The 72,089-nt window shown below is 38.8% G+C and overlaps 2 protein-coding genes and 1 pseudogene across 2 annotated transcripts; 2 read left to right on the forward strand and 1 right to left on the reverse strand.

The window, feature by feature from the left end:
• The first annotated feature begins 11,156 nt into the window (after window positions 1-11,156).
• On the forward strand, window positions 11,157-11,846 carry LOC132133352 (laminin subunit beta-1-like; annotated as a pseudogene).
• Window positions 11,847-20,470: 8,624 nt separating this feature from the next.
• On the forward strand, window positions 20,471-24,205 carry LOC132133128 (immunoglobulin superfamily containing leucine-rich repeat protein 2-like). The gene is made up of 2 exons (XM_059545858.1): window positions 20,471-20,715; window positions 21,228-24,205. Exon 2 carries the CDS (start codon window positions 21,237-21,239, stop codon window positions 23,361-23,363), a length of 2,127 nt encoding a protein of 708 aa, XP_059401841.1. The 5' UTR covers window positions 20,471-20,715; window positions 21,228-21,236; the 3' UTR covers window positions 23,364-24,205.
• A 935-nt stretch (window positions 24,206-25,140) lies between these two features.
• LOC132133129 (receptor for retinol uptake stra6-like) lies at window positions 25,141-46,394 on the reverse strand. The gene is made up of 18 exons (XM_059545860.1): window positions 46,218-46,394; window positions 42,588-42,676; window positions 41,082-41,148; window positions 39,859-39,941; window positions 39,640-39,773; window positions 39,079-39,245; window positions 38,378-38,503; window positions 37,603-37,673; window positions 35,353-35,429; window positions 34,814-34,875; window positions 34,541-34,703; window positions 34,116-34,191; window positions 32,380-32,513; window positions 31,338-31,455; window positions 29,907-30,008; window positions 28,951-29,114; window positions 28,419-28,556; window positions 25,141-25,777 (listed from the first exon to the last, which is right to left on the reverse strand). Exons 2-18 carry the CDS (start codon window positions 42,665-42,667, stop codon window positions 25,524-25,526), a joined length of 2,016 nt encoding a protein of 671 aa, XP_059401843.1. The 5' UTR covers window positions 42,668-42,676; window positions 46,218-46,394; the 3' UTR covers window positions 25,141-25,523.
• Window positions 46,395-72,089: the final 25,695 nt, after the last annotated feature.

A 72,089-nucleotide genomic window follows, 5' to 3' on the forward strand; every position in this document is an offset into this window, starting at 1 on the left:
CTGCATCATATAGCAAGCTGGTTAATGGTCCATCTAATATATAAGTAGATACACTGTCAGAAATAGCCTACAGTAGGAGTCCATTTCTGTCCCCCAAGGTACAATCTACACTAAAGTACCCCATAGGGCTTATTATTTAACCTCAAGGTACATGTATGTACCTTTTTGAGGGTTAAAAAGGTACATATATGTTCCCAAGCCTATGCCAAGGGTACAAACCTGTACCCTTGAGGGTACAGCCCCATTGACAAGCCAATGTACCCCTAAAGGTACAATTATGTACTTTATTTTCTGAGAGTGTATGTATGTCGATTTAGCAACAATCGTTTTAGTTTTCCTAAAACTGAAACTTAAAGGAGCTTCAAACTATAAGCAAACAAGTCTATATGACATTAAGTTTCACTTCTACGCATGAATATAAAAGTTTTTCTTCCACACAGTTTTAGGGGCATTGTCTCTGGCAGATGTGCCTGAGCGGGGAGATGATTGCACAGAGGAGAGCTGTTATCCTGCCACAGGAGATCTTCTCGATGGTAGAGCGCACCAACTCTTGGAAACCTCCACATGTGGACTTCAGAGACCTGAGCCCTTTTGTATCGTCAGTCATTTGCAGGTAACCTATGTACTACAAATCAAAACTATTATCCTCTACTCTTGAATTAATACAGAGGTTTGACCATTTTTTTTACTATTGACTTTGAATTAAAACGACGATGAGATAAAATCATTCCATGGTGGTGGAAATTATAAGGACTTTATTTTTCAGTTTGCATAAAGTTGTTAAAATGAGCATTAATTTTATGGTTAAGTCATGACATCAATTGATTTATGTTTATCTGAAATGGAAACTGTACCCCTTTGGGCTCTTGGCCAGATAAATGTATTTTAATCAGCAGCTGAGAATTTATGCATTTTGTTTCCCTTTGTGGGATTTCTCTCAAACATCTTTAGAAATAGCTTTTCTGCAGGTTTTATTTTTATTAATTTCTTTGGAACGTGGATTTGTTTCCTGCGACCCTTGAATGTCTAGACTATTTCCTTCTAGACAAAATGCCTTAAAAAGTTTTACGTTAGGCCATTTGACATTATGTGGGTCTTCTGAATCTTTTACTTTTCAACCTTTAGGTTTATAGGGGTTCGTTGATGCTACGGCTGAATGATAATCTCTCATGCCACACCATAATATTACATGCACTATTTACATTACAACACCCTATATGTCTAAATGTTCAAGCTTATTACCCTCAAAGGAGCCAGATTGCTTTATTAGACTTTTAAAAGAAAATGTCCCAAAGCAGCTCTGAACATCTGGACAGCACATGAAGCCAATGCTCTCTGTAGGGCATCAGACTTGTCATAAAAGCTGTGTCATAAAAAATAGACAAAGCGATTTGCTTCAGTATCTCAAAGACCCTTACACCCTTATGTTCTTGTGTCCCAAGGATGCCATTGACATCAGATTTTTTTCTACCCCCTCCATCACAGGAAGAGGAGAAATTCTTTGTGTGTGATTCCAGGGAGACTTACAATGAGCGCGTGCACCACATAAACAGCCACAGAATTGAAAATGTTGTGACTACATTTGCCCTGAACCACCTCAAGACTGGGTGGTAATCGGAAAATGGTGAGTTGTGTTGTGACTCCTAACTACAACTGCTCATCTTCCTTTCTTTTGAATACTATTGAGTACTACTTGAGGTATTTTCTCAGTCTTGGATGTGAAAGGCCACACTATTCATGTAGTTTACCATGGGAATGTAGGAAAGCTGTGAAACAAGGTCTTATTAGAGGGAACTCTCTCATTAGTGTGTCCGTTAGTTCCCCTATAATCAGACCAATGGACGGACTGACTACTCCAAAGCAGTTGTGCAATTGCTGACCAGTTCAGGTGATGACCAGTCTTTAAAGTGTGAAGTGTGAAGCTCTTTTTCCCTTGGAAACGAGTTTTCTACCTGACATTTGAAGATTGTACCATTTTATTCTCATATTTTAATAATAAATTATACAATTATATTTTAAAAACAATCTTAATCAAATGAAAATTTGATAATACTTCACTGCATGCTTCATTGCTTATTAATACATTTATTTGTAGTATTTTAATTTCGATTTGAGAGTGTTATAATAGATCAATAACAACAACACAGCCCTGCATCTTAAAAAAAAACAACTCTAGTCTATTGCCTAATTTGATGATGCTGAGTTTTCATACTGTTTACCATCATGTAGCCTACAGTTTTTTTGTCCATGAAAGAATGATATATATATATATATATAGATGGTCATATAATTAGAATATCATTATCATCAATATCATTCAAAAAGTGGAACTTGTATATTTGTGTTTCAAATGTTTATTTCTTTTAATTTTGATGATTATAACTGACAACTAAGGAAAATCCCAAATTCACTCAATCTCAGAAAATTAGAATATAACTTAAGACAAATACAAAGAAAGGATTTTTTTTAAATCTTGGCCAACTGAAAAGTATGAACATGAAAAGTATGAACATGAAAAGTATGCGCATGTACAGCACTCAATACTTAGCTGGGGCTGCTTTTGTCTGAATTACTGCAGCAATGCAGCATGGCATGGAGTCGATCAGTCTGTGGCACTGCTCAGGGGGGTCTTTATTGTCCCAATAAGGTGGCACCCATTAAATTAGACTCAATTATTTATTTACTAAGCATACTGTTTTATAATGTACTACAATACTGAGGTGCAGATAATTGCCACTTTTTGCAATAAGTAGTATAAATAGCAGAAAATCCTGCTATTTTAACATTGTATAAATAGAAATCTATAGCTATTTGTACTTAGTGTAAACAGCTGCTGCCTTTTTTGATTACTGCCAGACTAATGCCGGCGATGCAACATTGCCAGATGTTGCTATTAAAAGAAACAAAAACCTATAAATAAATAAAATAAACCAAAATTATTTCAAATATTTCGGAAATCAGACACGATGAAGTTATCGCTGACCCTAAACCACAGCTTCCTACTTTATTAACTTTCTAAAGGGTTAAATTTAGTGGAAAAACAAGTAAAAAAAACGCTTATAATAGCTGGATCTGAGAGAGGCTGCGTCTCATGCTCTCGCTCACAACTTTCTGAAGACTCGTTCACTTCGGAACCGTCTCGCAGCGATCATTTTCTTACCACGGATGCTAAACATTCTGAATTATACATGCAGACATTCATATGAAAAATTTACCTCAGTGACCTCATAGCTGGCTACGGCCATGCCAGCAGATAACATGGCACCCCAAACCATCACTGACTGTGAAAACTTTACACTGGACCTTGAGCAACGTGGATTGTGTGCCTCTCCTCTCTTCTTCCAGACTCCGGGACCCTGATTTCCAAAGAAAATGCAAAATTTACTTTCATCAGAGAACATAACTTTTGACCACTCAGCAGCAGTCCAGTCCTGTTTGAAGCAAGACCACTGATCTATATGTATAACTGGATCTCTCATCGCGTTCTAAACTGCCAACAGAAAGTGAAGTCACCGGAAGTGTTCGATCCGCCTTTTTACTAATCCCTACCAGCAGAGAGCACCATTGAGTCACATTCAAACCGGTGTCCTAAAATAACGTACTCGGTTACTAACGTAACCTCGGTTCCCTGAGATGAGGGAACGAGTACTGCGTAAGCTAGCTTACTCTATGGGAAAAGGTCCCCTTTTCTCGAGAATATGAAGCCAAAAATTATCCTTAATTTTTAATAATGTAAAACGCAGTGCTGCAGCACAGCAGACCTAAGTGAAGCGGCTCGCGCGCTTATTGGCTGTGCTGTGGCAACTGCAGCAACCTATGGTGAGGCGGCGGAGAGGAACGAACCAATGGGGGCGCTTCGCGCCCATTGGACGTCAGAGCGCGCCAAAATAGGCGTGGCTGGAACTATATAAGCCGCCGCTTTGCCATAGGGATCAGGTTTTAAATCGACTGAAGCGATCACCCGATCCGAGCACATAGCAGGTTACGCAGTACTCGTTCCCTCATCTCAGGGAACCGAGGTTACGTTAGTAACCGAGTACGTTCCCTTTCGAGAGTACTCTCGTACTGCGTAAGCTAGCTTACGCTATGGGAACACAATGTAAAACGCCGTGCGTGCTCGGGAACTTCGACCTGTCACAGCCCGAGGCGAGAGCCCGGGGCTTTATAGCAGGAGAAATCCCAGTCCCAACAGCCAACCTTAGTGAGCTTTATATAGGGAACGAAAAAAGGGGGACGTGATAAGGCTTAGCACGTCTATATAGAAAGTACCCTGGCCTGCAGGGCAGGGACTTGCAGATTATAGAATCTAATAAATGTGGACGGAGAGGCCCAGCCTGCCGCCGCACAGATATCATCCAGTGGTATCCCGCAGGACCACGCCCATGATGAGGCCATACCTCGGGTGGAATGGGCTCTGATGCCGAACGGGCAGCGAAGGCCCTTAGATTTGTAAGCCAGCGAGATAGTGTCTACTATCCATCGCGATAGGCTTTGCTTCGTGGTGGCGAGACCTCGGGTGCGCCCACCAAAGCATATGAAGAGCTGGTCCGACCTCCTGAATGAGGCGGAGCGCGCAATATAGGTTTTGAGAGCCCTGACGGGGCAGATGAAGCTCATGTTGCTTTCGTCACTTTGCGAGGAAAGGGCTGACAGCGAGATGACCTGTGCTCTGAACGGTGTTGAGAGCACCTTGGGGACATAGCCGTGTCTTGGTCTGAGAATGACTCTGGAGTCATTAGGCCCAAATTCGAGACAGTCAGCGCTTACAGATAGCGCATGTAAATCTCCCACTCGCTTGACTGAGGCCAGAGCCAGTAGAAAAGCGGTTTTGAACGAAAGAAGCTTCATGTCGACAGACTGAAGCGGTTCAAAAGGGGGGCCCTTTAAGGCCTCTAGGACCGTAGACAGGTCCCAGGAAGGGATTGAAGGGGGTCGGGGAGGGTTCATCCGACGAAACGACTTAAGGAAACGAATGACCAGTTCGTTTTTTCCCAGTGATAGGCCGGCCACCGGAGCATGAGAAGCTGCAATGGCTGCCACATACACTTTGAGCGTAGACGGGGATCTGCCCGCATCTAAACGCTCCTGTAGGAAGGAGAGTATCTCCGTCACGTCACATAAGTGAGGGTCTAGGTTCCGTGTCCCGCACCAGGTGGAGAACACTGACCATTTCTGCGCGTAAAGGCGCCTGGTTGAGGGCGCTCTGGCTTCCGTAATGGTCTTTAACACTCCCTCAGGGAGGTTCCCGGGTACCCGTTGAGGGGCCATACATGAAGGGCCCAAAGTTCGGGGTGGGGATGCCAGAGCGCGCCCTTCAGCTGCGTGAGGAGATCTTTCCGCAGCGGTATTGGCCATGGGGCTGTACTGGACAGCTGCATCAGCTCGGAGAACCAAGGTTGGGTCGTCCAGAGTGGGGCTACTAGCAGCATAGCACATCTGTTCTTCCTGACCCGATCGATGACCTGCGGTAGCATCGCGACCGGTGGGAAGGCATAAAGCGGGCGTCTGGGCCAATCGAGGGCCAGCGCGTCCCTGCTCTTTGAAAAATATATTGGCCAATGAGCGTTGTCTTCTGAGGCGAAGAGGTCGACCTCTGCCGAAGATGCTCCACATCAACTGAACCGTTTGTGGGTGAAGAGACCACTCCCCAGGGGGAACATTCGCCCTGGAAAGCATGTCCGGGCCCCGGTTCAGGATGCCAGGTACATTCGCTGCCTTTAGCGAGCGCAGGTTGTAATGTGCCCATGTCAGAAGACGTTCGGTCAGGGTGTGCAAGGTTTTTGACCTGACACCACCCTGGCGATTTATGTAGGCCACCACTGACATGTTGTCTGATCTGACCAGAACGTGGTGGCCCTTTAAAAATGGGAGGAAAGCTTTCAGGGATAGTTCGACCGCTATCATCTCCAGACAGTTTATGTGTAACAGTCGCTCCGGGCTCGACCAGAGGCCGGAGGCAGACCTGCCCTCGTACAGGGCGCCCCAACCGAGGTTGGATGCATCTGTCGAGACTACTTTCCATTTCGAGACAGCGCCCGTGCTTACGCCTAACTGATACCAGTTGGCTATTTTCCAAGGGGCCAGAGCTGTGATGCAGCCGTGGGTCACCTTGATGCGCGCGCGGCCGGAAATCCAGGCGCGCGCTGGAACATGGTCTCTCAGCCAGCGTTGTAGTGGGCGCATGCGCAGCAGGCCCAGTTTGAGAACCGCAGAGGCTGATGCCATCAGACCTAGCATTTCTTGAAATCGTTTGAGCGGGTAAAGAGACCCGGCTTTGAACGACACGGCTAGATGCTGAATAGTGAGAGCGCGCTGTGACGTCAGACGCGCTGTACATGTCACAGAGTCTATGTCTATCCCCAAAAAGGAAATCCTCTGGCTGGGAGACAGAGCGCTCTTGACAGTGTTGATCGTGAGACCCAGGCATTCTAAATGGCTGATGATCCAGGATCTGTGTGTCGTCAGTAGTTCCTCGGAATGGGCTAAAACTAGCCAGTCGTCGAGGTAGTTCAATACTCGCACTCCCCGCATTCTCAGGGGTGCGAGAGCGGCATCCATGCACCGTGTAAACGTACGGGGCGCTACGGAGAGGCCGAATGGAAGAACCATGTACTGATAAGTCTGCCCCTCGAAGGCGAATCTCAAGAATGGCCTGTGATGAGGTGCTATTTGAATGTGAAAGTAAGCGTCTTTCAGATCCACTGAGAAAAACCAATCCCTCGGGCGAATTTGCGCGAGTATTTGTTTGGTAGTTAACATTTTGAACGATCGCGTCATAAGCGCTTTGTTCAAACGTCTGAGATCTAGGATGGGTCTGAGACCGCCATCCTTTCTTGGTACGAGGAAGTAGCGGCTGTAAAAGCCTGACTCGCGCTGCGCAGGGGGGACAGTTTCTATCGCCCCTTTTGCAAGAAGGTTTATTAGTTCGGCGCGAAGGACGTGTGTCATTTCGCTTTTCACTTTCGTTTCGACCACGGCGCGAAAGCGCGGCGGTCTGCAAGCGAACTGGAGCGAGTAACCTCGTTTTATTATATTCAAAACCCAATTTGATATGCCGGGGATGGCCTGCCATGCAGCGGCTCGTGCGGCTATGGGTTGAATGTGCTTCGGGCACTGGCCGCCTGTTATGAGGGGACCAGTAGCTCGAGTATGCTGTGCTTGGGACACTGTGGTGACAGCGCTTATTTGTAGGGTTGCGCACTGAGAAGTGGGCACGCGCGCTACATTTAGAGCACCTCCGGCGCGAGCGGGAAGGTGGGCATGAAAGGGGACCCGAGTGTGTTTTTGTGACACTTGGGGGAGTGTGTATACATGTAGGGGTGCGTACTGTGTAGTGGGCACACTGCCTACATAGAAAAAGCTCTTTTTGTGCTTTATTGAGGTCGCCGTGAAAGCGGCGTTTGTGTGCAGGCGTGCGTGCATTGTAACAGGCTCGTTTACTGCAGTATAGACATCTCCAACCGCCTTTAGTGAGGGGATTGGAGGAAGTATGTGAGGTTTCTTGTGTGGTGGTCCGGCCGCAGCGGGACTTAACCACGGTCTTTTCAGCACGAAGGTCAGGAGGGCTTCGGAGGCTCGGGGTTCAGCACAATCCTGGGCCGAGGTCCCCGTCTCTCTGGCGGTTTGCGGCTCGTAGAGCGAGAGCGGTGCTGGGTTTTGGTCGCTGGGCGAGACTGTAAGTCTGGCTGCGATGGCTTCGAGGTCTGAGGGGGCGGCGCATTTCTACGGCGTCCCGCAGCAGAGCTAGAGCGTTTCGGCAGGAAGTGTCTCATTGCTTGTGACGTCTTCTGAGCCTCAGTGAATCGTTCAGCGAAACCCTTAACCGACTGGCCAAAGAGGCCGGAAGGAGAGATAGGAGAGTCAAGAAAGGCGGATTTGTCGGCGTCTTTCATCTCCGTGAGCGTGAGCCAGAGGTGTCGCTCTAAAACAGCGAGGCTTGCCATGCTTCGGCCGATCGCTTGTGCTGTGGTCTTTGTCGCACGCAGGGCTAGATCAGTAGCGCTGCGGAGATCTTTAAAATCATAGGTATCTGGGGCAAACTCGTCCAGGTTACGGAGAAGTCTGGCCTGAAAAACCTGAAGCACAGCCATGGTGTGTAGAGCCGAAGCAGCTTGACCAGCGGAGGTGTATGCTCGGCCAGCGAGAGCTGAGGTGGTGCGGCACGGTTTGGATGGATGCACGGGCTTCGACCGCCATCCTGCGGCTGAGGGCGGGCAGAGGTGTGCAGCAATTGCCTCCTCGAGAGGGGGGAGGCTCTCGTAACCGTGGTCTCGGGCGCCGTCGACAGAGGAGAGCGCTGACGAGACAGAAGTTTTCAAACGTGCGGAGAATGGGGCTTTCCACGACTTCGTGAGTTCATCGTGAACTTCCGGGAAGAAGGGGGCGTTTCTTTGCGGAGGGGCCGAAGGGCGCCCCTGCAAGAACCATTCGTCCAGCCTGCTTTTAGCGGGCTCGTCTGGAGGAGACCAGTCGAGCTGAAGGTCGCTGACAGCCCTTGTAAGCACGCGAGTAAGCTCCGCGTCGATATCAGCGCGTTGTCCGGTGCAGCTGGGGGCTGTAGAGGGGGGGGGGGGGGGGTTCCGCAATGGAGCCCGACCATTCCTCACTACTGGACGCGGCGAGAGAAAGGCTGTCGTGTCTGTCTTCTTCCGCCTCAGGCGCTCCGAAGGAGAAGGGGGCGCTGGTGAGCAGAGACTGGCGCTGCTCGTCCACGAAGAGGACAGGCGAAGGAGAGAGAGCGGGCGAGGCACGCTTATATAGTTCCAGCCACGCCTATTTTGGCGCGCTCTGACGTCCAATGGGCGCGAAGCACCCCCATTGGTTCGTTCCTCTCCGCCGCCTCACCATAGGTTGCTGCAGTTGCCACAGCACAGCCAATAAGCGCGCGAGCCGCTTCGCTTAGGTCTGCTTTGCTGCAGCACTGCGTTTTACATTATTAAAAATTAAGGATAATTTTTGGCTTCATATTCTCGAGAAAAGGGGACCTTTTCCCATAGCGTAAGCTAGCTTACGCAGTACGAGAGTACTCTCGAAAGGGAACTAAATTTTAAGCAAATCATTCAAACGGGACTCGTTTTTATTTTACGTGTATGTAAATTAATGTTTACTTCAGATGTTATCTGCAGTGTTTACGGTCTTTTATGGCAGGATAAGCGATACATTTAAACTGTTAAGGTGGGTGTGTCTGCTGCGCACTGACAACACAGGTAACTGATCCCATACAAAAAATGGCTTATTTCTTTATGAACATAATTATTCAGGAATTATTAAACATGAACGTATTAGTATCAGAACTTGATTTGAATATATTACAATGAATAATACAATTATGTTGTTAATATAAGCTTTATAAAGTTTGTCTTTAAATCCGTACTGTATATAGTCAGTTATTTCTCTGAATAAATTCAGATTTCAGAATGAGCAGTTTGTAGTTTGTTATATATGTTGAGGTCGTGTCTGTCTGATGTTTATCGTGTTCATGATGCTCATTACTGTACTTAACATAGCTTTTTAATAAGTAGGGTAAATTCGCGACATTTAAAAAAATAACCGTTTACATGCCTATGGTGTTTGCATTGTAATAATGTACAGAAATACTTCAGATTTATAAACGCTGACTTGTTAGGTAATGTTTTCTAATTAAAATCATACAATTTCCTATTAATTCAATAGAACGTTTATGCACACTGGGGATTACCAATATGGCGGCGCGGCGGCTTCACTTTCATGATGTCATGAGCAATCCAGTTCTATATTATAGATCAGTGAGCAAGACGCTTCTGATGCTGTCTGTTGTTCAAGAGTGGCTTGACACAAGGAATGCGACAGCTGAAACCCATGCCTTGCATACGTCTGTGTGTAGTGGTTCTTGAAGCACTGACTCCAGCTGCAGTCCAATCTTTGTGGATCTCCCCCACATTTTTGAATGGGTTGTGTTTCACAATCCTCTCCAGAGTGCTGTTACCCCTTTTGCTTTTTCCCTTTTTTTCTACCAAACATTTTCCTTCCCTTCGCCTCTCTATTAATGTGCTTGGACACAGAGCTCTGTGAACAGCCAGCCTCTTTTACAATGACCTTTTGTTTCTTGCCCTCCTTGTGCAAGGTGTCAATGATAGTCTTTTGGACAACTGTCAAGTCAGCAGTCTTCCCCATGATTGTGTAGCCTACAGAACTAGACTGAGAGACCATTTAAAGGCTTTGCAGGTGTTTTGAGTTAATTAGCTGATTAGAGTGTGGCACCAGGTGTCTTCAATATTGAACCTTTTCACAATATTCTTATTTTCTGAGATACTGAATTTGGGATTTTCCTTAGTTGTCAGTTATAATCATCAAAATTTAAATAAATAAACATTTGAAATATATCAGTCTGTGTGTAATTAATTAATATACAAGTTTCACTTTTTGAAAGGATTTAGTGAAATAAATCAACTTTTTGATGATATTCTAATTATATGAACAGGACCTGTATATGAAAGCTTTAATGCACTTGTCAAAATAACAAATTAGTCAGAATGTTAAAAAACAGTATTAGGCATGAAAAAATGTCTTCCGTATAATTCACACATATGAAAAGTGTCTGAAAATTAAACAAAGAAAGGATGACGATAGGAATTGTGTCTTTGTGGCGGTTTTACTGGTGTGTAAAAGACTTCCTCACCTTACAAATGGTTTTCAAAAGCAAAAATGCTATGAAAGGCACATATTTTGTGGGAAAGTGCAACATACTACAGCAAAACTATTTTTTAATCTTAATAGGGTGGTGTAATGTTTAGATTTCAAGTCATTTTTAAGTCATCCTGGTTGAGAACCACTGCACTAAAGTGTGCCATATCTGTCGAATGTGTTATTATTTCCACCTAGTGGCCAGTTCATTAAACAACATGTATGTTCTCTATTTTTCACAGGAAGGAGGCGAATGATATGAAAGACACAGCTGAGATGGTAAAGGAGGCCTTGCAGCAGGCTTAGCACGCCCAGAGTTCAGTAGCCGAGGCACTGAAACAGGCCACTGCTGACATCAAGGGAACGCAAGACTTGCTGGTCTCGGTAGTGACTCGGTTACAAGTCATTTGTTCCAAGGGGATGACTTTAGGCTTGTTTTCAACATTATCAATATGGTGCATTTGGAACTTATATTTGAAGCCACTTTATGTGACTCATCCGACTCAGAGCTAAAAGTGAGTAACGCCACCCGCAGGCTCCTGAAATTAGAAAGCGATAGCTCTGGTGAAAGAAAAGGCTATCAACACCTCCACCAGTGCCAACAACACAGAGAAAGAGGCTGATAGCATCAATCCACTGGCTGACCAGCTCAAAAAGGTGCCTGAATTACCTGGACATGTTATGTCGTCTTTGGTATTAAGTTTTGCATTTGTAACCTCCTATGTTGTGGTTGACTTGTTTATGCAGGATTTGGATTCAGAGCTGAATGACAAGTACAGTACTGTTGAGGAGCTGATCACACAGAAGGCTGAAGGAGTGTTAGAGGCCAAGAAAAGAGCAGAGAAACTCCCAACAGGAAGCCAAAAATCTGCTAATACAGGCCAGAGACAAACTTCAGATTTTGAAAAGTATGTCAATACTGCATTTCTAGTTCATGTGAAGCAAATATTACTGCATCAGGATTAAAAGTTATTTCTGGGTTAATACATTTTAAACATTGGAATTTAGAAAAGAACTATCACACAATGGTTCCAGTTTCATTTTTAGTGCTCTCACTTATGATGGGCACCAAATTCCGTCGTCGAGTCAAGTCGAATGAGCTGGTGGATCTGGAGAAGGCTGTGAAAGAACTGCTTCAGGATATCAGTCACAAAGTCACCGTCTACAGCACCTGTCTGTTTTAACACTACTACAGACTGCAAAATAATATTAAATTACCTTCTGTGTCGATTCCCTGAGAAGTTTCTGTGAGTTTTACATCTGTTACAGCTACAGTTTTACCCATTCGTTTATATTGCTGTATGCTCTGTGTTCATCTTCAGTTTTCTCTTCACAGCAGTTCAGTCAGTGTACTGTTTGAGTAAATGAATTACTCTCGGATATTGGTTTGTTTGAACTCAGAGGGAGTGTCAGCCACATTAAAAAAGTTTACAGCTTAAGTCATTTGTGGATTAATCCATATTAGAGACGCGAACCGTTTAAAACGATTCAGTTCGATTTGGTGAACTGGTTCAAAAAGATCCGGTTACATTGAATGATTCGTTCGCGAACTGGATATCACAAACTGCTTTGTTTTGAACTCTCTCTCACAACAGACACGGAAGAGAAGACAATTCTGAATAAAGTCGTAGTTTTTGCAATTTTTGGACCAAATTGTATTTTCGATGTCTCTGATGTCACATAGACTACTTTGATGATATTTTTCTTACCTTTCTGGACATGGACAGTATAGCGTTCACACAGTTTCAATGGAGGGACTGAGAGCTCTCGGACTAAATCTAAAATATCTTAAACTGTGTTCCAAAGATAAACGGAGGTCTTACGGGTTTGGAACAACATTAGGGTAAGTTATTAATGACATAATTTAGCTATTTGGGTGAACTATCCCGTTAATTACTGGCTCAATTCGGCGTGGCATGGAGGCGATCAGTTTATGCCACTGCTGAGGTGGTCTGGAAGCCCAGTTTATTTGACAGTGGCCTTCAGTTCATCTGCATTTTTTGGTCACTTGTTTCTCATTTTCCTCTTGACAATAGCCCATAGAGAATCTGGAGTTCATGTCTGGTGAGTTTGCTGGCCAGTCAAGCACACCAACACCATGGTCGTTTAACCAACTTCTGATGCTTTGGCAGTGTGGGCAGGTGCCAAATCCTGCTGGAAAATGAAATTAGCAGCTTCAAAAAGCTGGTCAGCAGAAGGAAACATGAAATGCTCCAAAATTTCTTGGTAAACAGGTGCAGTGACTTTGGTTTTCAAAAAAACACAATGGACCAACACCAGCAGATGACATTGCACCCCAAATCATCACAGACTGTGGAAACTTAGCACTGGACTTCAAGAAACTTGGGCTATGAGCTTCTCCACCCTTCCTCCAGACTCTAGTACCTTGGTTTCTAAATGAAATACAAAACTTCCTCTCATCTGAAAAGAGGACTTTGGACCACTGGGAAACAGACCAGTTCTTTTTCTCCTTAGCCTAGGTAAGACGTCTCTGACATTGTCTGTGGTTCCTTGACACATCTGTGTGTGGTGGCTCTTGATGCCTTGACCCCAGCCTCAGTTCCTGTGAAGTTCACGCAAATTTTTTAAATGAATTAGCATGACAATCCCCATAAGGCTTCGGTTCTCTCAGTTGGTTGTGCATCTTTTTCATCCACACTTTTTCCTTCCACTCAACTTTCTGTTAACATGCTTGGATACAGCACTCTGTGAACAGCCAGCTTACCCTCCTTGTGAAGGGTGTCAATGATTGTCTTCTGGACAACTGTCAGATCAGCAGTCTTCCCCATGATTGTGTAGCCTAGTGAACCAAACTGAGAGAAGGCTCAGGAAACCTTTGCAGGTGTTTTGAGTTGATTAGCTGATTGGCATCTCACCATATTCTAATTTATTGAGATATTGTTGGGTTTTTGTCAAATGTGAGCCAAAATCATCACAATTAAAAGAATCAAAGACTTAAACTACTTAAGTCTGTGTGCATTGAATTTATTTAATACACAAGTTTCGCAAAATATGAGTTGAATTAGTGAAAGAAATGAACTTTTCTACAACATTCTAATTTATTGAGATACACCTGTACCTGAACTCTTACCTTTAGTCTGCACCTGTTAACTTTAGTCTACAACTCTTACATTTAGTCAACAACTCTTAACTTTAGTCTATAACTCTTACCTGTATTACACAGGATTTACCTGTACTCTACAACACTTACATTTATTCTACAACTCTTACCTGTATTTCACAGGACCTACCTGAACTCTTACCTTTAGTCTGCGCCTTTTAACTTTAGTCTACAACTCTTACCTGTACTCTGTAATTTGTACCTTTAGTCTACAACTCCTACCTTTCATCTACAACTCTTAACTCAGTCTACAACTCTTACCTGTACTTTACAACTTTAAAATTTAGTATACAACTCTTACCTGTTTTTACAGGACCTACCTGAACTCTTATATTTAGTCTACAACTCTTGACTTAGACTGCACCTGTAAACTTAGTCTACAACTCTTACATTTAGTCTGCACCTGTTTTCTTTAGTCTACAACTCTTATCTTATTTTGCACCTGTTAACTTTAGTCTACAACTCTTACCTGTATTTCACATGGCCTACCTGAACTCTTACCTGTATTTCACGGGACCTACCTGAACTCTTGCCTTTAGTCTGCACCTGCAAACTTAGTCTACAACTCTTACATTTAGTCTGCACCTGTTTTCTTTAGTCTACAACTCTTACCTTTATTCTGCACCTGTTAACTTTAATCTACAACTCTTACCTGTATTTCACATGGCCTACCTGAACTCTTACCTGTATTTCACGGGACCTACCTGAACTCTTGCCTTTAGTCTGCACCTGTAAACTGAGTCTACAACTCTTACATTTAGTCTGCACCTGTTTTCTTTAGTCTACAACCCTTACCTGTATTTCACATGGCCTACCTGAACTCTTAACTGTAATTAACGGGACCTACCTGAACTCTTGCCTTTAGTCTGCACCTGTAAACTTAGTCTACAACTCTTACCTGTATTTCACATGGCCTACCTGAACTCTTAACTTTAGTGTGCACCTGTTCACTTTAGACTACAATTCTTACCTTTACTCTGCACCTGTTAACTTTAGTCTACAACTCTTACCTGTACATTGTAACTCTTACCTGTACTCTACAGCGCTTACCTTTATTCTACAGCTCTTACCTGTATTTCACAGGACCTACCTGAACTCTTACCTTTAGTGTGCACCTGTTCACTTTAGTCTGCACCAGCTAACTTTAGTCTACAACATTTAAATTTTAGTCTACAACGCTTACCTGTACATTAAAACTCTTAACTTTAGTCTATAACTCTTACCTGTATTCTACAGCTCTAACCTTTAGTCTACAACTCTTACCCGTATTTCACAGGACCTACCTGAAATCTTACCATTAGTCTACAACTCTTGGGCTGGATTCACAAAACATTCTTAAGGATAAAATTCTTCTTCTTATTTTCTAACTTAAAGGGTTAGTTCACCAAATAAATCAAAATTAGGTAATTAATTACTTAACAGCTTAAGTCATTTATGGATTAATGCGTATTAGAGATGCAAACCGTTTAAAAGATTCAGTTCGATTTGGTCGACTGGTTCAAAAAGATCCGGTTACATCGAATGATTTGTTCGCGAACCGGATATCACAAACTGCTTTGTTTTGAACTCTCTCTCACAACAGACACGGAAGAGAAGACAATGCTGAATAAAGTCGTAGTTTTTGCTATTTTTCGACCAAAATGTATTTTCGATGGTTCAAAAAATTCTAACTGACCCTTTGATGTCACATGGACTACTTTGATGATGTTTTCCTTACCTTTCTGGACATGGACATTAGACCGTACACACAGTTTCAATGGAGGGACAGAAGGCTCTCGGACTAAATCTAAAATATCTTAAACTGTGTTCCGAAGATGAACGGAGGTCTCACTGGTTTGGAACGACATGAGGGTGAGTTATTAATTACATAATTTTGATTATTGGGTGAACTAACCCTTTAGGAAAAATGATAAAAATATTTTGTATTCCCCAAAAAATCTTCTTAAGAATGCTCTTATCTTTTTTCTTAAGATTGTTCTTAAGACAAAACCTAAGAAGAATTCAAATTCTTGAAAAGAATCTTCTTAAAAATCGTTGTAAATAACTTCTTAAATTTAGGACAGCCCCAAACTTGTCTTAAATCCCAAACAATAATAATAATTTAATGAATTTATTGGGTTATTTCAAATTAACTGTTATATTTAAGCATTACAACAACAGCTACATATAATACATATGAGGACTGGGGATGTGCACGAGTTTTCTGAAGGGACAGCGATGACTTGATGATGTAAACACGATCGCTCATGATTAGCCTGCGTGTGACTGTGACGCTACTTTTTGCTGACTTCAAAACTCATTAGCAACTCTAAAACGAGTCAGATAGTGAGCTTTAATTGAACGCATTAATATGAGCTTATAAATATATAATCTTTGGCAGTATTCAGCGCATATGAATGCGCAGAACGCATTTGCTGTAGAAGCGTGGACTCACATACCGGAAACGTTCACTCAGATGAGAACGCAAAAGCAGCACAAAATGAATGAAACGTATCGCGTCAGCTTGAGACAGGCTTTTTTAAAAGTAATTGTTCAAAAACAGGCCACATTAAAAACATGCAGCTGAGCTCCAGTCAAAGTCGCGACAAAAATATACAGTCTATGGTGCATGCTTATTATGATTATTAGGGTAATCTACCGGAAGCGCAAGGAGACAATAGTGTGAGTTTAGCAGTGCATCATGTGTTCATTCAGATAATGGCTTCAGCTTCTTCAGTCTGCTGCTATCAGGGAGGAGAAGGACAGCTTCATCCACCAGGCTGTCAAGAAGCTGAACTTGCTCCCGAACAGTAATTTTTCCTCATCCTGGCAATTGCATATACTTCTGGGTAGTAAAAGGTTAATGTACTGCTTGAGACGATTCAACCCTTCTAAAATCCAGAGAGTGCATTGTTTATAGAACGTCATTTGGGACAGAACTAGAGACTTCATGGGCAGTGGCCACGACATGTGCTGCTTCATGACAGAGATTAATTTATGACCATAAGAAAATAATGTTCTATAAAGTATACATATGTATAGTATGAATGCAATCTGGACATACTACATGTATTGTTATGTGACCTATTGAGTGGGTTACATTGCTTTACTCTTATTCACTGCACAGAATCTCGTAAGAGGTAGTAGGTCGTCAGTGTACTTTTCATGAAAGCCATGAATATAAACCTACTACTAATTTCAAATATTGCTTTTTGCCTATAATATAGTATGGAAGTAGGCATATTCGAATGGTTGGTATTGAAAGAGACCTCAGTCGCTCAGCCTGTGACAGGGACCTCAGGAAACTTTGGCCATGACAGGGGAGACCTCAAGCGTCATTGGCTGTCACAGGGACCCCAGGGAGCGTTGGCTAAGACAGGGACCACAGGGAGGCAATGGCTTTGAAAGGGACTTCAGTGAGCATAAGCTGTTACAGCGACTTCTGGAAGTGTCGGCCACCACAGGTATCTCGGAAGCCATGGCCAAGTCTGGTACCTCAGGGCCAAACCTCAAGCCTCTAATATGACTAATGGCCATATATTGAGAAAGCTATGGTTCAGTGCTTGCCAAATTTGTCTTGCAGGCTCTCACAACTGTATATTGTGTGTGTCTTTGTTATTGGACTAACTCAGTTCAGATCTTACAATGTCTACAAATGAGCTGATGAGATGAAACAGGTGTGTAAGTTGAGAGAGACAAACAAAATGTGTAGTGGTGTGGGGCTCCAGGACAGGTTTGAGAAGCACTGCTGTAGGTGAAAATGGTGGACTGGCGTCCTTGGAGGAGGTTTAAGGTAAACATACCTATTAAGCTCACCAAAATCTACACTGAGGCATTTTTAGTGCACAAGTTATTGTTAACTTATATTAAGTTAAAATATTAATCTCTCACACAAAAGCATTTCAATTAAGATATACAGCATTAAATGAAAAATGTGTACCTGTTTGTACCCTTTAAGCACACCCTTATTCCCAATAAGCTCACATCATATTTTATAAAAAATTCTTGTACATTTTAAACAACCTATATAATGAAAAATTGAAAGTCAATCACATAAAAAACAGAACACAAAAATCAAGCAGCAAGGTATTCAATTTGTTCAGATATATTCATATACTGTATATATATATATATATATATATATATATATATATATATATATATATATATATATATATATATATATATATATATATATATATATATATATATATATATATTTATTTCATGTAATATTTATTAAAATAACAAGATTTTTCTAAAGAAATAATCTAGGTCATGTATTAAATTTATATATAATCTGAACTCAAATATGGAAGTGTGTTTAATGGGTATGTGAGCTTAATAGGTATGTTTACCCTAATTTTAATGGCTATTAAGGCCACCTGCCTGCACAACTACATACACTCTACAACATGTGCCTATACTATACAACACTTACATATACTCTTACACTTACCTGTACTATATAAGACTTACCTGTACTACACAACTCTTACCTTTAATATACAACACCTGTATTATACGACACTTAGCTCTCTCAGAACTGAAACCAATGCTGCAGTGAAATACTTTGCTCCTACGACACTTACCTGCTCTCTGACACAAGTAAATCCTCATCGTAGACCAGACTTTCAGCAGCACATCTCTGACTCTGCAGCAACATTTATGGAGGATCCTACAGCAAAAGAATGCACATGTGCAAATTGATAAATAAATACATTGAATAAAATAAGTGGTTTGCTGATGTGTTTTATACTACAATAATTTCACTCTATTTTCTCTAATAAAGTCCCCAAAACTGCTGTTTGTGTGTGCGTGTGTTTACTGTTAATAGCAAGATGCTGAGCGCCACCTTGCGTCTGTATCATCATACTGCAACTGTATTTTAATCACAATATAACATTTCTATTGATGCAGCCATGCAAGATCAGAAGCAACAAAAAGTTTTGTACTGATCGGAAAATGTTATAAAAGAGTATAAGTAGCAGAAGTTAATGGAATTTACATAACACATCTACATAACAATAATTCGGTTCATACGGAAAGCGCCATTAGCGATTCAAATGACTGATATGCAGATGAAAACATTAAACCAATACGAAAACGTTAGATTAGTAACGAGCATCTCATCGACTCACCAGCAGCTGCAGATGTGAAAGCAGATGAAGAAAGAGAAGCAGCACAAGATTAACCGTCGATCATTCAGTTCAAACATCGCGCTCTGTGACGACATAAACCGCTCTTAGAACGTTCACGCTACGCGTTCTGCTCGATTTACTCTTTCATTAAACAGTGAGGAAAATATACATAAAAACATAAAACACTTCCTGTTCCCCGAAAGTAAAAAAAGACCCATTTCAAAATTCCATTGAGAATGAAGAACATATTTATATGTGTGAAGAAAGCTCATGTTGCATGTTTTTATAAATGTAGTCTATTATATAGGTGAATTTAAAACAGAAAGTTTTACTGCCTTAGAGTGACTGTCTGCCACAGAATCAGAAACTATGAAAGAGCTGAATATTTTTGTTGTTGTTGTTGTTGTTTTGAAGTTGAAAGTTATTGATCTGTGTGTTTATAGGCTACCAATTTATAGCATTTACATAGGGTTGCACCTTCAGCAAGAAGAATGTGTGTGTGTGTGTGTGTGTGTGTGTGTGTGTGTGTGTGTGTGTGTGTGTGTGAAAAAACTGGCCTTTAATTCTTTAATTTCCAGCAGTGCATTATGTTGTTTTTTTTCTGAAGTTAATCCCGTGTTAATAAATAAATAAATAATAATTATTATTATTATTATAAAATATATATATATATATATATATATATATATATATATATATATATATATATATATATATATATATACGGTATAAAATAAATAGCCTAACGCTTGTAAATAGCCTAACATATAAAATGACCACTAGATGGCAGCATATAAAAGGGTTTTTGGGGTCACCACCGCAAACCGCAACACAAAATATAAAACGATGAACAGGAATTAACAAGGGTTGTGTCCTGCAAAGTCAAGTGTATTTACATTTCCATTGTATTTAGTTTCGTAAGAGCTAGGGTCATTTAAGACCTGTCAACAAATTAAGCATTTTCCACTGTAAAAGTCACCGAAAGTAGCCTACAAGCAGAAAATCCAGCTGTTGCTGAGCTCCATCATGTTGTCATTGTTAATGTTGCTCAGTTTACCTGTTAATTTTTAATACCCACTGGTTTGCTCATGTCCGCAAATTTCAATGTAGGGACATTATAATGACAGACAAAATACGCTCCACATAAAAAAACCCAACAACAAAATAATAATAATATAATTGCAATATATAGGCTATATAATATAATTTTCTATTCATTTTAAACAGTTAGTCACCAGACAGTAATAGCTGGACTTTTATTTGTGTTCTTATGTTTTAAAAGAAATAAATTCATAATTTTATAAGCACTTTTCCTTTGATGTTGGTACATACAGTAGCCCATTTTACGATTTTTTTTTTCATGTAAAAAATAGGCTACACCTGTAAAATTTATTCAGAAAATGCACAGTATCAAGGGCAGAGGTCATGTGAAATAAATTATCAACTGTATCTAAATTATGAATAACCTTCATCTGGACGGCAAAGTCCCTGTGGCTTTAATGCGGAATTGAAGGGAGAGGCTGCGCGTTCACAATCCCTCCCCTTCCACTGTGGAGGCGGGAGCGCGCAGTGGATTCTGTCCGAACTCAAGCGCGAGGAGAAAACAGCTTCTGCACTGCTCAGCTTCACACGGACACTAAAATGTATCATCTGCCGTCTTCTAACAAAAACAGCAGAGACTTCCAACGGGATATAAAATGCTGCATCATGTTTTGGGATAATTTGGCATCTGAGCATTAATTATAGTTAACACATTTCATCAAGTGTCGTGTTGACTGAAATCCGCGCGAGTGTTAGGAATATCACAGACAGGTAAGACAATGTGAGAAAGTTAAACCTTTTAAGCGTACACAACATTTTCAGGAAGTAAGTAGAATCTTGAAACTTTGGTTTGTGCGGTTAAGGAAACAGTCGCTACAAATCTGGAGAAGTTTAGAACATTCACAAAACAAACGCGTCTCGTTAAAAAGTGAAGAGCGTTTTCAGAACGCTGGACAGCGAACATGATCCGAGCGTTCCGTTCTCGGGCGCCCGGTAACGCAGCAGGAAGCTCGGGATGACCGCTGTCTTTCTTGTTTCCTCTCATTAAGCTCAATTAGTCGACAAGAACTCGAAAATAGAGATTAGATATAATATAAAAGCAACATAAATGTGCATGACCATATAATGTAATGTCAACTGCTTTTTATTTCCACCCTCATAATGTGCAAAACTGACTCTTTTTTTCTTAATTTACTCTTACGTTGGTTATTTGTGCATGATTCAGATATAGAAATATAGAATCTTCTAAAGTACTAATCTGCACCTTCATGTGTGCTTGGCAGGTGCTGAAAATGGCAACCAGATACCTGATGCTTATTGCTTTGGGGACTGCGGTGCTTGGCAGTTCGCACAGTTGCCCTGAGCAGTGCAAATGCTCCGATAAATTAAACCACCAGTTTACAGATTGTGCCTACAGAGACCTTCTGGAAGTACCCGTGGGCTTGCCGTCCAATGTGACCACCCTGAGTCTTTCAGCTAACAAGATTAAAGTGCTGAAATCCAAAAACTTTATAAATGTGACCCAGGTGACCTCTCTTTGGTTGGCTCACAATGAAATCGTCACCATTGAGAGGGGCACTTTTGCGCCTTTGATTCAGCTGAAAAATATGGATATTAGCAACAACAAAATTGAGCATTTTCCATGGGAAGACTTGAGCAATCTCGCTGCTCTGCAGTTGTTAAAGATGAACAATAATGACATGGTCAGTATCCCCAAGGATGCTTTTTCCAACCTGAAGGAACTGCGTTCGGTCCGTATTAACAATAACAAGTTTACCACCATCGTGAAGGGAACGTTTGATCCGTTGATTTCCATGTCTCACCTTCAAATCTTCCACAACCCCTTCACCTGCTCCTGCAATCTTGAGTGGCTCAGGGACTGGATCAGCAAATCCACGATCTCCATCCCTGAGCAAAACAACATTGTCTGCGATGCTCCTTCCCACCTCAAAGGAACTCAGGTCACTAGCATGCCCACACTGGACTGCAAGGCCCCGTCCGTGTCCATCACATATCAGCCAAACATAGAAAAAACCGAACTCTTTGAGGGATATATGGTCATGCTTTACTGTGAAACAAAAGGAACCCCTAAACCTGATGTCACATGGGAGATATACGCTGGAAACCAACTAATTGCATTCCCTTTGCCAGCTATTGTTGAAAAAATTGAGATTCCAATTAACGGGCCACCTACGAATGACAGGTTCCTTGTGTTTCAAAACGGCACCTTGATCATCCCTCATATTAGCAAGAAGGAAGATGGGAACTACACCTGCTCTGCTGTCAATGACATGGGAAAAGTTGAGCGCTCTGTGAGACTTGTTGTTTTGGGCACCAAAAAGCACGCCATCAATTCCATGCTGGACCCAAAAGCATCCAGCCATTTACCAGAAGACAAACCCGGTTCAAAAGGCTCCAAAAACAGCGTTATGTGGTCCAAATCTGGGGAGAAGGCAAAGAGCCTTCCAACAGGAACATCTCTCATTACAGTAAATAAAGAGCAAGTGGAAGAAGGGACTTTGCCATTTGTTGGCAAATGCGGAGTAAATGATGGCACTCAGTACATCTCCAACCATGCTTTCAACCTCAGCTTGGATGACCTCAAACAATACACGTTTGATTTCGGAGTTATTGCTCTGGAAGTTTCAGAAACTGAGGCCAAAGTTCAGCTGAACCCTTTCCAGATGGCCAACGCAAAATCAAACCTTCACCTCAGCCAACAACAAGACCTCCAAACTGTGAATAAGGAGCCTTTTAGTCTTTTCCAGACGTCCACCAAAAAGTCACCCTTGGACATGTTGTACCTTTGCATCAGTACTGGCAATGGACATTCAGTGGTGCAGTGGTCCAAGATAGAGGAGGGCGTCAACGCCTATCGCTTCCAGGGCCTCAAGCCAGGCACTAATTACACCCTGTGCCTCACATACGGGGGCCAGGACTGTCAAGTCCAAGTGGTCTTCACAACTAGAAAGAAAATCCCATCTTTGTTAATTATAGTGGTCGTTAGTATTTTTTTGCTAGCTTTGGCAACCGTGCCCCTGCTGGGTGCCACCTGCTGCCATCTGCTCTACAAGTATCAAGGCAAGACTTACAAGCTGATTATGAAGACGCAAAACCCAGATCAGATGGAAAAGCAAATCGCGACGGATTTCGACCCCAGGGCGTCTTTCGTGGGATCCGAGAAGAACTTCAACCCGAGTGAGCTAGAAGAGGGAGAAGGCGAGGCCGATGGCGAGGAGGGAGACGGAGAAGGTGAGGACATCGAGGGAAGCGTGGTTACCGAGTCCATTCCCGAGTCACAATCCAAAACACAGGAGGAGTTTGAGGTTGGATCCGAGTACAGCGATCGGTTGCCGCTCGGGGCTGAAGCGGTAAACATATCTGCCGAGATCAACGGTAATTACAAACAAACCGGTTGAGATGCCTGTTGTCTGTTTGCTCTGAAACACATACAAACCAGGCGAATACAGACTGTCATCTCACGTAACACAGACGCATTTTACCTCAGAAGGTTAGCAGTAAGTGCATACGAAGAGTGTTCAATATTATAAACAGGGTTTTTGAGAATATATCGAGTGGACTAGACTTAAATGGACAAATCTGTCTTCAGAAAACCTCATAAAACAATAGATTTTCCTAAGTCTCGTCACTTTAGCATAATCATAAACATACGTTGCCTCAATAGTAGCCATTAAAGCCATAGAAGTGCATATTGTATAGTGGACGTCCAGCGCTTCTGAAGAAGAAAAAAAACACCGTTACTCTTTCCACAGCATGTGTGTGTCTGGAAAATCAGCCAGGTCACCTTGAAAAAGAAAATAGAAAAAAGAAAAAAATGCTTGTTAAGTGTAATGTGGGATCCCAAAATGTGTGATTTGTAATCTTTTTGCAAACGGGTGCTTTAAAAATATCTCTCGCCTTTATGAACTGACGATGTTCTTTCTTCTCTTTGAGATAGCCTTCTTGTTCGTGGCATGTCACACAAAAGTATTTTCAAGTGTGTTTTATTAGGATAATATAGCCTCTAGATATTACATGTCGATTTGTGGTGTAAGCCAAGTAACCTGAGAAGATGTTCTCTCTTTTTATATAAATATAAATGGTCCGTTTTCACCATCAGTCAAAGCGACATCGTAAATAGACGCATAGTGACTTGTTTCGTGTCCAACTGTCCAATGATGTTGTAAAAATACTCAAACCTTTTAAAACTTTTGATATGATTTTATGTACGTTACCTTAATAAAAATATTGAACGAACAAATGTATTGGACATTTTTTGCAAACACGGGAAAGTGTTTTTATAAAATCTGGACAATCTCCAGCACAAACCACACAGTTCAGTAGCTATGAAAAATCATAAATAATTTGAAGTCGATTCGCTGGATATTGAACGCCGCTTGAAAAGAGCTCAAACACTCGAACAGATATGTTTTTTGCTTTTATTTCAATTTGCTAAATAAACAAAGACCCGAGTAATGTATGATTCATTTAGCTTTCTGTGTTTCTGACACGAATATTTCAAAACAAATATATAAATAGTCTGAATAAGCCTATGGGATATTTATTGAACATTTCAAATCTGGAAATTATTTGTTTTTACATTTAGATACAATAAAATGTGTAACAGTGATTATTTTTCATTGTGGCCTATAATGAATTCTTGAGAAAACTATACTAAACTGTAGAACAAAGGAATGATGAGGTTGCGGAACAGTTGCGCTCTCTCAACATCTGCCTATTATTTATTTTAATTATTACTAAAAACCCCATTAATAATGCATTTGAGTTTTTTAAATCGCTACACAACGGAGAAAAAGGACATTTTTTCATTTCGTGAAAATACCTCGGATTTAAATGGTTTTCAACTGGTTGCATTAAAATATAAAATTATGTGTTTAACTGTCACGCCTTTTACGCGACACACAAGATGGAATTATTTCACTTGACACAGTGCACATACTTTTATTTTTGTAATATTTATTTCATCTCAATCACACCATATGCCATAGGTAGCAGAACAAGACATACTAGAGGGAATATCAAAATGAAGTGTCAATGTAACAGCGAGACAGACTGTATTTATGTTTTGTCAGAAATGAAAACAATTGTAATACAATTACAATAGATGTTGTCTTTATGAAATCAAACAAAGATAAACGCATAATGGATAATGGACATTAGTGGTTTAATTTCAATTAGCAAACGAGCAGTACCTGTACATTCATAAATAGTCACACGTAGCCTATAACCTCGCATCAAGCGGTTAGAAGGGAGTTCAGTGCCAAACTAACCATTTCCTGATACGCTAAGCCCAAGACGGAGAGACAGTCTCACTCACGCATGCAACAAATGATACAATACATCCATCCATCCACACACGTGTAAAGGATCCGTTAACTACAACTGCATGAACTTCTTCCTGAGGCACTGAGCTGTAAGTACACTTAGCTAAAACACACGTGCTTCTCTGCTACACCAAAGCAAATAAGACTATCATCAGTATCTGGCCAGCAGCAATTAAGAATGAAGAGGTTAGGGGGCAGGAGGGCCGATCTCCTTCTCATGGTGATTTGCAGTCCTCAGTTGTTGGTGGCGGTGCCTTCTGCATCTTTGCTAGGCTCCTTGATACTGTCTTCCTTTTTGCTGCCCTGCTTGGAGGCCCGGTTGAGGGCTCCGTTGATGAAGCTTTCAGAACTCTGGCACTGGAAGTGTTTCCTGGTGCCCACCAAAGACGGGTTGTTGACCAGCGTGTAGAGGAGCTGCCAGTGCGCTCGCGCCCGCTTGGCGCTGGACACCTTGTTCTGCTTCTTCTCTTGCTGGACCAGTTGAATACCTTAACATGTCGAACATGCAAGAAAGAGTTTAAACCAACATGTAGGACAAGCGTAGTCAGTTTCAATAAATGTAGCCTATCAGTAAATGGCGAGAAAAAAATCTATTCAAGCATTATTATTATTATCTATTACAACACACACGCATATAACTTACAGTTCAGTTTGATTCAGTAATCGCTTGCTATTCAAGTAACTGAATCAATCATCAGACTGACAGGTTAAAAAGAACTGATTCTTAAGAGTCATTTGTTTGGAAAAAGTGAACTGAACCAAACTCCACTAGCTTGGTCTGTTATAAGAGCCACTGTTTGTAATGAATCATAAGAGTTCTTCGTTTGTGATTTAGACCTTACCATTGTAGTTATAACCTATTTTTTTGATCAATTAACCAACTGCATGAACTAACTAACTAACTAAATAAACTCATTAGAATCATTTGTGGGGAAATCGAGCTACACTGTTAGCGATGTGTAACCTTTACTAAAATGATTCACTAAAAATAATCGACTCAATCGAATCATTCGTTTGGCGAGTTGGACTCAACTGGTTGCACTGTCTGTATATGATTCACCTCAAAGAACCGACTCATCATAAGAGTCATTCGTTCGAGAATCGAACTGCCCCGGTCGCGTGTATGCTTTTGATTCAGGAAAATTAAGGAATAAATATTCATTTTAAAATGACATCTAAAATAAAGACACTGAATGCAAAGAAATATCACAGTATCACAGTTGGAACATATCTAATGTGCAATTACCACAGGAGAGTATAAAAGCTATGAGTCACATTGCAGAGCCCAAATCATTAATATTGTATGAAAATACAGACATGAAAATCATACTCCTTCAGTTTTTGAACGCAAGCATCGGTACTGTAGGGGTAAAATCAACAAAAGACAGGACTGTTTAATGTTGAATACACACCATCTGCTCCAGCAAACCCCATCAAATGCTGACAGATCAGATTTTGACTTAAGACACACACATAGAGCTTGAATTCCATCTCCGCTCCGCTTTATGAAAGGAGATGAGCATTGTGAACTGTGAATGTACAGAGGATGTTCGCACTATGGACTCTCTGTCTCTGTGACTGGTCTGATTGAGCAGCAGCAGGGCCGCGGTGACTTATTGCACATTGGGGCCCAGTTTATCCTGACAAATGTAATGATTGCGGGAACGTTCGCCTGCTGCCTGCAGAGCAACATGATGAATCAATTATTCCAAAAACAAGGCCAACCAACTGTCTGTGCAAACAGCCATAAATCAGCCAAGAGAAATCAAACATTGATCAATCTGTATCTCAGCTTTGGTCAGTGATTCGACACAGATGATCTAACATCATCTTGCTCTGCTTTCTGTTTTGTTGTGTATTAAAAATAAATAAAATTAATCTGTTCCTTTTAAACTCTGCTGCATACAGAGTTCAATCTGCCTGCACCAATGTGGTGCAGTTATAAACAATATTTTAATATTATAACAAAATGTATTATGTATTCATTTTTTAAATAAATAATTATGGTAATTAACTGTGAATTTTCCTTTACATATACATGTAGTACATATAATAACCATAATCCAGGACTTTTTATGCATGGCCAGTTAGAAATAAAAAAAAAACTATAAATTAATTAAAACTATAAATTGATACATAGGTATAAAAAATACTCCCCCCACATATAACAGGGTAAAAAAAAAAAAAAAAAAAAAAAAAAAAAATATATATATATATATATATATATATATATATATAATTTTTTTATTCATGTATTATTTATATAGTTATGCTTATTAGCTGTGCTATATTTTTATATAAAACAAAATTATAACAAAATACACTATACAAAAAATTTATTTAAATTATTAAATATATTCTAGATATATAGCTAGGTTTTTAAGTTATTATAAAATTTATTTGTTAAATTTTATAATTTTAATGCATACATTTTTTATAATTATTCCTTATATATAGTACATATAATAACCTTAATACAGCACATTTTACACATAGTTTGAAAATTGGTGCTTTCAATACCTGTTGCAAATATATACAAATTAATACATTTAATAATAATATATTTACAATTATGTGTGTGTGTGTGTGTGTTATTATTAATTGTTCTTATTAATAATTTATATTTTATTAATATTTTTTATAATCCTTTTTTAATAATGTTTTTGATTTATTTCAATAATTCAATGTTATTTTTTTTTTTTAAATGTTAACAGCAACAAACCTTTATAAACATCCTCATACCTATTTGAAATCATCTCAGTGCATCTTTATTTTCAACAGTTTGACGGTTTCCACACACTCACTGATGAAAAAAAGAAAAAAGAAAAAAAGTGAAAGTGACGTGATATACAGCCAAGTGTGGTGACCCATACTCAGAATTGGTGCTCTGCATTTAACCCATCCAAAGTGTGCACACACAGCAGTGAACACACATAAAGCTCACTGGACGAATTGAATGAGTGCAGCTTTAAAACAACAAACCGCATCCTCAGCCAAGCTCTATATGAGTTCTGAAGACTAAAAGCTTTGAGTTTGAGACCAGACTCTGGAACAGGCTGCTCTCAGACGAATTCAATTTAATCATATTGTTGTCATGAACTGGAGCAATACAGAACTAAAAGCTCAGACCTTCTTCAGCATCTCTCATCCTCTGTGCAGAGAGACCATCCTGGCCTGAGGTTTGCAGCAGCAGCCCACAGAAGGCCTTCATCACGGGGTGAGACTGACTCACCTCGATCTTCAGGTAATGAGCGTAGCAGCGGTACCCTGCAGAGAGAAGCACAGAAGAGACCATCTACATACAGATAACATCACATCCAACTATTTCAATTTCAATCAATCCAACATCTGACATCCACAGAGGGCTCTGTTATCTGTGGCCGCAATCGAGTTTCAGTGTGGCACTTTTATCAGAAATATCAGCTTATTCTGTTTGTAGAACTACAAATCTAGCTTAAATCTGATTGGAAAAGTCTTGTTTGAAACCACAGAAGTATATAAAAATATGTAAATATCGAATATAATTAACATTTAGAATGAAAATAAAAATATTAAAAATAGATGTCTATTAATGTCATTTTATGAAATCAAATTAATTTGACCGCACTTTCATTCTTAATAGGGTTTCTGAATGTAAATGTGTTGCTCTGTCCAGCAGTACCTGAGTCAAACGCCTCGAAGTTGCGGTTGAGGAGGCTGATATCCAAGCGTCCCAAATGAACTATATTAAAAAGGGCAGTGATGACTATCCTCCAAATGCCCAGGATAACACCAACCATGACATTAATCAGGAAGAGCATGTAGCTGAGAAGAAACAGACTCCCTCTGAAAAAAAAAAAAAAGCACATCCAATCTCTGTGAATCCTCATACAAGCTTGATGATATATATATATATATATAGATATATATATATATATATATATATATATATATATATATATATATATATATATATAGTACATGACTAAAATAGAATAGAATATACTATTAAAAATAATTTTTTTATAATGAAATATAATAAATTAACAAGTAATACACATTTTCACTTGAAAACAGTTATAAATAATAATGTTATATTATTTAATGAGTAAATGAATAAATAAATATTAAAAATAACACAAAATCCATCGTATTTAGTTTTTGAAGAAATGTTCCTTACCTTCTTCCATTAAAATAACATAAATTTCTCTATCTATTTTTTTTCTATCTCTATCTAACTAACAATAAAGAATAATATTATATTGATATAATATTATATTAAATGAATAAAAATAAATATACAATTTATAATTCATTAATGTATTACAGCACAAAATCAACCTTATATTTACAATTACAACTTAATGTAAACTTTTAACCACAACTGTGTGTGTGTGTGTGTATATATATATGTTTATGTAATTGTAAAAACGTAATTAACAATTGTGTTGAAAAATTAAAATTAAAATGAAGTGTCTGTTCATATGAAATTCTTCTGAAGTTTCATAATGTACAGAGTATAGATAAGTGTTATTGTTGGCTGATCTTTAATGGCCAGATGGTGAATGCACACTAACATTAGAAGCATTAACCAGTAAGAGGCACAACAGATGTTGTAATATTATGTATAATTAGCACCTGTTGTTCAGATCTCTAGTTCCTGCGTCCTTCTTGATGAACAAAAACCTGGAAGTCAGATGCTGGATCAGCACAACCAGGAACAGCATCATCCAGAAGGGCCTTCAGCAGAGACAACATGAGAGTGAGAAGCATCTTAAAGGCCCCAGACATGGATTATTTTCTTTTCTTTAAATGCTTTTTAATGTTTCCTTAGGTGTACTTATATTGTTAGTATGATTTTTACATTTAAAATTTAGAAATAAAAAGCATTTTTTATATCCTGATATTAGCCCTCTGGCTTGAATGCTCTGTTTGAAGAGGCGTGTCTGCTGTGAGACTCCGAGTAAACCACAGCTGTTGTGATTGGCTGACATCTTTGCATTTGAAATGCGTATTACATGTGGAACCCCTCTCAAATATATATATACACATACTACAGCTGTCGAGATTAACGAATCGTGGATTTGTTGATTATATAATTATTTTTTCGATCTTTTCCCATCACATGAAAGGCTGCAGTGATGAGTATTGAATAGACAGAGTCTGTTTATCGCGTGAATGCAGTCATCTCGTCATTATTGCAACACGTTTTCTCTCACAAAATGCTTTCACCACAACTAATAGCAAACACATGAATACAGTAAGAGCTTTGTTGTGCAGCATAACAGCGTCATTCGTTGTAACGGCAGTTTAGGCAAGTGTGCAGATATACTCGCGATGTGTGACAGCTCCGGAAAAAAAGGGAGCGTTCTTTAATCGCTCTCTGTAGTTAAATCACAATTTAAATAACAGATTTGTTTCATGCTACTAAGAGAAACAACGTGAAGTTGATCGTTTAGTCACTGGCTTGATTCACTGATGCATAAACAGTATTAAACGATTTAGAAAGAAAGTCTGTGTGAACTTGAATGATTAGCTACACATCAGAAATCACTGATCACAGATCAGGCATTAATGAACACTGTTACTCACTGTTTGTGCCGGTGCTGTCGAATCCATATCATAAAAGTCTGTTTGTAACGCCTGTGCTGACATTGCGACTGAATTATATGTAAATATTTGGGCAGGCAAAGCAGAGAAAGGGGAGGTAACATTTCTCTTTACAACGTCACAAAGAGGAGATTCCAGATCAGCCCGTTTGAGCTTCCATTTTCTCAAAGGCAGAGAAAGATAGCAAAATCTCGATTTGCACCGATTAAAATTTTTAGAAACTTGGGGACCACATACATGCTAGGGGAAGTCATATTAATGTTAAAAAACCTCAGAAAGTGAAATTTTCATGTCATAGGACCTTTAAGAGGCACTTGTCTAAATGCTGGCCTATCTGGCTCATGAGGAGAGATGACTGATAGGAGGGCTTTAGTCGAGATTCGTGGCTCACGGGGTCACGACCCTGCAGTCACAGTCATCATCACCCGAGCCACGGTCGAGCAGAGTGAAGACACTCACCACATCCTGCCGATGATGTGGAACAGCATGAGATTGGTTCCATACAGGACGGGGATGATGATGAGGAAGACAGCGAACAGAATGCAGATGAAGAACACCAGTGTCTGGATCACCATGCCTGGACACAGACACAAAAAAATAACAATATATTATTTCATGAGTAAAAAAATAAAAATAAAAAATTAAATGATAAAATGAAAACAAATTAATTAAAATAATTAATGAAAATAAATATATTTATATATAATATACATTTATATATTTATTTAAATATAATAAAAAAACACACAAAATGTACCAAATTTATTTTCTTAATACATGTTTCTGGTCTTTTTTTTAACCTCTTAAGACCCTGCAGCCTCATATGAGGACATTATATTTTTGTGAATTTCTCTGAGACTGTACATGCCAGTTTTTAGTCTGGATGTCCTGTAAAGTGCACATAAAATGCTTTTCAGAGATATGAAACTTTATGTTATCAGGATGTTGATTTCATACATGTCCTCATATGAGGACACCGGGACTAAAAGCATGTTTATTACGCATTTTTGGGAGACATAACAAATGAACAGGGAAATAAATTATATTTCAGTATTCTTTTAAATATGATATATTATTATGAAAATCTTGTCAATTATTACTCCCATTATTACACTTCTTTTTTCATGACATGTTGCCCCGAAAATACATTAATATGCAAATTAGATGTAATTTATAGGTACATTATATATAATGGGAAAACCCATTTATGGTCATTTTACACACACTTTGCAGAAAGAAAAATGGTATATTGAATCATTCTGTTATAACATTGAGAATCATCTTTACACAAAGCTTGCTAAAAAATAAATAAAAATCTTAAAGATCCTAAACAAAACTAAACATGTTTGGGTGATAAATAAATAATATTTTAAATGTAGATATAACATATAATTAAAACAAAAACTTTTTAATTGTGAAATTGTTTTTTTTTTTTTGTTGTTGTTGTACACAAACTATTGTAAGTGTAAAAAAAAGAGGAAAAAAAGAGATGTGCTCTCACCGAGACAGATAAAGGCCGCCTGGTAACTGGTGAAGCCCATCCAGCAGACCAGCGCAGGCCGGGACGGTCTAATGCTCCTGTGGCAGTTATACACAGTAAAGATGTCTCCTCTGTACAGTCCCTTCAGATTAGACCTGAGGGAGCACAGACACAGCCGTCACACACACACACACACACACACACACACACAGCATCTCTTTATGAAGAAGACACTGAGATGGATTTGCAGGTCACAGAGTCAAACTGCCATTAATGACATTTAAAAACTCAATTTGAAAAGTCATTATTTTTAATCTGCTATTCCTGACTGTAATTATCTCATTCTCATTAGTCTAGTAAATGATGTTTTTCCTGTTTCACCTCTAGCTACTGTAGCTGTTATTCATAATAGAGGCACTGAGACAGTCAGTTATGTTAAAAAGAAAATCATTAGTAATGCATTCACATAAGTGCATGAATGATGTGTGACTGTGCAAGTCAGGAGACGAGCTGGTGATGACTAATACAAATAATGAAATATATTAGCAAAAAAAATAAAATAATAAATAAATAAATATATATATATTAGTATTCTAGTATAACATAATGTTTTGTATATATTCACTATAGTTTTCTATTTAATTAGTTTTCTTTTTTTTCTGGTTATATTTTAATAGTTCTTTTTTACATTTTTTGTCAGTTTTTAAATGTCTATATGGTTCTTAATAAATAATTTAATTTCAGTTTTAGTTGTAGTTATTTTAGTATTTCAAGTTAAACAAAAGGAAAAAGACAAATTAATAAATATCTATTTTTAATAACACTTTTTTATTTCAGTTTGTTTTATTTTAAGTAAAGATTGAATGTTTTTAGTTTTAATTTTATGTAACAATAATAATAATTTCCCTGGAAGTGAAAAAAAATAAATAAAAATAAATATACTGTATATATATATATATATATATATATATATATATATATATATATATATATATATATATATATAAAGACAATAAAATTAAATCATAAAATACATTAAAAATGATAAATAAATGAATTTTAATTAAAACATATATAAACAGTTTTAAAATCATTGCTTTATTTTGTAGATTTTATTTTTAGTTTTAATTTTAGGTAACAATAATAACCCTGGAAGTGAAAAAAAAAAGAAAAAAGAGAGAAAAAGATAAAATGAAAATGAAATGAAATAAAACAACAAAATACATAATAAATAATAATTAATTAAAAGCTAAATACATTTTAATTAAAAAATAATGTTCATATTTTGAATATATGAATATAATATTCATAATTTCATATTTTACTAAAGAAATACATTTTTATTTAGAATATCTATCTTTTTATTTCTGTATTAATATGTGACAATCTGTTTAATATAAATATGTTGTTGCATTTAAAAAGTTGTAATTAAGCAGTTTCATAATTTTATTTAATAATAGAATATAAAACATTAAAATCTAAAATAATTTGTATATAAAAATTAAAAGGAAATAGCTATACTGTGGTGTAAATCAGTTAGCAATCATAAACTCTGTTTTGACATTAGAAACAACTGTAATATTTTCTGTCCATTTCGCACTTCAAAACCTGTTTATAAAACTGACCTCACAAACCTACTCCGTCTAATAACATCTAAAATGCATGATCAGAGAATCAGGATGTGACATCTGCACATCAGTATATGCATGTGACAGTAATGAAGCAGGTGAAAAGCAGTTTGAGCAGGTTAGTGTCACCTGTGCTGGACCATGGACCTCATGATCATGAGCAGGTTGAGCAGGCAGGACAGGGTCACTGCTGACAGATAGCAAACTGAAACACACACAGTCACATGATTGTCAGACAGGTCAGATGCACAAACACACTCTCACAGCCTCAGCACTTTTTCCCACTGACTGATTGGAAAATGAGTCCTGCTACAGTTCAGCAGTCGGCTTTGCTGACTACTTCATTATTCATCTGCTGATTTATACGAGTATTTAAAGCTGAGTGAAAGCGGATGCATGCAATTAGGGCTCTGCACTCCTCTGCAAACCTCCAGCGGTCTGAATAAAAAGTGAAGTGACCCATACTTGGAATGTGTGCTCTGTGCATCTGTGCATCTATGTCCTGTAACAGAACAGCCTAAGTATAAGAAGTATACGAATGGCAGCTAACTCACTTTCCACACACCACAGATAGTAGACTACAATCCTGACCACCTCCTGACGGTCATCTGACAGGATGATATTGAAACCTGCCAACAGGAAGGCGATGTTTTCGTCCACTCCTCTACGGACGATGTGTAGGGTGGGCAGAACACCGCAGACCAGTAAGAGCGCCATCTAAGACATTCACCAGAATGGAAAATGCCTTGAAATACTAACATGCTACATTGATTAATACTTTTAGAAAGAAATAACATTAAAAAGGGCTCATTTGTTCAAGCATTTACCTGATAAAGAGCAATGAACGCCACAACCACAGAGATCGCTAGCTTCAAAGGGAACCTAAAAACTGATGGAAAAGAAATAAAATGACAGTAAATTAATACAAGCACTACTGTTTAAATGTTTGGTGTTGGTCAGTCTCTTTTGCTTTTATTTGATCAAAATTACAGTAAAAATGTAAGATATTATTACAGTTTCAAAGAAACTGTTTCAATATATATTAAAATAGAATTGATTCATGTCATCAAAGCTGAATTTTCAGCATCATGACTCGAGTCTTTAGAATCACATGATCCTTCAGAAATAATTCTAATATACTGATTTTGCTGCTCAAGATTATCAAAAACAATATTTATTATCAATATAATTTTTTATGATTATAAAGTTTTAAAAGAACAGAATTTTTAAATAGTTTTGTAATAACAATAGTGTCTTCATTATAACTTTCCATCAATTTAATGCACCAGTCCATGCTGAATAAAATATATTTTATATGTATTTGGCTTTTCTTTGTTTTTTCTTTCTTTGCTTTTTTTTTAATTACCATCCTCTGGTGTGTAGATGTAAGACTTGGCAGCATCTCTGAGTCTTTCAATCAGTTTGGGGTTTGATATGCTGGAACTGCAAAAGCAAGAGGTAACAGGCATAAACAACAAGAAGCAGCATACAATTTTAAAATAATATCCTTTCATTTTCTTTCAAATGCACAATTAGACTTTTAGTTTCCTAAAATTAATTTACACTAATAGGATTTTAATGGGATTCAAACCTGCAACCTTTAAGCAACCAGTCTAAACCTGCAACCTCATGGTCTCTTGATATTTGAGGCATATCTGAAGTTTATTATCAATGGATATTTCCCTCCATTATGTTGCTTTCCTTTGTACTGACATCAAGGAGTTTCCACGTAACAGGACACATTCCCTCACATGGCTCAGAGGACTATATTTAATGACACTCAGTGTATTTTTGCATTAAGAAGATCAGCATCTGTACAGTACAGACAGATTGAATGGCATTAGTTCACACACTCAGGGATAGTGATGGATCACTATCTACCAATCTTTGCATATGTAAATTTACAGTAGGTGTGATTCACCTCCTGTCAATGGAAAAGAGGAAGGAACTAGTCTATAGACAATATCCCATCTGCCTGTCTATTGTACAGTGCACTGATTGCTATAATAGAAAGTGCCTTAACTTTTTTTCTTTCATTGCAATCGGAATCTATTCCATTAACAAAATGATTAGCTCACACTGCAGTAAGCACTTCCTATTAATAAGCTACAAAATATGTATTTTTTTTATTTATAGTATTTATAGAATTGATTTTGTATTTATAGTATTTTATTTATTAATTCTATGGGGTTTAAAAACCCTAATTAATCTTATAATAAAATGTATTAAAAACAATTACATTTTAAAATTGATAACATTTATGAAATTGTTATTTATAAAACGATTTGATAATTTAAATTGAGTAGAAAATATTTTATTTACAATGCTATTTTTTAAATAACTTTACAATTAGAGATGCACCGATACCGATACTGGCATTGGTATCGGGCCCGATACTGAGCGCCTGTACTCGTATTCGTACTCGTTAAAATGCCCCGTTACCAAACGCTGTTACCACACAGCATGTGATAAATGCCATATTAAGACAAAGAAACACAGACAACAGAACAACAGACGGCAGAATGGAGTTATTAAAGATTAAGGTTGTCTACGTAGGATATCTATGCAATGAATATAATGTTAAACATTCAGTATTAACACCTGTATAGCTGACGTGCATGAGATGATAAAGCACCCTAAGTGGATTGAGCGCACAGCGACGAAGATGCATGAGCTTGTCGAGTGAATATACATTTTTATCACTGGAAACCTTGTAGTTCAGTTGGATATGTCAAAAACAAGTAAGATAAACAATGCACAAGTTACTTAACGGTAGGGAGGGAGAGAGAGAGAGAGAGAGAGAGAGAGAGAGAGAGAGTACACTGATCTTTGATGTTCACTCACTTAGCACATGCGATTAAATTATATTAAAACTCAATCGTAAAATAAATTATAGGAGCATTCACTATAAACATGACTTTCTGGCGAAAGTGAATCTAGCAGCCTGTGTGTAATGCGCTAGGCAGTGCGTTACTAGGCTGGAATAAGTATTGATAGTTGTGTAAATACTGTCATACTAACAGCTGTCTGAATAATTTTTGGATGACTGTAATCCATTATATACATTTCTATCAAAGTTATCTAATATTATCCAGATCAATTTGTTCTGACAGTTTAACTATGTGTTTTGTCATATTTTATTACCATCTTATAAACTATAGAGAATAAACTGTGATAATGTGAAATGTTGAAGGTGTCTGAATAAATTTTGGTTTGACTGTATCTATGTAATAAATTAAGTTAACCAGCTAACATTATACATACTCTTTTGGTTTTTGTACCCAATATTTAAAATTTTTACAAAGGCAATTAAAATATCGGTAGTATCGGCAAGTACCAAAAATAAAAGTAACGTATCGGGCGAGTTCTGGAAAAAGTGGTATCGGTGCATCCCTATTTATATTATTATAAATTATTTTACATTTTTTTAAACGTGTGACCAGTAAAGCCGACATAAAAACATTTGCAAAAATTAATTAATTTACTTTTTTTATCATGTTGTACAAAGGGTCCATATGATCAGTCTTATTCTGGGTTACTAGTATAATTTCTGCTGTTTTATGCTTCTTGAACCTTTGGGTTAATAAATAATGTTGTCCACGTAAGTGTGCATCACCTGATTGTGGTGGTCTTTTTCTTCTTGAGTATCTTCTTCACATAATCTCGATAATAACTGCTACTGAGGTCCTGCAAGAAAGTAAAAAAAAATAAAAAATATTACTACAAATCTTCTCAAAGTTACAATTGGTTAAACATAGTCATGTAGTGTGATCTATCAAAAACTTTGCTTTTCTGAATTATAGATAGTTTGTATATATCTAGATTTGACATTGTTTACTTGAAGTTTAGATGTGTTATGAGGGGATCGCTCATCATATTTCATCCAAATGTATTCGTCATAGCGATCATAGCTGAATAAGCCATTGTCTACTTCCTATGGGAAAACAACACACTGTTTGTGTAATGTGCTCTGTGAGTCAAACATAACCCAATCCCACTGAGCTGCTTACAATGATTAGAGCTCTGGAATGCAGGTATGAGTTTACGAACTCTCCTCTTGCCTTTCCATGCTCCTAAATCTCTTTATTATGAATTAACACAGAGGCGCTTAACTGGTAGGTCGTGGCCCAAAAATGGGTCACAGGTCTGTTGTAACATTGTTTACAGTACATTAGGGGGAAAACAATGGTAAATACAAATGGATCAATGCCAAATAAGAGCCATGATAAATAAATTCTAAAATATTTGATCATTGATTATTAAACTTTAAATAAACCTTATCAAACTTTTTAAAGCTTGGAACTCCCTTTTAGTCTTTTTTAAAGAATTTGATCTGTTAATATAGCTTTTATTACACAATCAGGACAGCTGTATCATCTTGACAGTCTCACCTCAGAGCCGTTGCTTGTCTCTCTGTTCTGTAAGCCTTTGAACAGAAGCAGTGGATACTGGAAACTAAGAAAAGCCAGACAAGCAATCTGAGGAAGGCTGCTGAACAGAGTGTAGTACTTATAGATCTGCAGACAAGCAGAAAAACAGACTAATCAATATCAAATAACATCAAATGTTTGCTTTCCTTTGTCTCGCTATATTACCCACAATTCCTGCCACCCATATTCAATGCAAATCAATCATGAAATTTCACTCAGAATTTATATAACAAACCTAACAAGGCTTTCTTTATTAAGTCCTGAAAATAACTGAATGGCTTTCAGCATGAATCCAGTCAGCCAGTTTGATCCGTTTGTTTCCTTGCTAAATCCATGAAGCAGGCAGAACAATCAAACTAAACAAGAATGTTTTATTTTACTCTGTATTTTGTTTAACATTGTTGTGACAGAATCTAAAGTGATTAGCTGAAGCAAAGCACCATAGTGAGATCCTGGGAACCAGAACGAATTGTTTCGAGGTTTGACCATTCAATGGGGACAATGGGAACAAAACGGAGGACTGATGGGAAGAAGTTAATGAACTTAAGCCACTACAGAAGAATCTAAAAGTCCCATTCAACATGCTCTAAAAACACAATGGAAAAGCATGCTTATATTTTACAGATGATGTTTAAGATCCATATATCCATGGTAAGTGGTACCTGTGACGTTTTGGGACAGTCCACCTTCTGCCAGACCAGAACTGCAAAGTGTGTCCATGACAGCAGGCTGCCCAAGACGTATCCCACCTTGTTATGCAGCGTACCGCAGGCCAGAAGAGGGTAGTACAACGCGGGGTAGTACAACAGAGCCAGGATCAGCCAGAACTCTACAGGCATAAAGAAAAAAATAATATAGTCCACTTAAACATCTCTGTGCTCACCAGTACTGTCTAGATTTGCTTATAAATAGTGATGCGGCTCAGTGGTTAAAGAGGCTGGGAGTTGAAAGGTTGTACGTTTTTACATCTAGAAAGAACTGAATCTTTACAACATTGCCATAATTATCATCCTTGACCAAGTTGGGGTTAAGTGTACAGCGATGGGGACTCAAGGTTTTGTTCCTTGCGGGAATCGAACAAGCAACCTTCGGTTTGCTAGTTCTGGGTCTTAACCACTAGACCACATCATAAAATGAATCCTAAAAACTGAATAAATACTGCCATAAATCACAATATGAATGCATTCCACCACTCCATGATGCAAGAAATGTAGTCAGCGTGCCTTTGTTAACGACGTCTTTAGTGAAAGGAAGTGGATGGTGACTGAGGACCATTGCAACCAGCTTGCAGAAGAGAACGCCGTACACAGCTACGGCAAGGCCCTTGTGTTGTGTGTGGTCTAAAAAGTTTACTGGGCTGAAGAAAAGAACAGAAAAAAATATTTTTAGTATGTTGCCATGAGGTTCTGGGTGATTTACTGCATGGCAGATGTCAAACTGACCTGAGTAAACCTGTAAGTCCCCTCTGATTGTCACCCAGCTTCTGTCGTCTGGCCAGGATGGCGAGAACCAGCATGACCACCAGCTTTGGACATAAAGAGAGGACAATTTGTCAGTATTACAACCTCCCTTACTTCCTCTAAAGGCCCAGCAGAGGCTTGTGCAGCTGGGACTTTGACCCTTTATTAACCCCTTCAGGTTCACAGCTTCTCGGTTCAATGAAACCACAGACCCCTATGAAACAAGGGCAGAACCCATTTCCAAAGATGCTGCCTCTGTTTCTGGAATGAGTAAGTGCACAGGCCTGGGATCAGTGACCTGCAGTGACCTGTAACACTTTTAGGAGGCGTCATGGCCCAAGGTGACATCTGAGTCCACATGGGTCCATCACAGTCAATTAGCATGTGGCTTTTTGTATAAATATCAAAGAAAGGATAAGACCAGGAACTCAGTGGGAAGTCTGGGAGTTACAAGATGAGTGACAACAAATGTGTGTTTGAAATGTTTTTAAAACTTTTTATACAAAATTACTACGACGTGGTCACGTATTACGGTTAATTAAAACTAAAACCATAACCCCCCCCCCCCCCCTCGCCCCAAATGCATAAAATACTTCAAATAAAATATCTTTTAACAGAAATAAAATATTTCAAAAATTACTTTATTTCACCTAGTTGCCAAGTAAATTAAAACATACATAAAAAAATTAATAAAATAAATATATATACATGCAAAAAAAAAAAAAAAATGAATAAAACTATCGAATTTTTTAAACTGACAAAAAGTGTGATGAAAAAAGAAAATATAGAAATTAAAACAAATTCAAAATATTACTAAACTATAATAGTATATCAATGATGCTAAAATAACACTGGAGACTGGGATTTGTAGATATTGCTATGGATATAGATGGATATAGGATATAGATAATTACAAATTATTTACTCAATTCAAAACAATTTAAAAACTCAAACAGCTAATTGTCAATTGACATGGCTATTTCTAGATTTCTAGATTTTGACACAAAGGTGCTTCTTAACATATCCAAATACTGTCTGTCACTAGTACTTTGATATAAACCATGGTACTGTCTGATTTCAATATTCCAAGTATTCCAAGGTACTAAATTCTGGACAAGGCAATACAAAGAAAGAATAGAAGGTAATGACAGAAAAAAAGAAACTGAGAACATAAAACCAGTATGTTGCATTAGAAGGGAACTCACAGATATTGCAGCAATGCATATGTGGAAGAGGCCTTCATCAGCTGTGGGGTCACATGGTGGGATAACTCTGAAAAATTCACAAACACAGAGTATTTATCATAAACTGGTATGATCCAGGCCGATAACTCAGCCTGCATGCGCTCCCTTCCTCCCCTCCATTCCCAAGCAACAGACCATTATTAACAAGAGCACTTCATTTAAACCGAATCTGACTGTCGTGAAATGCCAGCACACGACCCCACTCACACTGAGCAAACTGAAATGCTGGGATGGACTTATGGCAACTAAAGGCTGTGGTAACAGAAACTCAGAGATGAATGAAAGGATCCTGATTGGGTTTGGTTTAAGGAAGTCTTGGAGAAGGCATGTGTTGCATTTAAGTAACCCTAGAGTTTGGTGATTTGTTACCTAAAATCCAGCTGAAAAGATTCTTGCATTTGTGAAAAGAATCAAAGATGAAACCATAGTCAAAAAGTCTCATCACTTTCAGCAGAAATATAATCAGATATGTTTGCACACCTATAGACATAGAATTATATAAATGCTTTGGGTAGTCTGTTATGGGTGACAACAGACTAAATGAAGAGCAACAATAAAAATATAATAAACAGAGCAATTCCAATATGGTCCTCGCACTGCAGTGCTCGGGCCCTAAATATCTAATGAATTTCTGCGGACCTTAACCATGTTATCTAGCTGAAATCACAGAAGTTAATGTCTAAACCCAGAGAACCTATGAATGCACACTTATCATGTAATTTGATTTTAAATGAAATGTAAAAATTGTAACCTAATATGTAATATAAATACACATTTTGAATATATCAATTTCCATGTTTAAATATTATATATGTGTGCATGTTATGTAAGCTGACACATTTAAATATATAAACTATCAAATCAATAAATTATAAAAACTAAATATTGCATTTAAATATATACAGTATAATTATGATAAATAATTTGTAGCTACTTATTAAAAATAGCATAAAAGTGTATATATGTGTGTCTCTGTGTGTGTGTATGTATGTATGTATGTTTTAACATTTGTTAATTATTGTTTGTCAAGTTATAAAATGTATACATTTTACATGTTAAATTATAATGATGCAAAAATATATCACAAATATTAGTTACTTTTTTCAATTTTATCCCCACTTCCAATGCATCACAACAAAGTTGTGATTGATTTTTAAAATTTATATAAAAATAAATGTAAACATATAATATACATACTGTATATGTACGTGTGTGTGTGTGTATATTGTAAGATTAAGCTTAAACATTTGAATATAATTAACTATAAAATAAATTATAAAAACCAATAGTAGATTTAACTATATATAGAAGATAGATATCATAAAAATAATGTTAAAATATATAACAAAACTAAGTGAAAGATGTAATTCTTTTTTCCCCATTTTTAATAAATCACAACAAAGTTTTGATAAAATTGTAAAATTGACCATAAAGAAACATTCATAAACACAAATTAAGAGTACTTACTCGACAGGAGGTTTGGTTGGCAGTGCATTTTCGTACCATTCTGAGTAGTCGTAGTAGTCTTTCACAGTTTCAGCACTCATGGTGCCAACCTACAGATCAAACAGTAGTTTCAGTGAGCTCCACTAACTCAGAGAGCAGCCGAAATCAGTCTTCCACACTCCTGTGGGACACAAAACGCCCTAATCGAAAAACAAAGTTAAAGTCTCCTTTTCTCCTCCTTTCTTGCTCTCTCGTTCAGTTGCCCTGTTACCACTGTGGCCAAGAGCTGTGAGGAGCAATGTGACGGGTCCCTTTCTGTAGCATGCCAACCCAAAACGCCTTTACTTCAGCTTGGGTCTCCTTTTCAGATGGGGGATTACCACTTCACTGGAAATCAGGAGAGAGAGAAAAGCAATGGGGAGAGAGGAAGAGGGGGTGTGAAAGAAACCCAGAGAGAAGTTTTTCAGACAGGGGCAGCCGATCTCCCCTGCCACCTGTAGATCAGAGGGATTAGGTGGACTTCCAAGAGCCGTCCTGTGGCTGGTATTGAGAGTTTGAATGAGCACTGGACTTAAAACAGGCTGGAACTGTGTGGGGGCCGAATGCTGACATATTCCACTGTGATAACAGGGAAATTCATGTGTGTGAGCACCTTTCCAGTTATCAGGTGGAGATTCCCAATGGTGACTCACAGTATAGGTATAAGGAAGTCATTTCAATGAACCACACACATGTATCGACACACATGTGAAGAATCTAGAAAGATGCACAACAGGTTACATTTTCTAAAGTGTTTTTATTTTGTAACAACTGTAGAATTGTATCTTCAAAAAATAAAGCGTTTAAGCCACAATCACAGATATTTTTAACTTAATCTGTGTTATTAAGATGTTGAAACCCACTGTGTTGTCGTTTTTGTAGATTTCATGCCTGAGAACTAATAAGATGAGATCACATTTATGAAATGAATCAACATACAAACACCAACCAACCAGAACAATCGCATAACAATGCACAAAAAAAATCACTCAAAACACTTGGCAATTTGGCAAGATGTGCTTACAAACACACAGCTTTTGACTTTACAAGTTGTTAATTGATGGACTGGAGTGGTGTGGATTACTTGTGGATTATTGTGATGTTTAATCAGCTGTTTGGACTCTCATTCTGATGGCACCCATTCACTGCAGAGCATCCATTGGTGAGCAAGTGATGTAGTGCTAAATTTCTCATCTACACCTCGGATGGCCTGAGGGTGAGTAAATTGCCACACCCACCAAATGACCACACCCCCTTCTTTAGAATGAGGGAGCAGAGGTTTTTGCAACCTTCAGCTGCATTGTTGCCCTTATTATGAAGGGATTACAGCCAAAGATGGTTAAGAAAAGTTACAAAAATCCATTTATAACAATGCAGTTAACTTGGGAAAGAAAAAAAAAACAGCAAAGCTGGATTTACAAATAAAGGTCGCAGAACAAAGAACACTTTGAAAAGCTTAGATTACATCATGGAAAGTGTTTGAAAGTTTGCTTATATCGGTTCAGAGAAGGTCAGTGGTTAGTTCCATCGAACACCTTTGTGTGGAAGGTTCTGTTGCATCTAATTTCCAAATAACTTTGACAATGAATTACTGTTTGAAAAGAGATCTCTTTCTGAGAGATATAAGGCGAATACCTTTCCGAACTTTGACTATCCTATCTATCCTCTCAAATTTCAAAGAACCCAATGCAGCCAGTGATAAAAAAAAGATACAGTGCACCATTCACTGTAGACATGAAACCCCAGCTCTATTTTCTTTATTTTCATAATGAATCAGGCTGACACATGTAGAAGCTTGATCCATGTAATATCCCTCATACAGTTACATTCACACCATCTTACTGGACTGGTGCTGGTGTAACAAACGACCCCGACAGAATTACAGTACATTGTGAATCCCGTCAGAATCATGGATTGCCACTCTGGCTGGTGAAATGGTGTACGATCCATTCTGGCATGGTTAAACCTCAAATGGGATCCTGTCAGTGTCCACAGGAGCTTTTGACAAGGAGGAAACTGATTAAGGAGGTGACACCATTGAGCACACAGCCCAAGATGGATGCTGCCTGTAATGACTTCTTATGAGCCACCATCACTCAAGGGCTCTGGGGACGACCTCCAGTCACCATTTACCAAGAAAACAGTCTCCATGGTGCCATGCCATTGACAGTGAGGCTTTTAGTGGAGGATAAAGAAGGTCAGGTGACAACAGACACTGCCGTTGCATTAGCTGACAATGAATTTCTATATATACATGGAGAAGAGATGCAACTGGAGTTAATTAAGATAAAGTATATGAAAAATGAATGATGACAACTGTAAATGGCACATCTAAACACAATTATTACTCCCCAAAGTATGTGATTTTGAACGCAGACAGCAAGCATTGCTGGTGAAATGTATTAAATGTATAGATTTTTTGGTTTTTAATTTACAATAAAACTGGCAAAATAGCATGTACACTATAACATAGGGTCATTCTGTGTCAGATATATATATATCTGACCCATACTCAGAATTCGTGCTCTGCATTTAACCCATCCAAAGTGCACAAACACAGCAGTGAACACACACACACACACTGTGAACACCCAGAGCGGTGGGCAGCCTTTGGCGCCTGGGTATTATTATTATTATTATTTTTTTTTTCAAAAACACCATTAATTTAAGTGATAGGGTAATAATCAGAAATATGCTTTCACACAAATAACTTAATTGTTTTGAATGTTTCAATATGTGTTGACACAGATTACTTAGGTGATTAAATTTTTTAAATTTGATACAACATTGCACTGTGTGCATAGAGACGTTATTGCTTGATGACGTCAGGAACCAATAAATCGGCTTTTTGAATTGGTTCAATGAGCCGATCTGTCCAAAAATAACCAAAAAGAACCGTTTCGTGGAAATGAATTGGACTTTGCATTACTAGTCTCACAAACGTTGCGGAATGAGACTCCAAAGTTTTAAGATGTTTGTTCAGAGTGTGTGAATAAAGCCAAACACCACTAAGGTCTTCCTGATGTACATGCAAGGTGCACTCCAAAATGTAGTGAATTTGCTTTTGTGTCTTAATAACAAGTGTGTGAGGAGGTTTAGATTGGTGTCATGATGGTTGTTAATTAGCCTAACAGATTTTATTAATGTAATACACAGTTAAGTGTTTTACCCAGCTTGTTTTTTTATGGCACGTGTGAATCACAAAATTATTTTGGCAACTCACAGTCTCCTGACTTCAGGTAAAAATGCACCCATGACTCCCACTTGAGCTTTACGAATAATTATAGAACAGCTGCATTATAGATGATTGTGTAAACTGATTCATCTCATCGTGCATCTTTGGTCATGGCCCGAGTGCATTCATAAACAAGAAAATCAATTATGCAGCTGTTCTGTTGACTATCCTGCTTCATTTACTTTATTTTTTTAGTTTTATCTCTTCATTTTTTAAATATGTGATAAGTAGCTTTTTTATTGTTATTTTTTAATAGTTTCCAAATCTACAGTTATTTCCTTTCTAACATTAGTTTTAGCATACAGTACCAATAAAAAATACAATTAAGTCACAAAGAAAATGCAAACAATTTAATCAAATTTTGAATGACTCCTTACCTTGACTCCAAGAGATCCCAATGTTCAGTTCTATCTTGAGACCCTTTGCATTCAGTACATTTCTTCAGCTAAGTGGATTTTTTTTGGGTATCTCACACTTAGGTGTCCTACTTTACAGCTTTGCAATGACCATGTGTTCAGTGTTTTGAATGAGGTTTTGTGTGAACACTGCATGCTGTCTCTACAGACTTTGACCCTTTCTTGCAGTGGCCACAATATCTTGGTAACGAACTTCAGTAAGAAAAAAGACAAGGAAAGTGCTTTTGTAAGATAGGACACCTCTTGGCTGAAGTTCAGATCAGTGGCCTTTGATCACGGATACGAAACATCAAGGAAAACTGATACATGTTTTGCTCTGCATTCACATAGTATTGGATAGTTGAAGCAAAGTGTTCTGCAAAGGAATGCAAACCATACAAAAACATTTGTATTTTATTGCTGAACACACCAATGCACACATGCATTGTACATATATTACAGAGAGATGAAGTTTTGACCAAAGCATGAAGCTTTATGATGCCTTCAATTGACCCTGGGAACCTGTAATCTCTTACGACAAGCACAATGGCCTTCTGACTTTAGCTATAGCAACAGAACAAAACGTATATATGCGCTATATGTTCTTTATACAAGTACGAACCAGCTGCAGTGCTATAATTGGATTCTAATTAATAGAATCTCACCACATAATTTTTCTCACCACATTGTTTTTCTTGATCTTCTTTCATTATGCAGCGAGAATGGATCAGGATTGAGGAGCTGGATTTTGTTTTTGAGGTTGTGAATGTGCGGTTTAATCAAGTTGGTGGTGAGTATCAGCTGGTTTTGACCATGGAGAATCCTCTACTAGAAGACTCTTCTTCCCGGGTCCACCTGAGACTTGAAGATGGAGATGTTTTGGAGAAAGGTTCTGATACCATTGCACAGGCCAGATTGGTTGAGGTTTATTCTTTCACATGCAACAAATTTGTCTTCTATTTACTTAATGGCAGGCCAGTTTTAAAGCCCCAACTGTCTTAAATTCACATGATGTTACCATTTGTGGGTCAATGATATTATGATGTTTTATCTTTTATTTTGTTCACACACACACACACACACACACACACACACACACACACACACACACACACACACACACACACATATATATATATATATAAATATATATATATAAATATATATATATAAATATATATATATAAAGACATTTCTACATATCATGATTTAAATGCACAAGTTATGTTTTTAATTTCTGAATTAAAATTCATTTTATTTAAATGTTTTTTTCTGGTACATAGCAGAGCCCATCTACGGAGAGCCTTTCCACTCCCTATTAAGTCCTATTGTACCGAATTTTGGTTGCAGTACCACCAGAGTTCCACTGGGGGCGATCGCCATGAGTGCAAAATGAATGGTAGTCTATGGGGCTAGACGGCTAAATTTGTGCCTTTCACCCGATTGCCGTTGAGAAATCTCAGATCTGATTGTAGGTTTTGCAAGTTCAACATGGGTTATACTGTAGGTCGAAAGTTGAATGAACAAGTACTTATGCCCTTTCAATTTCTTACAGGTTGAGCTGTTGTTGCCCATAACACGCTAGCATTCTGCTAATGAATGCTTATTGGTCAGTGAAGGACTGATTACGACCAGAGATACCGCTTGTTGTCATCCAAATCAGAATCATCGGGATCAGAATGTTAAGGTGGACTTTGTCGCCCACGTTTTTCTTTTCAACGCAGCAACTTTTTTTTTTTGGTTGCTGGCACTTTTATCTGCCTATTGTTATGAAAATAAAATAAACTGACACAGAAAATAAATTGAATTTGAGTACTTGTTGTGTTAAGAAATACGGGATACATATGGTATAGTATTGCCACCTTAAAAAAACACAAACAAATGTCACGCTCAATAGTGCTAAATATCAATAAAAAATTGAAAAAGGATGTCTCGCAGGTGTGCAATGATAAATTGTTCTAATAGTGAGCAAGGGTTGTCCTATTTCTCATTTCCCAAGGATGAAAAAAGGTAACCCATGTGGACTGTGTTAATTGTCAAAACCTACCTGAATTTACGGTGGTTCACGTGTGAGGGAAAGTTGGCCAAATGCCAAGTTGGCTAATGTCCAAAATCGGCCAGGTTGCGTAGGCTACCACAGATCGTAACGATACATGTTGTTGGGAGGGGGACTCTTCCCTTACTCGACAGCCTATCAGCGAGCGATACACCGGGATTGCCGTAAAGCAGTATCTCTGGTCGTACGATGTGTATGATGTCATTGACATTTTAAAAGACTTTTTAAAGCAAATAAGTCACTCTAAAAAATCTAACACCCAGCAATGTGTAATTTCTTTGCATCTCCTTTTGAATACAACATTCAAATTACTAGACAAAAAATTATATCCTGAGAAAAGTGGATTTTGAGGGGTATACCGCCATTGACCTCCATTCATTCTGCACTCGTCATGTGAGTGCACTCATATGGAATCAGAGTTACATTCTCTGTACATAGTAAAAAAAAGGGTTTTTTTGGGGGGGGGGGGGCATTTTAACATGGGGAGTCTATGGGATTTACTCCCTTTTGCAGCCAGCCTCCAGTGGTCAGTCGATGAATTACAGTTTAAGCCACTTCCGTATGGGCTTCACGAGAGAGAGCGGGAGGTTGCCTCTTGATATATGTATTCGACTATATATATATGAATTCAGGTTGTATAATGTCATATGCAGTCGCCGGCAATAGGCTTGTGGGCAGTGCACTAACATAAAGTGCACTTCTGGCGTCCCAAGTTCGAGTCCCCCCCCCCCCCTCTCTCTCTCTCTTTCACTTCACTTCCTGTCTACAATACTGTCCTTTCCTAATAAAAGCCAAAAAATACATCTTTAAATGTCATGTGGTGTATTCTCAGAAAATGTAATTATATTTATGAATCAATAATTATTAATGATATTAATGTAAATTAAATTAATGGTATTTGTAAAAAAAAACTTTTTCGAAATATTTTTTCAAAAAAGTTTATATATATATTGTAATTAAGATGTGTAAACTAACATGCATTCATAGTCAAAGGAAACTGTCATTACTTTTTACTTGATGGTTACATCACATGCCATTTTTGTTTCATAAAATTTTAAATTCTTAAAATGTGGTAAAAAAGTTTTTTTTAAAACCACACATCACCAACATTGATACAAGGAGTACACTGAACCTGGCATATGGGTTTAAACTACATTTTTTTATTTTATTTTGGATATTTGTTTTCATTACATTTTATAGCTTTCTGCAAGAATGTCAAAAAACTTTCAGTTCCCTTTCAGTCGGTCACGTTCAACGTTACGAATGGGATCTCGCCCGAGAGCCCAATCACCTTCGAGTGGTACAAAACGAGCAAATGGTACACAAAGTACCTTGGTCTGCGGGATTTGCAATCGCGAGCTCCGCCCTGCAGAGCGGGTATATAATGAGCAACGCGAGCAACGCGAGCAACTCGCATTCAAGCTTTCGCTTCGGAGCCGAGCATAGTGTGTGCTGCTTTCACCGGAGTGCTACAAGCAAGAGCTGGTGTTGGTGTGACGGAGCGATTCAGCGGTTCGTCTGGGTTTCCAGCTCCCGCGTTCCCCTGAGCGCTTCAACACCTCTGAAAGAGCAAACTGCTTTCACAAAAGAGATACGGGCAGATTTGCTTTTTTTAAAGATGTAATTTCACCCGTGTGTTTCTGGGTGCGGTCGATACATCACTCCTTGTGACGGCCACGATCGTTGTGTCGCGTGTCTGGGCTTCCAGTACGCTGAGACTGCGTTCGTGGATGGCTCATGTTCTCATTGCGGGGACATGAGCATCTCAGCGTTGAGATCGAGACTCGATTACCTTAAAAGTTATAGAGTCCCCTCTGCCACACCCCGTTCTAGCTCTTCTTCTCGTAAGGGGGCTACTTCAGCTGGTGGCCAGGGTGATCTGAGGGTTACTGTGTGGGCTACCCCGATGAGCCAACCTCCTCGGGCCACACCCCCCTCACATACGCCGCAGCCGGTCGAGTTTCCGGATGAGTTTGCTGGACCCTCTCAGGCTCCTGACATCTCATTCGGGGCTCGCGAAGTGGACCGTATGTCGATCGCCGCATCTCAAGGCGGGCTTGAGTCCTCGGGAGATGAGGATTTGGCTGCGTTGCCTCCCTCGGGAGTGCCAGCGTTGTTCGAGTCCGATCCCAAGCTGACGGCCGTGCTTTCCCGGGCAGCGGAGAGCATCGGGCTTAAGTGGAATCCTCCACCCTGTCCCGAGCGCTCAAGGCTGGATGATTGGTTCCTGGGGGCTGCTCATGCGGATCACCAGCACCCCCCTCTGGTTCCTTTCTTCCCGGAAATGCACCAGGAGGTAACCAGTTCATGGAAGGCACCTTTAACTGCCCGAAACCGTTCTGGTACTTCCTCCACCTTCACTGCGGTCTCCCAGGATGGCCTCTTCGGCGACGCGGTAGAGAGCTTTGCCCAGCAGTTCTCTGCCGCCCAGAAGCAGTCTGAGGCCATCAGACACATCCTGCCCCGGCGGCCCACTGCTGCCTCCACCCAGCCGCCGGCGCAGCTGCCTCAGCCTGCTCGTCGCCGAGGGCGCCCCCCTGCGGCCTCCTCCACTCCCGCTCGGCCACAGCAGCAGCCTTCACCCCGGCCGCAGCAAGGAGATGGCCGCAGAAGGGCGGTGCAACCCGTCTCTGCCCCTAAGCCTGCCAAACGCCAGGCCAAGCGGCGTTCCTGAGACGGGCAACCTGGAGTTGGAGACGTCAGCTCGTCAGGAGATGGTAGCAGGACCACTCCTTCCCCCGGAGGAGGGCCGGGGGAGAATCCTTTGTTCTATTTTTCTTTTTGTTCCGCCACTGGCCCTGCGGCCGGTGGTACCCAAACCTTCACTAAAAGAGCTGTTTCCTCTACCTCCGGGTCCCAAGAGGCCTGCTGCTCTCATTCTCCTCTCCCTTGCCAGTTTCCATGCAAAGCCGGCCCGAGAACGCTTCGCCTTCTCATGCCCTCTTTGCTGCTTGGAGTTAGATGAGTGCCCGCACTCCAACCCCACTAAGGGATGCTATGCCTCCCATGCCGGGGCTGTCTGCTCCACCACGCTGCCCCACCGTGGGTACGCCTGTAGTTCCCTTGACCCCGCTGGTTCGGTTTCTGGGAGCCTGGCTAGAGCTCCCCAGGCCTTCCCGCTGGCTCATCCGGACGCTCAGGCTCGGCTACGCGATTCAGTTCGCCCGGCGTCCCCCCAGGTTTCGGGGTGTCCACGCAAAGTTTGGTGGGCAAAGATGCCCCTGTCATGTGCGCGGAGGTCATGACCCTGCTGGCAAAGGGCGCGATAGAGCCGGTCCCTCCAGCCGCCATGAAGTCCGGCTTTTACAACCCTTACTTCATAGTACCCAAGAAGACAGGTGGGTTAAGGCCAATCCTGGACTTGCGTGCCTTGACCCAAGCTCTGCACAGACTCCCGTTCAAGATGCTACACCCAAGTGCATTTTCGAATGCATTCGTCCGATGGATTGGTTTGCAGCGATCGACCTGAAGGACGCGTACTTTCATGTCTCCATTCTTCCTCGACACAGACCGTTTCTTCGGTTTGCTTTCGAGGGGCAGGCATATCAGTACAAGGTTCTCCCATTCGGGTTGGCCCTGTCTCCCCGCGTCTTTACGAAGGTCACGAGCCCTGGCTCCTCTCAGGGAACAAGGTGTCCATATCCTCAACTACCTTGATGACTGGCTGATCCTAGCTCACTCTCGAGAGCGGTTGTGCGAGCACAGGGATCTGGTGCTCAGACACCTCGCCCGACTGGGTCTTCAGGTCAACTGGGAAAAGAGCAAGCTCTCCCCTGAGAGGATCTCTTTTCTCGGTATGGAAATAGACTCGGTCGCCATGTTCCGCGGACTGGATGCGTGCGCTATTCCCCTCAGGTGAGTTCCTCAGTCAGAACCCTGGGTTCCTCCAGCACTGTTAATGTCCAACACTTCCAACACTTGTGTACATGCCCTTTGGTCAGTCCTGTGTGGGACTAGGTGCTTCCAAGTGTTGTGATTAACCTTTCTAGGCAATCCCACGTGTGTATGTCCACAGTAAGTCTCTCCGCAGCATGTGACTTTCCCTTGGCAAGTCAACTTTCCCTTGCCAGCTCTGTCGTTGAAACTTCCACCCTGTGGGCTGGGTACCTCAGAGTTCTTATGTACCACCTTGGTGGATACCTGCCTTCTGTCCTCCCACGGGCAGGCAGCCTGCTAGCGAAGACTTGAATGCGAGTTGCTCGCGTTGCTCATTATATACCCGCTCTGCGGGGCGGAGCTCGCGATGCAAATCCCGCAGACCAAGGTACTTTGTGTACCATTGGCTCGTTTTGTACCACTCGAAGGTGATTGGGCTCTCGAGCGAGATCCCATTCATAACGTCTCCGTTCCCTCCTTCAGGGAACGAGGGTTACATACGTAACCAAGACGATTTGTGTTGTTCATATTAACCGCTGAAGTTGAGGAGTCTTCTTCAACTCTTATAAAAATCAGTAAACATCACATATTATGAATACATAATTTATTCATAATATGACATTATATACACAAGCTTTCAAAGGTTTGGGGGCACAATACTGATAATAATCAGAAAATCAGCATATAAGAATTATTTCTGAAGGATCATGTGACACTGAAGACTGGAGTAATGATGCTGAAAATTAAACTTTTCATCACAGGAATAAATTATGTTTTAAAATACATTACAATAGAAATTGGTTATTTTAATTTGTGATAATATTACAATATTACTGTTTTTGGTGTATTTAAAAAAAATAAAATAAATGCAGCCTTGGTAAGCATATAAGAATTATTTCATAAACATTCAAAAACCTTATTGACATATAAAGGATTCAATAAATACAATATACAATACAAAATAATATAGCATTTTATAATTAAGGACAATGTTGACCTGATTAATCCAGATTCAGATCGTATGAACAATGTGAACGCAGATAATCCACATCAAGATACTGAGGTTAACTCACACACTTCTAATGACAGTCCTTGTCTTTCTTCTTAAGGTGAAATTGTTTTGTCTACAAAAAAACCCAGGATAATTCCCAAGACACATCAACACCTAGTCCAGAGCCAGTTTTACACACCCGTGTGCGTATCACTCTCTGTCCACTTCCATATGTTGCATTACAACATCTTTTTTATGGAAGTACTCATCTGTGTGACAGTGAATGATTTTGGAGTCTGACAGAAGAAAGCAATCAGAGTCTCCAAAACAGATTCACCCTCATTGGCCCCAACATTACGTTCTTTGACCCTGAAATCTCCAGGGTCGCGTTCCTAATTTCTGAGGTTGCCTTGCCTCTTGCTCGTTCTATTACTCTGAGGCAGTAGTAACCAATGGACCTTGCAAAACACTCAATTAGGGCTTAATTAGATTGGTGTGTGTTCCTGTTGGAATTGTCAGTCCCCTGTTCAAATGAGAAGCCCGAGCTGATTATTACTGTCGACAAGTATAATACACAGAGCTGCTGCTTGTGTCAGGATAAACACCCCTTACACACATTCATTGTACCAGCGCTCACATATATCTCATTACACTCCTCTTTCAGAATCTGTACGATGTTTAGCTGTTCTGAAAAATATTTTACTTTTATTTAATATTTTCGCTTTTTCATATATGTAATACTTTCCTAAAGAAGCTTCATAACAGATATAATAATTTTAGTGTTATTAAAATGTATGAGATTATTCTTAATATTTAATTATCTAAAAAACCTGCATGTGTAATATAAGCTCACCCCACCAAAAATTTATTGAAAATATACATTATTTTTATATTTATTTTAGAGCACATATAATATAATATAATATAATTAATATAATATAATATAATATAATATAATATAATATAATATAATATAATATAATATAATATAATATAATATAATATAATATTTATATGCAATTGCCTATGTATTGCTGTTGTTTATAGCTGGATTTCTATATCTACAAAATAATTTAAATATTAGAAATACTATTTTTATATGTATTTTAATAATATAATATTCATACCTGGAAATCAGAATTGGCAACTGTAGGCTTATGATCAGTGTTACTTGTTAATGATTTTTTTATTTTATTATTATTATTATTATTATTTTTTTTTTAAGATTAGTGTGTTTTATCATGTTCATTCCTTTAAAAAGCAGTAGGTTTGTTACTTATTGTTTAAATTTCTGAATGAAAAATGCATCAGTAAATATATACAGTAAATACATTCATGTTCTAGTTGATGTCTTAACAGTGATGGATGTGATATCACATCTGTATATGGTTGATTTAGCCTAAAATGACATGATCTTAGCAGTGCACAGAGAGATTTTCAGACATGATATAGCTGCCTTGACAGCCGAAGGTTGATTAGATTTTCAAAATGGTTTCCAGTCATAAAAGAGGGGAAATCAATTCCAGTTAGTGGGGATGATTTGTTCTGTGATTTGGCATTGTTACAGAGGGCAGTAGCCATTCACTGTGTAATGAAGCCTGAGCTGGTTCAGGATCCACATACTACACTTCTCTGACATGTACAAATCACTTGCTGGTTATTAAAACTGCAGCAGTCTGTGTTCACAGAGACACACTGTATATGATCACTCTCGTTTGTGGACATGTGACAGTGCAGATCCTCACTGTCAGCGTAAGACAGCTGCTTTTACTAACACAGCACACATCTCGCTGTCTAACTAGGCCTTGATTTGAGATGTGATAGAGATGTCAGCCTCCTTGTTTTTATCCAGTTCGTGCTGTGGATGCATTTCAGTTTAATTGAGTTAACCTGCGGGGAAGTATTTTTCTCATGCACTTGAGTGGTCAGAGTGTGAGGTTAATGCACCTTAACAAGGAGAGGCTGAAGTACATTGAAATTGACATATTCTTTAATTACTCTTTGTTCTTGGCTGTGTGTTTGGCCCCCTGCAGAGGCACAGCTCTGGTCTGTAATACATTAGTGAGCAGTGTGTGTCTGCTGTGCCAAGACTTACTGGCAGGAAACAGACCATGATGACACTATGACAGGAACAAGCAGGGTTTAATTAAAAACTGTGGTTTGTTACACAGATACTCTATCACTTCATTAAACCATGTCGAGTCTCAAAGAAAGCACTTTACTTATCTAATTTTATTTTTTATTATTTATTTTTTATATCTTATCTTATCTTATCTTATCTCATGGGACTGCATCATGTTCTGCAACATCTAGACAGACCAGGGACTTATGTGAGAATCCTTTTCGTGGATTTCAGCTCAGCCTTTAACACGATCATCCCAAACCTCCTCCTGGCCAAACTAACTCAGCTCTCTGTGCCCACCTCCGTCTGTCAGTGGATCAACAGCTTCCTGACATCTTATCTTATTTTATCTAAGATAAACTATTAAAAAGCATTTTGTTATTTCAAATAAAATAACTGAAAAAAAAAACTTTTTATTTTATAAGAGCCAAAGCTAGCTAGCTAAATAAACACATATATTTATAAATACATAAATATTTAAATAAAAAATATTTCATTTCATTTAAGCTGATGTACTGAAATAAAATTTTTAGAAAAACAAAAAAATGAAAAATGACAATAATACAGTAAAACATAAACTAAAATTAAAATGAAAAAAAGTAAAATATTTTATAAAAACTATAAAATAATAACTATAGAAATAGTATCTCAGTGATACTAAAACATAACGTCTAAGGTTACGTATGTAACCCTGGTTCCTCGAAGGAATGAGACGCTTTGGGGAACACCTCCAGCATGACGTCACTGAATAACGTGTGTAATCAGTCCAATGGATGGGTGAGACGTCAAAGGCGGGTGACGTCAGAGATCAGGAAGCATAAAAGCATGAGCGGCTAAGCCAGCAGCCAGCCTCAAAGGATGAAGCAAGTGCCAGCCAGAGATGCCGGAAGTGTGGCACTGCGACGCAGCATCTCATTCCTTCGAGGAACCAGGGTTACATACGTAACCTTAGACGTTCCTTTTCAGGAACTCGAGCTGCGTCGATGATGCTTTGGGGAACGAGAATGCCCACGCTGCCAGACTTACAAATCTCTGCCTAGTGTGGAAGGGCACAGCTAAACCAAGAGAAGGAGACAGGAGCCTGACAGTAATCGGGGACAACCCGTCCAGTGGCCAACTTCAGAAGGAGTGAGTCTTGACCCCCAAGAGAGGGGAGATCAGAGGACTCGAGGCTTAGGATAGGATAGGCCTCAGTCTCAGCGCACCATGGAGGAAACATGTAACCAGAGGTTTTCTGCCCTCTGACTGGCCACCGAGAGGGGCGCGGTAGGCCACCATGGACGCCACATAGACCTTCAGGATGGAGTGGGTCAACCCTGCGGAGAACCTGCAGGAACTCCAGCACTGTAATAACCGAGCAGTTAACTGGGTCGAGCTGCGGTCTCCACAACGAGAAGTGAAAAGCTTCCACTTCAAGGCATACAGTTTCCTCATTGAGGGAGCTCTGGATTGGAGAACTGTCTCAACAATCTCAGTTGAGAGACCGGAAGCTAAAAGTTGTGCCTCCTCAGAGACCACACCTGCATCCTCTAAGCTCCATGCGGGGGCGCACCCTCCACCTGCGAGAGCAGATCTTTCCTGATGGGAGTGCCTCCCATGGAGTGCTGTCAAAAAGAGAAATCAGGCCCAGGAACCATACCCGGCCCAGCTAGAACGGGACTACTAACAGCTGCCGGACTCCGTCCCAGCGCACTCTCTCCAGAACTCCCGGGGCTGGATGAGTCAGAGGATGCCAGAAGGGACAGTGTGATGTCTCTAGAGTCACAAACAGATCCACCCGAGTCTAGCCAACCTCTCCAACTCTTCTTCATCACCTCGGTGTGAAGCCCCCATTCCCTGGGCCTCGGCCCCTGCCTCAACAGGATGTCAGCTCCCATATTAAGATGCCCAGGAATGTGGACTGCTCTCAGCGAGAGGAGTTCACCCTGGGACCACACAAGGATCTGGTACGCCAGTTTGTATAAATGGCGAGAGCGCAGAACTCCTTGGTGGTTGATGTAAGAGACCACTGCTGTGTTGTCGGTGCGCAGCAACACATGGTGACCTCTTAGGTCTGGGAGAAAGTAAAGTAGGGCTCGAAGCACGGCCAGCATCCTCGGGCAGATGATATGCCATGTCGGATAGCGAACTGCGGGCAGGGTGGCCACTCATTGCATAATATGTTTGTGTAACTGGTGCTTCTGCAACTGGTGCTTGTGCAACTGGCAAGCTCATCGACGCCTTCCACATCAATCTCCTCAGAGAAAAACAGGCAGTGCGTCGCACCCTCTCACCGGAGAGAAAGTACCGCAAACGTGGGCTTCCGAACCCCCGAGAGCGGGCACCGGATCTGGTGGTTAAGGATGAAGATAGGGACTTGCCCGTCTAAATTCTTTCCATTGGATCTGAAAGCGAAACCCGCGAGCACAACCATGGCTCTGCCTTGGCGAAATATTGTATTTAATATATATTTTCAAATTTTCAATATTTAAAACATTTATTTTACTAGTTTATTTTAGATATAGTATAATTTATTTGTTAGAATATTTAATTTGATTTAGCCAAATTCATGCTTGTAACATATATTCACAAAATAAGAGTATATAATTTTTATGTCGGTTATACTGTACATTTTTAACATCTTGGTTCCTCAGCACTGAGGGAGGTCTGTATGGTGATTGTCCGTCTCTTGCTGTGTTTTCACGCTCTTCTCGACTTTGGCCTGTGGTCCTCTTTTTAAGCTCCTTCAAACACAGCTTGCATCCGTTTTAATAAGATCTGTCCTGAACAGAATAAGATCTATAGGTGTTTCTGTGGAGGTCTGTGGCTGCATAAACACCGGCTGTAAAGATGTACTCTAGCAAATTAATGCTGTAATTAATGGCTGAAATTGATGGCAGCCCAGGGAGTATTTTGTTTAAAAGCTGTGCTGTTGACTGATTGTGTGTGGCTTTGACATTAGTGCATTTGGCTTTAAACTAAAAATGGATGAATGAATTTGGGTTTTATTGTGAATGCGTTTGAGAGAGATTTGGGGGTCAATCTGTAGAAAAAAAATATATGAGTAGTTTATAAGAAAAGAAACTCAGTATCATTATAATAAAAAAGCAAAAAAAAAAAAAGTTATGTAGAATTTTATGCATACCAATCTAGTTAACTAAAACATTCTAGTTAGCCTGCTAATATATATAATAATTCAAGTGAAAGCAAATAGAAAATAATTAAAACTATAAAATAATACTTATAAAAAAAAATGTATCTTAGTGGTACTAAAATAGCACTGATGCATACTTATATAATAATAAAAAGGTTAGTAAAATGTTTTGTATTACATTTTATTAACTTTATATTAGTATACTTCATTACATTTACTAGTAATGCTTTTAATAAATAAAATATTTTAAAATAAAGATAAAAGTAATAACTCGTACCATTAAAATCTTAAACAAAAATACTGACTTTTTTTAAAAATCATAAAAAAAGATTTTTTTTTGGACCAAAGTATGTTTATTACAGTAAGGGTGTATGCTAACGTAGTAATAAAGCGCTCGAGGAGGGTCTTAATCAAAAAGAGGAGTTTACTGAACATCGAAGGAGATAACAGACAATATACAACACATTAACATCATTAGGTTAGGTTAACTTACAAATAATCATGGACGAGGAAGAACTGAACAGACAGGGTATTTGAGCACACAGGAGGGAACTGGAGACAGGTGGGGATCAATCAATTAACTACACAAGAACAGTAAAAAAAGACCAAATAAGGAACCTGAAAGTTCCAGAACGTAACAGTTTGCCCCCTCCCGGAACGGTGCGTCCTCGCACCGCAAGAGGAATACCAGCGGAGGGAGGGTGGGGGTTCTGGAGGCGGGCGTGGGGCAGGCAAAGAGGGAGCAAGAAGCTGGGAACCAAGGTGGAGTGGATGGAGGAGCCAGGGAGGAGCCCGGAGCAGGAGGAGCCAGATGGTCCTCCAGAGACCAGCCAGGATGGAGATCCACGGTGGGGTCGACGGCGGGAGGAGCCATGGTGGAGAAGGGGCCGAAGACACCAGGGGGCCGACAGATGGAGACTGCACCGGTGGGTGAGTAGCCCAAGATGGAGCAGCGCAGCCGCAGAGCCAGGGTGAAGCCAAGGATACGGAGGGCCTAGGTGGAGCAGAAGGCTCAGGCGACCAAGGCGGAGGCGGGGCCCTGGAAGACCGCTGGAGGATGGAGGTGGAACCAGAGGGAAGGAGGAGCCTGACAGAGCCGGAGGGATGGAGTGACGAGGTGAAGCCAGAGGAATGGAGTCCCGAGGCAGCGGATGGTCGGCGACTGACCAAGGTGGAGCCGGAGGGACGAGGGAGCCCGGTGGAGCAGGTGGAATGCCAGGCCACGGTGGAGACGAGGGAGCTAAGAGCCAAGGCGGAGCCACTGGGTCAAAGGACCGAGGAGGAGTCCAGGGCTCGGAGGCTGGAGGCAGAGACAGGGAATTCACACGCCAAGGCGGAGCTGGAGACTGGCAGTCCAGCGGCAAACCATCGTGCCCAGGTGGAAGGCTTGGGCTCTGCGGCTGCGGTGGGCTCGCTCCGTGAGGCGTGATGGCGGCTGGCTGGTCTCTGGGTCGGGAGTTGGGCTGGAGATATCCTCTTCGGCGGTGCAGATGGTCCATGAAGATCCATTTTTCTCCAGCACCCACTCTACGAAAGCGGCGAAATCCTCTCGGGGACCGTTCGCTGGTTGGCATGCCTTACACCGCTCGCTCAGGCCGGTGTAGTAGAAATTTGAGAGCGAGCGGTCGGGGAAGTGGGTAAGGCACGCCAGATCGAGAAAGTCCCTGGTATGGTCCTCCAGCGAATGGTCCAGTTGCTCCAGGCATAGGAGTTGGACTGCTGGAATCGCCATTCCGGAAGAGGGAGGAAAACAAAAACCGAAAAGAAAGAAAAACGCCGCTAACTAAACTGTTTGGGTACGTGATTCTGTTACAGTAAGGGTGTATGCTAACGTAGGAATAAAGCGCTCGAGGAGGGTCTTAATCAAAAAGAGGAGTTTACTGAACATCGAAGGAGATAACAGACAATATACAACACATTAACATCGTTAGGTTAGGTTAACTTACAATGATTTACAAATAATCACGGACAAGGAAGAACTGAACAGACAGAGTATTTGAGCACACAGGAGGTAATGAGGGAACTGGAGACAGGTGGGGATCAATCAATTAACTACACAAGAACAGGAAAAAGACCAAATAAGGAAACTGAAAGTTCTAGAACGTAACAATATTTAGAAAAACTGAGAATTATAAAACAATATTTATAATTCACACTTTTTTTTTATTTGGTATTTTGACTAGTGAATACATTTTCTTAAAATGTTTTTTATACTATGTTTACAGTTATGCACCTCTGCTAATTTTTTAGAAAGAAATGTGCATTATATTGAAAATGGCAAATCAATTAACAAAATCAAGATATGACATTTGGGATTTATCACATTTACACTAATGAACAGTCATTCTACATCAGCGTAATTAGTTGCAATGATGTTTCTCTGGTACAGCAGCAACAAAACCCTCACTTGTTTATGCAAATATGGAACATTATGCATGTACACATTGGGACAATTATGAATATTGATTTTCCTGCCTCTTCCACATGGGGAATTTTTTATTTTTTTTATTTTGTTCTGCTAAGATTTGTTCCATGCAGTGTGTCTAATATGATTGCTTTTAGATTAAAGACTCAATTAAAAGATGGTATGATAATTTGACCAATGATTTTTTTTTTTTTTACTAATCATTTATTTTCATTTTTTTTTTTTTTTACCAAATAATTATGTTAATTTACATCTACTGTATGTGTATGATGTGTATGATATAATTGTCAGACTGGGCTTTAAATCACAAATCTCAAAGGGGGTCCAAACATTAATCGTCTCTGACAGCGTCAGTCTGACCTTTCATCGAACACCAACCTTTGCTCCTGTTGTTGAAATTTATCATGGTTTTTCATCAGATAATATTTTCATCAGTAAATTCATGGAATATCAAGATTTGCATGGTTGCAGTCAAATGAAAGTTCTCCACCATCTTTTGTTTCTGCTCAAGGGAAGGTAGAGAGGAAGACAGAAATAGTGAACCATAGTAACCTGATTTCTGTAGGGATCGTTCAGAAACTCACCAGGGAGACTGATTTTATGTTCACTAATTACATTTCGCCCTGTCTGCACCAGAGCCTTGCAAAAAAAAAAAAAAAAGGCTGATTTATTGTGCTGAAAAATACCTGGTTTTAATGATCTTAAGCTTTTCGAACATTTTTTTCTTGGATTTTAAGGGGAAATACTTGTAAAAAAATAAATAAAAATACAGTCAATACAGTGAAAGTCAATGGGGTTACAGGCCCAATGAAAAGCCATTGTACCCCTAAAGGTACAATTATGTACTTTATTTTCTGAGAGTGTAGAATTTAAATTTTAGACTAAACTCTCCCTTTAACTTAACTTTATTGTGAGATTTTTTACTTCATATATTTTTATTTGGTTTATTCAGGATCCATATATTGTACTGTAGTCTTTCGTGCACTTTTTCTGGAAGGCCAGCAAGACTAAGGTAAATGAAATAGTTTTTGCAAAATGTCATTTACACCTCAGGCAATATAGACTGAACATATGACTGCTATATGATTGATTTGGCACAATATTGTGGACTTAGTTTTGGCCATCTGGGATGGACAGAATTAAATCTTGGCATCAGTTTGCTGGGAGTTTATTGTCAGTGTTTGAAGAAGACCCAATTTCGCCGTGATATAAGGCGGTGTGAGTCTTATCTCTGTGGGATTTCGACACCAGTCATAAAGCTAAATTTTGTGTAGTTCAGAAAGCTGGTGTTGTGTAAGTCTTTCCTTGTGGAAGGGGCTTATCTTCAGACAGACTTCAGACAAAGGTTAGACAGCAGGAAAAATTGATTGAGACTGTTTAACTCTTTCTAAATAAAGCTAATCTGTAAAATTTCCCATGGACTTAACATAGAACATACCAAAGATAAAGTTCCTCATCATAAAATTATTAGTTAGCCCAGAAATTAAAAAAGGTAAACATTAACTCATCTTGTTCCAAAGCTGATTTTCTATTTTCTGTGGAGCACAAAAGATATTCAGAAAAATGTTCATGCTGCTATTTTCCATACTGCAAAAGTATGTGGTTTATAGCTCTTTTACTGCAATTTTTTTCAATTTCGTCAGTATTTTGTTATGTTACACTGTCAGCCGAAATAATTCAGATTTTGTTTTTGTTTTTGAAAGAATTCAAAGAGACTACATTTATTTAATAATTGATTATAATTAATAATTGAGCACCAATAAAAACTGATGATAAATGAGAAGGAAATCAGCATTTAAAAAATTAAGCTTTTCGGCAAGAAGAAATTAGATTTTACTATATACTACAAAATATATTACCTATGTAAAATTGTAATAATATTTCACAATATTACAGTTATTCCTATATTTTTATTCCAATAAATGCAGTCTTTGATGAGCATAAGAGACTTCTTCCAAAAATATAAAAAAATATAAACCAACCAGTATTGTTTATTTATTGATTTATTAAAACATTTTATTCAAGCTAAAATGGCATCTGATTTTAGCCTGAAAATATATATTTATATATATAACTCAGACATTAACACAAAAGTGTATGGCATCATAAAACTAGAAATTGAGAGTTCTGAGTGGCTTTGGCGACTATACATTGCTCTGATAGAAACAACACATCTTCAGTTCATCTCCAGCTGACCATCAGAAGGCCCGGACAGCTGTTTTCAGACATGAAGCCAATGCTTTGAAGCCAGTGAACAGTCAGCATAATGTTTGTGAATGTCGTTGAGATACAAATGACCCGACAGCCTGATACATTTCATCTGAGAGTCCCGCCGAGAGAGAGGATCCTGCCCTACGGAGATCAATGAGGTATCCTCCATTACGCCCCTCTCTGAAAAAAAACAAAGATGTCACGTACTGCTGGTTGCACGAGTTTTAAATGGACTGAGGGCAAACGGTCTTAATTTGTCACCGTTTGTTTTATATGCAGTGTTTGTGTGTCACTGTACTGTGGTGATACCACTGTATACCTTGATAGTGCAAGATGGTGCTTTAATACCTTGGTTCAATATTAATATATAATTGTATTTTTAGGTACTTTCAATGTTATACCATGGTAAGTGTTCTTAATACATCCATATTATCAAGGTATTGCGATTGTACCATGTGTGCGAAAAAGCAGTACAATTAAAATTTCAGTGTTATCTTGTTTTCAAGAAAAGAAAATATTAAAATGTGTTATCAAGATGAATTTACTACTGGTTTTGAACCACAAGTAGTAGTTCCTAGAGACAGAGTAATGCATGTGGCCGCTATAAACCATGAATGTGTGAATGGAGTAATTTTGTACTATTTTTGTCAGGCATAAGGAAAACTTTAAGGCCATGATAAGAAAAACTAAACCGACAGTTCCTGACAAACACAAGTGTCTTTATATATATGACATTATGTATATTTCTCTAAGCTCACTGTATAGGTGTTTTGTTTTGTGCTGTTTGTTGTCCCATTGTTTTTTTTGTATTTCATTGTGTTTTTGTCTTGCAATGTTCTGTTGTGTTTTGTGGTATTTTTTGTTGTGTTGTTTTGTTGGTGTTTTTTGTGGTGTTTTGGTTACACTGTTGTGTTTTTTGTGTGTTGTTGTTGTTGCTTGTGGTGTTTTTGTGACATTGTTTTTTTTCTTTTTTTTTTTGCAGAGTTTTTGTTATGTTGTGTTGTTTTGTGTTGTTTTGTTGTACCTTTTGTTACATTTTGTTTTGAGTTGTGTTTTTGTGTATAATGGTGAAATTTGTTGTATTTGTTTTGTTCTGTTTTGTTTGGATCCTTTTTTAGACAATGACAGAAAATCATGGGTTTATTGTTGCAGAATAAGAGATGTAATAGGGAAGGGAATATAGTATCAGGGAATATAGTAAAAGGGAATATAGTATCAGGAAACGTTGCAGGCCAGACTTGAACCTTTGTCACCTACTTGAGGTCCAATTTCTGTTTTGCCTTTCATTTCAAAAGTTTTAGAGAAAATTGTGCTGAAGCAACTTCAACACTTTTTGACTAGTAATTCTATTTATGAGGTTTTTCAATCTGGTTTTAAGTCTGCTCACAGCACTGAGTCCGCCCTTTTGAGAGTGTTAAATGATATTTACCTCTCCACTGATTCCGGGGACTCTGTGGTTCTTATTCTTTTAGATTTATCGGCTGCTTTTGATACCATAGACCACTCCTTACTTTTATCTAGATTAGAGTCTTGGGTAGGTCTAAAAGCAAACGCTCTGAAATGGTTTCAGTCATACCTATCTTACAGAAAGTTTTTAGTGAAACTGGGAAATATTTTCTCTTCCCCTGCTCCTCTGACCTGTGGCCTTCCACAAGGCTCTATTTTAGCTCCCTCTCTATTCTCTCTGTACATGCTACCTCTGGGTTCTATTCTAAGAAAACATGGTGTGTCTTTTCATTTCTACGCAGATGATACTCAAATCTATCTTCCAGTTAAGAAAAACAACTCCACTGCGATCACTTCTCTTCTCCAATGTTTAGAGAAAGTTAAATTATGGCTAGCCCAAAATTTCCTCTTCTTAAACGAGGACAAGACCGAGGTATTTGTTTTCGGTCCTAATGAGAACTCTCGGTGTATAAGCCCTGAGCTAGAAAGTTTGTCCATTTTTAGATCCTCACGGGTGCAGAACCTAGGTATTATTATTGACCAACACTTAAAATTTGATAGACATATCTCTTCTGTTATTGGATCCAGTTTCTATCAGCTTCGTTTACTGTCTAAAATTAAAAACTTTCTCACTCCAAAAACTCTAGAAATGGCTGTTCATGCATTTGTTACATCGCCTCTAGATTACTGCAATTCTTTATATTGCGGTATATCCAAATCTCAAATTGCACGACTTCAGCTTGTCCAAAATGCTGCAGCCAGACTTCTTTTAAACTGTCGTAAACATGAACACATCACTCCAATTCTTAGATCCCTTCCCTGGTTGCCGATTTCTCAGAGAATAGATTTTAAAATTATTATAAAATTATAAATCCCTTCATAACATAGCTCCTGTCTATTTATCTGAACTTCTTCATCCCTATACTCCATCTAGAAGCCTACGATCCTGTGACCAGGCTCTGTTGGTGGTCCCTCGCGTTAGGCTAAAGCGTAGAGGGGAGCGTGCATTTGCGGTTGCTGGGCCACGACTCTGGAATACCCTGCCTTTAGAAATCAGTCTGGCCCCTTCCTTGTCTATTTTTAAGTCCTTGCTAAAAACTTTTTTATTTTCCTTAGTGTACTGACTACTGTGATACGCTTAATTTTGTAAATGGGTGGTTTTAAATTTTTGTCTGGTCTATTTTTCATGTATGTGTAATATTCATGCTCTTCTGTAAAGCACTTTGGTCAGCCAGGAGACTGTTGTAAATGCGCTATAGAAATAAAATTGAAATTGAATTGAATTGAGGCCTGCAGCTTAGCCTGCTCCTCATGTGCCCCACTGCTATACCTCGGCCTAACAAACTGTAATGAATAAATGCTTAAGGCTGACTTGTCTCACTGCAGCCTCACTTATAAGAGTTACAAATTCCTGTCTGTACTGTATGACGCAGCTTTTCTCACACTTAAATGTTTCTTTCTAATTTGAGTCTTTCCACCAGAATTCATATTAAATTGTTTGCTTTTGCAATAGAAGATTTGCAGGCAGAGAATTTATTTTTTGTCATGGCTAAAGACTACTTTTGGACAGAGAGGTGTCCAGTTCAATACCTAGTTAGTAACAGTTCCTTCAAATATGGTGATCTCATTGTTTCGGTGAATTCACTGATACAGTCTCTGAGTCATCTCTATTACCAGACCTGAGCCATCTCAGAAAGCCCAGTGGACCTGGGACATATGTGCTCATCTGGTTTGATGAGAACTCTATATTCAGTAATGCAGCTTGCACACAAAGTATTATATTCAGTGTTTCATTTATGAAACTGATATCCAACTAATGACAATATAATATCTGTTTGTTACTGTCATTGTGTTTAAAATCGATGAAAGGAGGCATGTTACATGAGTCTTCAACTCTCCACTGAGATATTTTATGGCATTCTGCTAATGAACAAATAAATGAAGTTTGTTTTATAGTATATAAAAAAGTATGAGTATAACCAAGTAATAAATGGATGTAATTTTATTCAGCTATTTGAAGGGATTGTTTAACCAAAATGTAACATTCTGTCATTTATTCACTTAGTTGCTCTGATTTCTTATTTCTGTGGAACAAAAAAGAAGACATTTCACAGCATGTCCAAGCAGCTCTTTTCCATACAACAAAATAGGTTAGAAAAAAAATTATTTACTTTTATTAAGCTGTTATTCTCTAAAAACCCTCCCCATGCCATAGCTGTTTTATTTTATTCATTTATTTCGTATTTATTAGTTAATTGAATATATATATATATATATATATATATATATATATATATATATATATATATATATATATATATATATATATATATTATTAATGGATTTATATCCGTTAATAAAATGACATTTATGAAACAAATTGGATGGGGCGTTTGCATCTAATTGCATGGATTAAAGGTAATGCTTTTCAAAGCACCTCCCCCTCTTTCCGTGCAGGGACTCTTCACCCTCAGGATACGAGTGCATCACATGACTATCCCCTTCATTAGTAACATAACAGATTGTCATTTGCATGTGCAGGTCCCTGTGAGAGGAAGACACGTGGTGTGTGAGTGTGTGTGAGTGTTTCAGGGTTGGGGATGATGACCCTTTAATGCTGGATCCTGGACAGGTCTTGGAGAGAGAAAGTCGTTGGTAAAATACTCATATGCTGCCTTTCAGTGTCTGAATTGACTTCCTCTCATTGAGATGAGGTCACTTCTGTTCTTGTTTATGAGTGAAGCAGAAGCCGTCTCATATTTAATGCTCCCCGTGGAGGAAAACCCCCCTCATATTTTTTTGAATTAATTATGAAGGTTGGTTAATCTCTGCTAAACAGCACTGATCCAATGGATTTGCTTGTTATAATACAAACAATATGATTTCAAATATGGCATGCAGCATGAATTGTTGATCTGTTGAAAAAAATGTTTGAGACGAGAAATTTCCTCTGAGACTAGATCTGCAGCCTTAATTCCCGCTAGTGTTATTTCACCAGAAAAGAGACGCCAGCACTTTAAATGCTCCCATTATCAGTCTGTTACCTTCATGTCGTGCTTTTTTTTGACTTTGGCTTTATATATAAAATACATAAAAACTGTTGATGGAAATGCATATGAAAGATGAAAAATGCTGGTTTTAAAGGTAGTACAACAAGTCACATCTATTGTTTGTACAGTATAATGTCCTGTATACTGTAATACTTTGATCTGGTTACGTGGCAATAATTTGTCTATAAATGTCCATTTTTAAAATGTTTATTTATTTATTTAGGCTCCAAAATGCTTGCAAAAGTCCCTTTAGGCCATCCAAAGATGTAAATGAGTTTGTTTCTTCATATGAACAGATTCTGAGAAATTTAGCACTACACAGCTATATTTCTCCAGATCTGTTCCCATGAAGAATAAAACTCATCTATATCTTTGATGTATATATGTGAAAATGGATCATGTTGCATTGTGGGATACCGTATTTCACATATGCATCATACTGCAATTCATACTGTAAGTTTCATTCCAGTGTTCAGTTTAACACCTACTATCTATAACCTTCCTGTAACACATATTTCCTCAAGTCATATTTTAATGAACAGAGGAACACAATAAAAGAAGGCAATCTCTTTTGAAAGCTTTATATCCAAATCCAAAACTCTCCTTACAAGATATCTTCTCATTGGCCTTTTGTGGCATTTGAAAATTTTCCAGTCGTTCACAAAGAGATTTACAAACGAGTGTCATTATATTTCAAAGCCGGAGCGCCGAGAGGAGTCTGATAAAGACGAGGCTTTTAAATCCTGCTGGGTGACTTCTTTCCGCTGGAGACGTGAGGTGCACACGGCGCTCCGTCTGCCTCGCTTTCATCCAGTCAGTCGTGTTCTGTCGCTCTGGCCCTTCAGCTGTTTGCACAAGTTTTCAAACACGTTGCGCTGTCGAGTGTGTTCAGCGCAATCATGGCTTTGTTCTGTTTTATTAACTACTGAATGCCTTAGCATCTTGTTCTTCTCTTGTTTTAAGGTTTGCTTTGGTGCTCTTACATTTTCATGCTTCTTTACATACAGCAGCTCAGTACATACAGTAACTCACAACAAAATTGGCCATAGTTCTTACCAAAGTACCAATGCTTTACAAAGTCAATTATTTTTATATGACCACAAACTGAGCCGATCCATTGCTGCTACTGTAAAATCTGAATATATTGATATAGGATTTTCTTAAATCCATGTAAGACACTTCTAACATCTTTCTATTTGCTTTTACGTTGTTATATTGAGGGCAGTAGTAGCGCTTACAAAAATTATTGGTCAGTGATGGTTCAGACGGTAATGCCATAGTATTTTAATAGTTGCATGTAAGCTGCATCTAAGAATACCATGATATTTCCATCGTGGTAGCATCCGAATCCATAGTATTACCATAGTACTCAATGTCATAGTACATAATACATGCTACTTTTAGCCAAGGATAAATATTTTAAATAAAAAAAGTATTAAAATTAGACAATGTAATGACATTTTAATATATTGTTACCTTTTTAACCCATTATTATGATTATATTTTATACTATTATATAAATCCTCAATGCTCATGAAAGTAAGCTTCTTTTTCTTTATGCAGAATATGATTTTGCACTTTGTGGTTTACATGATAATATTCATTTTAATGACAGGTTTAATGAGATTCACCCTCCAAATCATTACAATAAATCCACTGTCACAGAGCAGCTGTGGCTCACACATTTAATTACTCACTCGTGCGGTCCAGAAAAACAGATCACACTAGAATACAGTATGATGGGAACAATTAGGATTTAACAAATGACATGTGTTTTCTGAGATTAATAGCAGCATGTGGAATAATTAAACAGTAAATCAAGTTAGTGTGCCAGCCTTACACTCACTCGATTGATGCAGCATCATTGATAATCATCACTCTTACACATTAAAACTACAGGGAATTGTTTAGAGAGCAGAATGTTTATCTGTTGAAAGTGAATCAGACAGATATTTATCATTAGTGTTAGACAGTTATTTGTCATGTTGATAGTATTTTTTTATATATATATATATACGTGTTAGTGTTATTAGTGTTGAATGATATCCATCTTTTAATGTATTTTTCTTTTTTTATTTGTATGGTAGTTACGATGCAACAGTGATGCCCTTTTTTCTGCTGTATATGTTGCTTTGTTTACTTCAAAATGACCCATTTTTTATTCCTCTTTTCTCTCATTCTCTTTCTTTTCCAGCTGTACATTCATGCTTATATGATTTCTGCCTCAGCTTCTGAATTTTTGACTAGTCTGGTGTCTCTGGAGATGAGGGAACGTGGATACAATGTTGGGTTGTATTGAGCCACTGAAGAGAAAGACCCGTCCTCCTTATCAATCCATATCAGTCAGTTCAGTGGGAATGTTTGCAGAGATATTTCTGCACTGTCTTGCACAGATAGATCAGTGTTAAATTTCTTGATAATCTTATATATTGATCTTTTTTTTTTTACTGCTTTTGAAATGTTTTTACATTTCTAAAACTAAATAAATTAAAACTTAAAAAAAAACCTTAATAGACATACATATAACATATACATATAACATATACATATACTGAAACAAACTAAAATTAAAATAACATCAGAAAATATAAAAACAAAATCTAATTTAAAATATTAACAAAAATAGTATATATATATATATATATATATATATATATATATATATATATATATATATATATATATATATATATATATATATATATATATATATATATATATGTATATAAACTTTATTCAGTTTAATTGCACCTTATATGGTGTGTCAGATAGCCTTAATTGAGGTGAATGTTTTAAATCAACCAGATATCTACAAAATGTATTCTATGTATAACTTGGAGGATTAATATAAATATCCTAATATTAATATTTAAAAAATGTGTAATTGACAATGGACCATTGAAATTATTTCATTCACCCGGTGACTAGTGTGGCCAAAATACTAAATATAGTCCATTAATGTTTCAATAATTCAGCAGACTAGAGTCAATCGTTCGGCTTATACCACACATCTATATACATCTTATCAAGTTTCTACTCAGAAAATGTTCTGGTAGAACAGTTTTTTTTCTTTACCTTCTAAATATCTTGCTTAAAACAGCCCAACTCGTCATTACTGGCTCTGAAGAATGTGCTTACCAGAAACAAGAATTCAGCAATTTTATGAATTAAAAATATCAGCAACTTAATCACATGACAAGTGAGCTTGATGGCTTAAGTAGGCAGCCGTTTATGACCCAAAAGTGAAGGTTCAGCTACAGAAATACCCCATCTGATTATGTTTCGCATTTTAAACGTTCAAGTTGAGCACCTTTGAATGGAGTTCTTGTTCTGTTGCGAACAACGTCACACTTCACTGCTTTAGTGCTGCTGTAGCGTCTACATTTAAGAAGCTTATTTCATAAGAAGATGAAGAATTGAGGCAGACCTATGAAACCTTGATTTCATTGAGCTTTAGTTTTATGCTCGCTAGAATCTCAGGTGGATGCGAGAGATGTTGTTTCATTATCATGACACAGTGACTTTTTCTTGTCTTTTATTTGGGTTGAAAGCGGTAGCCAACAGCCCAGTCCTGTGAACAATGTGAAAAGCCTCAAGGTTGCAGTGTGAGGCAGCGATAGATTGACTTCCAAAGGAGTCGCACACAGCTCCCACTGTGAATAGCCATTTTAACTACAGCTGTGTCTATTGTGAAATTACCTGTTGCTTAGGAACCGCTATGATTGGATGGATCAGCCAAGGTCTCTGTGTAATTCTTTATACAAAGAAACCTTGATTTAGCATAATTAGTGGTGCTTGCTTTGTTCAAACCCTTAACATTAAGTATTAAGCTTCAGTGTCTATCACATCCCACACCGTTTGTCCTGAAGTGGGTGTGGGTTGAGAAAAGGTGTGTTGCTACTTTTTCAAGCATTTGCATTTGTGGTAAGTTAAAGCATCATTGATAAGATCTGTCTAAGGTCAGCGTCAGTGTAAGGTTTTCATGCTTCTCCAAATGTTTTACTTTGTTGGAGATGTCATTTGCCTATAACCGCATATACAGGTGCATCTCAATAAATTAGAATTTCATGGAAAAGTTCATATATTTCAGTAATTCAACTCAATTGTGAAACTCATGTATTAAATAAATTAAATGCACACAGACTGTGCATTTAAGTCTTTGGTTCTTTTAATTGTGATGATTTTTGCTTACGTTTAACAAAAAACCACCAATTCAATCTCAACAAATTAGAATACTTCATAAGACCAATAAAAAAAAAACATTTAGTGAATTATTGGCCTTCTGGAAAGTATGTTCATTTACTGTACATGTACTCAATTCTTGTCAGGGGCTCCTTCTGCTTTAATTATTGCCTCAATTCGGCGTGGCATGGAGGTGATCAGTTTGTGGCACTGTTGAGGTGGTCTGGAAGCCCAGGTTTCTTTGACCGTGGTATTATGAAACTATTTATTAGGACATGATAATACTATGTTTTTTTTATATTATAAAATGATAATACCATGTTTTAAATTGGTACCATGAAAATACGTTTTCCCCCATTATA

This window comes from Carassius carassius, chromosome 50 (assembly GCF_963082965.1).
Source record: "Carassius carassius chromosome 50, fCarCar2.1, whole genome shotgun sequence".
NCBI classification, from domain to species: domain Eukaryota; kingdom Metazoa; phylum Chordata; class Actinopteri; order Cypriniformes; family Cyprinidae; genus Carassius; species Carassius carassius.

Bases quoted from the DNA above. Each gene is read 5' to 3' on its own strand.
- LOC132133128 (XM_059545858.1), top strand. From the start codon at position 21,237: ATGGCAACCAGATACCTGATGCTTATTGCTTTGGGGACTGCGGTGCTT.
- LOC132133129 (XM_059545860.1), bottom strand. From the start codon at position 42,667: ATGAGTGCTGAAACTGTGAAAGACTACTACGACTACTCAGAATGGTAC. The intron at 39,246-39,639 runs GCACGCTGACTA...TTATGCCTGTAG, and splicing joins TAAAGACGTCGTTAACAAAG to AGTTCTGGCTGATCCTGGCT. The intron at 34,876-35,352 runs GTAATTAAAAAA...CTTTTCCATCAG, and splicing joins CATCTACACACCAGAGGATG to TTTTTAGGTTCCCTTTGAAG.